The sequence below is a fragment of the Podarcis bocagei genome, assembly GCF_964188305.1.
Source record: "Podarcis bocagei genome assembly, chromosome: 2".
Taxonomy (NCBI): Eukaryota; Metazoa; Chordata; class Lepidosauria; order Squamata; family Lacertidae; genus Podarcis; species Podarcis bocagei.
The window spans coordinates 69,290,864-69,362,952 of NC_138126.1; the positions used below are offsets into that span (position 1 = coordinate 69,290,864).

General features: G+C 44.6%; 1 protein-coding gene across 1 annotated transcript; it reads right to left on the reverse strand.

Moving 5' to 3' along the window:
- Positions 1–7,749: 7,749 nt before the first annotated feature.
- Positions 7,750–37,377, reverse strand: NDST1 (N-deacetylase and N-sulfotransferase 1). Its single transcript, XM_081180745.1, has 14 exons — positions 36,832–37,377; positions 31,467–31,949; positions 29,421–29,508; positions 28,939–29,093; positions 26,464–26,649; positions 26,079–26,207; positions 23,583–23,765; positions 22,870–22,966; positions 21,034–21,157; positions 18,771–18,945; positions 17,524–17,694; positions 15,132–15,241; positions 13,965–14,067; positions 7,750–12,442 (listed from the first exon to the last, which is right to left on the reverse strand). Exons 1-14 carry the CDS (start codon positions 37,336–37,338, stop codon positions 12,323–12,325), a joined length of 2,631 nt encoding a protein of 876 aa, XP_081036871.1. The 5' UTR covers positions 37,339–37,377; the 3' UTR covers positions 7,750–12,322.
- Positions 37,378–72,089: the final 34,712 nt, after the last annotated feature.

The window sequence follows — 72,089 nt, forward strand, 5'->3', positions numbered from 1 at the left end:
GACTGCCTTGGGAAGGCAAAGTCTAATCTGGGCCCTAAGCAATTTAGAGCCCTCCATGCACAAACTAGGAAACGCCTCACCTGAAGCTCTTTAAACCCTGGGCCCTTTTTGGAAGGACAGGTCTAACTTCAGAAATGTTAGAGGGGCCTGTGTCTGGGAGCAAAACACAGTCTTTCCTATAGAAAGTGCAAAATATGCAGCCCCAGGGGGCTTTTGGGGGGTGGTTCTTCTTCTTTGCATCCCTTCCACTACTGATTTCTTAATGGCATAATTAAGTGGTCAATGCTCTCTTTTTATTCTGGGCAGCCACCCCACACAGCAAGGGCGACAGGAAGGTGCTGCTGGGTGACAAGCAACTCTTAGACAACAAAGCAAGAGCCACTGAGAATGTTGGCAGCCAGAAATGCACTGCTGGAATCTGAAGTTCATGCACACAGCAGCTCTTCACATTGGCAGAGGCGTGGCAATTTCATCTTCCTCCTCCATGAAATTAACCATCACAGCATTAATACAAATATCTCCTTTCCATAGCTCTGTTGTTTAGAGCATGGTGCTGTTAATGCCAAGGTTGCAGGTTCAATCCTTGCATGGGACAGCTGCAAATTACCGCATTGCAAGGTTTGGACTAGATGATCCTCAGGATCCCTTCCTGGGGATTCTATGATTTGGGTACTGGATGTAGCAGAATGGAGGGACTTGCAGGATGACTGTGCAGAAGGAAAGAAATGCAGTGCAGACAAACTCTTAAGGATTATGCCTAGCCAAACCAGGTATGAGAAAAAGGCTAGTCCTAGACCTTATCGAAAGGTAGTTTTCATTGTATCAGAATTCTGACATGCTCCTGAAAATAGCAGTCTGCCTTCTGCTCACTAACCTTCAGCCTTCGTGCTAAGCTACTGCAGTGGAAGGTGGAGCTATGAGCTGTTTGAAAAGCTCACCACAAATAGACTTTCTGACCTTCTTTTTACTAGCTTGGCACTAGGAGCAGCATATTCAGAGGGAAAACAGAACACACTGCATTCAGGTTTTGGGTGGCGAATGTCTTCCGTGTTCCCAAGGAGGTGTCCACAGAGCCCATAGTGTCCCCCGACTCCAAGCCATTGCCACCCTCAGTTCTTTGGTCTATTTTCCCAGCCTCAGACCAGGCACTGAGGAAGCCGCTGGTGCTCTGAAAATACTTTGGGGCTTGTGGGTTGCGTTGTTTCCCTGCTGGAATGCTGTCTCAAAGAGGTCAGATGACAAGAAGCCAAATACATTTCCCAGACCCTGTGAGGGGGATGTGGTTTCAGCTAATGTGTTTTGGGGCTTTCTGGCCTTGCTTGTTGTGTAATGTTTCTGCTTCCTCTAATAAACTCGCAGAGTTTTGTCAACAAGACAGCGGTACAAATGAGCAATTTGGCTACCTCATTCCCCTCTCTCTGGTCTTCTTTGCTGCACCAGGGTTTCTTTCTTTCTTTCCCAAAAAGCGGTTTCAAAAGCTGGTGTTCATTTACTGAATACATGTGGGACCTGCAACAGAATATTGTAGCATGGAGCCTTCTGTTCAGAATACCTCATTCCAGGGTCCTCTAGAGGTTGTGGGTCCTCAGAAATGGCCAGGAGTCATGGGAGCCCCGTCTAACAATTTCTGGAGCACCAAACATTGGCTCTCCCTGTCCTAGTCCATTCCCCTCTTCCTTGTTTTCATTTTCTGTTCCCCTGCCCCGCCCACCAGCAATAAGTCAGCATTCTGTGCGTACTGAGCATACCAAGTCCTTATGAAGCTATTTTTGTGTTTTTTTCTCCCCCTTAAAAAATAAAAATGGGTACTTCTGCAAACCTTGCCCCCACCCCGTGAACTAAGTACGCTGATATCTTCCAACTTGTATATAGATGAAGCTCTTTAGCAAGACGGATCCCTAAGTTTGCTGCTAGTATACAGCAGCTTTTCCCAACCTGAAGCTCTCCAGAATTTTTGGAGTAAAACTCTCAATATCCCTGACTATTGCCTATGCTGGATGAAGCTGATGGAAGGTGGAATCCAGAATGGCACCTGTTTGTGTTGACTTTCCCCCTGCTTCTATCACAGTGCTTAATTTAAAAAAAGACTTGCACCGAGCAAGAACTTTCATTTCATACCCCTAATTCCAAGGGCTGTGTAGAAAGCATGCACTCTTTCTTATTTTTATAGGGTTGAGCTGTGACAAGGAGAAAAATACTGAAAGTATTATTTCAAGCCAACACCTTTTCAAGGAGAGTGAGGGGACAATAGCATTCTTGCCAGGATGAGGGTGAAGAGAAGACACCCAGAGGTACTTTGTCCAAGCAAGTAAAGTGTTGTACGTGGGACTCAGCTGCAATTACGTACAACACACTAATGCTAAGTCTGGCTTCCTGGTTGAGACGGAATAAATTGAAGAACCCTGCGGTTGACACACTGATGTCAGCCAAGAGGATCGCACACCCACCCCAGACCCCAAATGCTGCTATTTAGGCCACGTGCGTCATAGTCGGAGGAGCAGCCTGCAGCAGAATAGCTCGAGAGGCCCCATGCAGATGAGCCAAGTCGTGCACTGTGGAAATAGCATAGCCCCTTTTGTCTCTGCCGGGATACAACATTCCACTGTGCTCAGGCAATGAGACCTTTGCACTGTGGTGAACTGTGTGCTTCATTTCCCTGTCTGTCCTAGCCCTTACCCACCCACTCTGCTTCCCTCTCAAAGCACAGAGACCGGCAGGGAGAAAGGATTAAAAGCCACCACAAGGTCTGGGCACAGTGTGCCCTTCCAGGGGCCCAGTAACTGTCTTTACAGTGGCAGTCACTACTATCAAATGCTGACAGTATGCAAAGCCCATTGATCCCAAGGGGGTAGTCAGAAAATGCTTAGCATCCTGTTTCTGTGTACAGTGGTACCTCGGGTTACAGATGCTTCAGGTTACAGACTCCGCTAACCCAGAAATAGTATTTTGGGTTAAGAACTTTGCTTCAGGGTGAGAACAGAAATCGTGCTCCGGTGGCGCAGCAGCAGCAGGAGACCCCATTAGCTAAAGTGGTGCTTCAGGTTAAGAACAGTTTCAGGTTAAGAATGATGGACCTCCAGAACGAATTAAGTACTTAACCCGAGGTACCACTGTATGCCCGTTCCTTATTCACCAGAACAAGTAGAAACCAAACCCAGGCTCCAGTCAGCATGGGGAATTCCTGCCAGATGTTGGGTAGCACACTGGCAACATGATTACGTTATGCTATTTAGAAATTGCTCTCTACTGGTTTCTCCTGGTTCTACTGAAAGTGGAATAGATTTTTAATTTTGGATTGAATTTTGTAGTTTAGGATATCTCCAAGACTATGGAACTCAGCAGCTTGTGATCCATGTTTAAAAAAATAGCACAAAAATCATTTTTGACTGACTGACAGAACCAATCTCTTTATGCAGTGGAGAATGAACGAGTTACCCTTTATTGCTGGGCAGTTTGCAATAATTCTTCTCTTTTGCGTCAGGGTGAATTCACCAAAATTCACCTGGAGTTGTTTTATTTGAGCCAGAGCTCATGCTTTCAAAAGGCATGAACTGGGATATATATTGCTTAGTACTATGCCTTATGTGGGGAGGGGAAACTCTCAACTCCTATTCTACAAGGATATATTAGACCATAAGAACCAGTTGGCCCCACCCAAGCTAACAAGCATAATTTTCTAGCTAGCTATGTGACCTTCCAAGACATCTCAGGGGCTTTATGTGTGGATGTTGGACCAAGGATCTGTTTTGTAAGTCAGTGCTCTCCTTTCCCATTAGAGAAATTATTTTGCTGCAGCTTGCTAACTATGGGCAATAATCATGATGATAAAGCCCATGTGCCTGGGACCCCAAGGGTTCAGCCTCTATTGCATGTGGAAATCCTTTATTTATTCCATGGGGAAGTCTTCCCAGATGGAGCTCTAACAGCATGTCGAGATTGTCACCTGCTCACCTCTGCATTATCAGCCAGCCCCTGCTCTCTCTCCTAGCTCTAGATTTTTATTCAAACCAAGAATGATAATGATCTACCCAGCGAATAGCAGAGCATGGACACCCATCTCAGCCATTTTAAATTGGGCAACACATGCTAAACACTGTTGCCCATTTCCCTGCCAGCAGTGGGTTAACTTACAAGCAAAAGTAAGCCGCAATACCTCTCATTTTTTAAAATAATTTGTATACTGGAGTTCTGTACAAGATGCCTCCATTGTACACTCACTGCTTTGACACAACCTTCGTGCTGAGACGTCCTCAAGAAAGGATGGTGTGGTCAGTTGAGTGATATACTGGTTGAATGGGAAAGATGCATCTGTCTTTTCAATTCATCCCTGCCCAAGGCACCCGTTAGCTATTCAGGAGCATAACATCCATTCTAAAGTTTTGAAAAGGAAACAATCTCCCACATATGCTATTCTTTCTTGAAGTATGGTGACTTGATGGTACCCTGGGGTCTAGCCCTTATAGCAGCAATAACTAGGAGACCATTCATCCTTTAAGTAGTAATTACCAGCCCCAAAAGCCCACAAAGCAAGGACTTCCTTCCTCTGAGCAGGAAAGCTGTTGTGGAATTCTTTGCTTACCGCACTGTGTGACTCCATGGGGAAATGTTATCGGTTTTGGAGGCACTCATTGCTTCTGTAAACACGAGAGACTCCTTCCCCGCCCCACCTCAGTTTCATAGGAAGCCCTTAATTCTCAAGGACTAGATGCTCAATGAGCAAACAGAGAGGTATTGTCCCCTGGAGGAACAGCAGCCATCGTCCAGAGGCGGCAGAGAGTTCTGCGGAGGACAAAGAAAGTAAGTTCCACTGGATACAGTATGTAAGGCACAACACTGCAATAGCAATGGACCTCCAAACCACCCTTGGGGATGTCCCTCACTGACATTGCTCCACAAGCTTGAGTGTTTTTGCCTGGGTGGTATGTGTTTTTGAACTCTGATAATGCCACTGGCTTGTCTGAAGAAGAGAGGCTGTGTGTGTGTGTGTGTGTGTGTGTGTGTGTGTGTGTGTGTGTGTTTAGAAAGTAGCCTACTGGACAAAGGTTGAAATTCACATCCATTGCTCCGCCCACCTCTGCCTCTGCCCACCACCAGCAGCCATGTGGCCCTTGGAAGGTTGTCCACAAGAGGACACAGCCCTTTGGCTTACAACTTCCCCACCCCTGGCAACAGGGTGCCCTCAATTCCTTTGCATCTGTAGATGCTTCTGTGCTGGATCAGGTAACACAGATCAGGTAGCAATATCCTTCTTACTTCCACCACCTCTTGTTAGCAGAACTATGGCATGGGGGCAGTTCTGCACAATGGGAATTGCATGGTGCTTATGTGCGTTCATGAAGGTGTCCCCACAAGATGGCAGCATCAGCTCAGAACTAAATGCAACCGAAATGTAAAACATACAGTACAGTGGTACCTTGGTTCTTAATCCATTCCAGAAGTCCGTTCCAAAACCAAGGCGCGCTTTCCCATAGAAAGTAATGCAAAATGGATTAATCCATTCCAGACTTTTAAAAACAACCCCTAAAACAGCAATTTAACATGAATTTTACTACAGTGGTGCCTCGCAAGACGAAAAGAATCCGTTCTGTGATTCTCTTCGTCTAGCGGTTTTTTTGTCTTGCGAAGCAAGCCCATTGACGGATTAGCGGATTAGCGCTATTAGCGGCTTTTAGCGGCTTATCTGCTGATCGGATCAGCTGATAAGCGGCTTAGCGGCTTAGAAAAAGGGGGGAGGGGAAAAAACCAGCAGGAACTTGCAAGACATTGTCGTCTTGCGAAGCAAGCCCATAGGAAATTCGTTTTGCGAAGCACCTCCAAACCGGAAAACTCTTTCGTCTAGCCAGTTTTCCGTCTTGCAAGGCATTCGTCTTGCGGGGCACCACTGTATCTAACAAGACCATTGATCCATAAAATGAAAGCAATAAATAATCTACTGCAGTCACACAGTCAATCAATCAGTAGCTGAACTGGGTTCCAGTGTCACAAAAACAAAACAAAAGAGCCACAAAAACGCAAAATGAATAGTAAAAACAGACAGACCTCAGCGTAACACTCAAAACGGAGCACATTCGGCTTCCGAAAAAAGTTCGCAACCCGGAACACTTACTTCTGGGTTTGCAGTGTTTGGGTTCCAAGTTGTTTGAGTACCGAGGCGTTTGAGAACCAAGGTACCACTGTACAAGGGAGTTGCACCTGCACAACCAGTCATATGAATTGCTGGTTGAAATGCAACTGTGCAGAATGTAATAGTGAGGGAGCATGTGTGCAGTGCTGTCTCTTGTTGGGGAAACTTCCACCAGACTAATATAATCACCAGCGCGTTACAAAGGTGCAGTTGACATTGCTGCAAGTATGTAGAGAACCACTTTGCACAAACTGATGGCAACACAGCTGCACCCTTGCAGTCATATTTCAGCCAGCATCTATCATGAATCCACTGCGAGCATAACTTGTCTACAGGCTTTATTTTACCTGCCACCTGGATCCCAGTTTCAAAGCTGAGACTGCCACCTTCTGGCAGAATGCATCCATTAACAGCTCACAAAACCTCAGCTATTCTAATGATTCATTTTTTAAAAATCCCACAAAAAACCTTCATAATCCATTGGAAGGTAATCCAATGATCACATGCTGAAAACCTTGATCGGTGTTCAAATTCTCAGCTGAAAACTAAAGATTAAAGGGTTGGAATGAAACTTAAAAAAAGTGATTTTAAACATCTGACAATGATATGTTAATCAGAATTCCCATGAAAGTATGTCAGAACTGGGAAGTGTGTGTGTGGGGGGGGGGGTATTACGCTCAACAAACCAGGTCCAATGAATGAACTGGACTGTTCCTCTAGAGCAGCTTTTCCCAAGCTAGTGCCTTCCAGAAGTTTTTTTTTTGTTTTTTTGTGATTCTGTATATAATATTTTTATTGCATTTTTTCCAGATAGAGATACACAGTCAGATATACAAAGAAACAAGAACAACAAGAAAAGAAAAGAAAAAAAGATAAATCATTTCAAAGCTTTTTTCAGTCTTCTACCGGACTTCCCCACATCTCCCTCACCGTGCATTCTTAACAATAAAAGTATCAGCAAATTATAACCTTGTTTCATGCGTTTCTTTTGTACTTTCAGATAATTGCGTTTTAAGTTTAAATTACTTAATTAATTTGCTCTAAAGACAAATATAATGTTATTTTAAACATTTAAACATTAGTCCTTTCATTGATATTACTTAGTTTCATATATCATCCACTCTCATTGCTGGAGCTAACCTTTCCAAATCATGCGGATTCTTATGATTCATAATGCCTTCCAGAAGTTTTGGATCACAACTCCCATTATTCACAGCCAGCATGGACAATTGTTAGGGATGATGGTTCATGTAGTCCAAAATATCTGGAAGGCACCAGGTTGGGGAAAGCTGCGGTACTGCATTGTACTATCTCTCTGATTTGCAGTATGCTGTGTAGCCTGCACATCACTGAAAAGGATTTGATGATATTTTGGAATGCCTTTGTGGTAATACTTTCTGCAGTTTTGCAGTGCCATTAGCCAGGACTTTGCTCAAGTTCCTGTTTGTGAACACACAAAGTTACTTGCAGAACAGAAGCTGAGAGTCCTAGTCCTTGTAAAAACCAAAAACCAAAACCAAAACATTGATTTGCTGAGCCTTTAAAAAATACAGTTATGTTTCCCATTTCCATTTCACAAAAGCAGAGAGAGAAGACACACACGAAGAGACCCCACACAAATGATCTAAAAACAGACAACCCCATTTTATTAGCAGTTAGTTCAACAGGACCTTACATTAGTGACACAGTTTTCTGAACCCAAAATGAGTTCAAGTACAGATTAAAAATAAGGGAGAAAGACTCTTAAATGTATTCCCTCCCCTTTCCTCCCTTCCCACCAAGAAAATACCCCCTTCCCATGGGAAGCCATACAGAATCTCATGCAAAACATAAAAATCTTCAGAGCGCTCGTCCTTTTATAAAGAACAAACCAAACAAACCCAGTAACAAAACAATTGTCCTCCTTAAAAACCCAGATATTGACAAGATGCCTGACATTTGCTCAGCTTTATGAATGTTGCTGACCAGTGGAAAGGCAGATTTCTCCTCACACTGTACAGGCTAAACCACACCAGCTTTGGGGAGCAGGACAAATTAATACTTTTGAACAATGATCATGTATAAAGGTTCATCTTTTTTTGCATTTACCGCTTTGGCCATGTGATGCCTGAACCTGACACAACGGCTACCTTCAGGAGCTAAATTCAAAATGCATTTGTAAAAACAAAAGAAAACTTCTGCATCATTTTGCTGCTTTTTGTGTGCACACTGCTCACAAAATTCACAATGGGGACAAACTTTTGGGCTGCAGCTACCATTGCCTCTGCAGATTACCTGTTAAAGCAATTTCCTGAAGATCTAGCGAGGGCCACCATACGAATCCTTCATACAGATAAATGAGGCCATGCTTTTCAAGTTACTTAGCATCTAAACCTTTCTGGACGTTAGAGAGATGGGCAGGGGTCAAGAACCGGACAGGAGATTTCACAGCCTCTTGGGTTTCAGCTGTAAAGAATACCCCCCCCCCTTAAAGGGAAGGGTACTATTTTGCAGAAACTTTTACACTAAAACAGGTTTGTTTGTTTGTTTTTGCCTTTAACAGGGTTGATTTTAAACAAGCATCAAAGCTGCAGCAAGGTCAATACACTATGTGGAAACTATGAGGGAAAGAAAGGCCCAGGATGCTATCTTGTCATAAAGCAAATCTCCCAGAGGAGGGGTGAGCAAAAGGTAGATCAGGATGCAAGGGCAGATCTCTGGGCAACTTGCAGTGAGGGTTTCCGACTTCTAACAAAGTAATAGTAACAACTTTTATGTCTCTGTCTCTCTCTGTGTGTGTGTTTACTGAAAAGGCTGAGAGATCAGTTATGGTAATGGAAAAACTCCTGGGCTGAGCATGTACTCACCCCTTTTAACCAATTCTAAAAGCCCCACTGATCCACTTTGCAAATATTCAGTGCATGTTGTGGAAAAACCAACCAAGTAGTCGTACCTTGGTTTTCAAACAGCTTAGTTCATGAGCAACTTGGAACTTGAATGCCGCAAACCCGGAAGTAGGTGTTCCGGTTTGCGAGCTTTGCCTTGGAAGCTGAACATCCGGCGTGGCTTCTGGTTGGCTGCAGGACGCTCCTGGAACCAATTGGAAGCCGCACCTTGGTTTCCGAACGTTTTGCAAGTCGAAGGGACTCCCGGAACGCATTCTGTTTGAAAACCAAGGTACGACTGTAGACCCCAGCAACTGCCCACCCCTGTCCACTGCCACATTTTTGCAGCCAAGCCTTCCTTGCTTCTGCTGCTTTATAGATTTGTCCTTTTTCAATCTGAGTAGCAATTAAATTGTACAGGATAGCAGTTTCTGGCCCGGTGCCTTAGGCTGCAAACACTGGGAAAGGCTACGACAGCATTCTGTGTGTCTTGTCACTTTCATTCACTCCAACATCTGCCCAAAATTAACTCACCAGGGCCTTGAATTGCAACAGCAGCAGCAGGAGCAGTTGTCCCACATGCAGATTACTTTACTCGTTTGGTTGTTAAAAAGTACCGTTCCCGTGACCGGCCTACTTCCCCAGTTCAACTGCACTCCTAAGCTTATTTATGGCTTCTTACCTGTAGTGCTCACAAAGCACACCACCACTAGATTTAATTGAGCAGGAAAGATGGCCTTGAGCTTCAGGTTTTGAGACTGCTACCAGTAGTGGGCAAAGGGGGGGGGGGGTGATGCTTATAAAGGTTACTTGTCCAAATACTAACTCCTGTTGCCAGATCTATTGCTAACATGACGGCTCCCCTTTAAAAAGACAAAGTGCCCAATAGCTAGAAATCCACAGATAAGGGGAGGGGGGTGTTTTTTTGGTCAAATTCCAGGTTTCAAAACCCTTCAACATAGGACACATGCAGGTGACATAGGGCTAGACTAGACAGGACTATAGCATATGCTATTTGAATGCAGGTCTGCTCCTACCATGCAAGAAATAGTTGAGGAAGAGGGGCGTGTGCATTTTAAAAGAGCAGAACGCCCTTTCCCAGCCACGGTTCACTACCTTTCAGTCCCTCTCACTGAAAGCACCTTTCTCCCAGGTAAGCACACTTTTGATATTGGGGCTCAGCTGAGGAGACAAAAACCTGCAGCAGGCGGGGTTCTGCGCTCCTTGTTCATGTGTCCCTTTTGCAAGAACTCTCTTATCCTCTCCCTTTTTTCTATGTGATCAGTATTTAGAACGCAGAGGTGTCTTGCTTTGGCTCCATCGCTCGTGGCATAACCTGGCAGAGGTCGCAACCTTCACGTGGCACAGCCCATATTGCTACAAACAGAAAGTGCTCTCTTGCTTATATCCTAGCACATGGCTTCACGGAAGGAGGAGCTTCCTTGAACAGGGAGGTGGGGGAAAGAAACAGGCAGATCCAAGAGGGCCACTTCTGAAAGTATGAAGCCTTCGTACTGACTACTCTGCTCTTCCTATTTGAAAGGGGGGTAGGTGTTCCTGGGAAGGAAGGGTGTCTCTTCAATGTCAGTGTAGTTTGGGTCCATTGTCAAAAGTTCCGTAGTGTAGAAGGCCACATGAGAAACGATTTAATCAGGAAGAAGAAGAGGCATCATCTCAACATGAGTAACCCTCCACTGTCACCATCTCCAATTCCATTTTTTCTTCTCGAGCAGTTGCATATTCCTTACTGGTTACAGTTGTTTAAATAAAGACACTGAATAAAAAGGTAGAGCTGAAAGGCATCTGCTGTTTCTCGACTCATCCGCTAGATGGGGCTCAGGCACAGTGTCAGGGGGAAGAATAGGCCCTGTGTGACTGGGAGTCACTAGGTGGGCCGTGTGCAGGATGGAGAAGCACCTGGCTGGGGAAACCAGTGAAAGGGAAGCTGAGGGAAATGATGGTGCAGCAACCTTCCCTACCCCAGTACCCTCCAAACTCCTGTTGGGACTCCCATCAACCCTGGCCACTGAGCTGGGGCAGCAATAGAAAACATGGACATCAGGCTGTTTAGCCAAAGCCATGGCCTTTCTCTGCAGTGACAACTGGGACAAAATAATAATAATAATAAAGAACCTAATCTGGAATGCAAACTCCGGCATCCATAGTTCTGGCTGGGAAAGGAAAGTTACTAAAATACTGTTTTATCTTAGTGCTCAAGCGGTTCAAAGTTCTTAAGTAACCTTTTTTGGCAGCTGCCAGTCCAAGGCTGCCGTGTACGCCCCAGGCCTCCTTTTCATGATCTGGGAGGGGGGGCCATGTGCGCGAAGAGCAGCTAGGATACTGAATGGCGTCAGTCTTTTAACCACAGGAACCACCACTCACACAAAAACTTTGTGGCTGCAGGCAGGGGTGCAGGATGAGGGCGTGTTAAGATAACCCTCTGGAGTGATTTCGCTTGGTCAGATGTGTGCGTCTTCCCCATCCTTATCCCCCTCCCATCCCCTGTGCACACCCTTCTCAAAAATCCCCAAATAAGAAGAGGGGAGTGGGAAATCCATCTTGTATAACCTAAGTATTGCCAGCACCGTAGTCTTTTTCAAAGTCACCATGTATATATATAAAAAAACCACCTCTTTCAGCTAAGAACTCTACTGAGTAACACCATCCCAGTCTGGTCTGGGCTTTATCCCAAATTGCATAAAGTAGGTCCATGCTTGCAGCAGGGGCATTCCCCAATCCAGCTCCAAGGTAGTACTGCCCTCGCAGTCCCTTCTCCAAACTTCCATGGGGGCGGGAGCTGCTACTAAGCAAAGTCCCCTGCCTGCCTGCCTGCCGGCCAGTCCTTCCTTTCTTCCTTCTCCATCATCTGTTGAGAAGGAGCTGGCTTGCTGTAATACTATTTCAGGTGATGGGACTCAAGATGCGGAGAAAGAGCAGGTGCTTGAGCAGATCCTCTTCGCCAGGAAGTGGCATTACAGACTACAGGGGGCAACCTCAACCCTAGCGGTAAAGCACAGCACTCCTGGGGAAGATGGAAGAGGTCGCTGTGGAGCTGGCTTCGGCCAAGGTGTGTAGCGAAGTCATTCAACTCAGGTGGTTGGTCTCAGGTTGGTCTTCTTCCAAGCTACAGCATTTAACTGAATGGGCCTGCTATTTCCCCCCGCTGCCCCATTTCCCCCAGATGATCTTGAATGAATATTGCTCAAAATGCTTCTTTCCTGGTTGTGTATATCATCCCACACCATTATCACATCCTTTTGGCTCGGCATACAGGTTCCGAGATCCTCCGCACGGACTCATTCTACTATTGCTCAATACAGGAGATAAGAAGTGGCTATCTTGTGTTCTGGAGTTCCTCCCTCAGCCACGTCGGCAGAGTCTGGCCCATTTTGTACAGTAGCTTGGATAGCTCTATGTTGTGGTCCCTGTAATAGTCCCTCAGGAACGCTCTCGACTGCAAGAGGAGGAAAGCAAAGAAGAATGACTAAGGTGCCACTGTGTAAAAACTGTGTTAATATGCAAGGGACGTGCTCCATCAGAGGGGACAGCTGAGAAGCAGCCTGCTCAAGTGGCTCCCATCAAATATATAAACCCCTTGAAAGAGGGGTGCAGTTTCCGGGCTTGACTGGGCCACACAACAGAAGCTGCCTCTCTACTGCCAGCATATGGCAGTGCCTTATTCACCCAAGGATTCAGGGAGGCTGAACTGAAACTCCAAGCAAAACGATGCCAATGGATTGGGGGTGCTAGGAACTGCAGTTCAACCCAGGAGGGAGGATTTGCCAGGAGGAAGACAGGATCAATGCACTGCAAGAATCTTCTGAGGCTTTCAAAGCAGTGGTGGGGAAGAAGGGAGAAACCACGGGCAAGTTCATCCCCATTCAAGGCAAATACCACTGATGGAGTTGCCACCTAAGGAAAGCTTCTGGGACCAGGCAGGGCTGGCAGATGGGGGATATTTAAGGTGGCAGCAAGGTGGGTGGTTCACTCAGGGAGAGCCATACTTTCCCACTCCTATTCTGTGGGGCTGTCTGCCTTTCTAAACACCCCCCACCCCACCAGCCAGTCACTCATCCAGGCACAAATCACACAGAGACCAGCTTAAACAAAATGGTGGCCCCGTGTGTCTGCAGACCATGCCCTGGGACACAGGGGTACCACACAGAGGTAAGCCTAGGTTTAGCATCAAGTGTTCACAGAACAGGTGCCATTAATCTTTACAGCTCCCTGTAAGATGGTTTACATGTTTACATTTTAACAGTTAGACCTTTAACAATAAGTTGCGTAAAGGGCTCCCTGAAACAACAGTTAAAACCCATGGAGCAAACTGCACTGCTGACAGATATGAGGACACAGAAGGGTGGCAGCAGCGTATTTCCAGACCTGAAAGTGTGACTGGAAAATCCATGGGCAAATCCGTCTCTCTTTATCCAGCGATGATCAGGTGAGAAGCACCAACGCAACTGGCCCTGCCCACATTTCCCATATTTAGATGCTCACTATGTCTCAAGGCAAATTTTTAAAAATGTAGTAGAAACACCAACAATTGGGAAACACTTGCCTGCGAGTGCTCCAATTGGAGAACAGCCTTAACCAAAGGTGTCATGGGCTTTGAAGACACTTGAACTCAGGATGCAAGGGAGAAACATGCTAAGAGAAAGGCACGCTTGGCACATCCACACTGTGATCAACTCCCACCCGGAAACCAATGTCCCCACTGTGGAAGGAGTGTGGATCCAGAATTGGCCTCCACAGTCACTTACGGAATCATTGTTAAAACCGTGTTTATGGAAGACAATCTTACTCGGCTACGAGTGATCGCCAAAGAAGAAGAAGGATAGTGGCATATAAGTTTTCACACCGCTAGTGGCAAGTGTGGGCGGGGCCTGCATGCTGTGTAGAACTCTGAAGATCAGCAGTTGCACCATCAAGATGCCCACAGGTCCAGAAACCTTGAGAGGATTTCAAATACTTACATCTAAATCCATCTCCGGATATTTCCTTCCTTTGCTTTTCCCCAAGCACTTGGTTTTCCCTCCTTCCAGTAGTTGGCACCAGAATCCTTTTTTAGGATCAAACCTGCAAAGGCAAACCACAAAGACTGAACGATGTTACCCAAACTGCCCTCAGCTTCTTGCACTGCAGGCTGAATTTATTTAGCCATTTTTACAAGTGCACCAAACTAGTTATCACTTATTTTAACATACGGAAACAATATCTTCCAAGTCCAATATAAGCCCCATTTTGCAAGGCAATGATTATGTGAAATTATCCCATTATCACTTTTGACATACTAGTATTTCTGACTTGAGAAAACCTCCAAGGAGGCCTCAATAGCTAGGGGACAACACAGAGAGGTTTCTGTACTTTAATAGACAAAGCAAATATTAATGATACAGTATCAATGTTTTTTTGGGTTTTTTAAAAGCATTGGTGCAGGAGTTGTAGTTCTGCTTAAATTGTCTCTCTTCCTTAATTTAGATAATTTCTGAAAACTGAAAAACACACTAGAAGCAGTTGGTTATTTTTTTAAAGCATTTGCTGCCACTTGCGCTTACAAGTTTTGCTTATTTTTCTTTTCATATCAGCTATTATTTCAAATGACAATGCTATATATATATTGGGCAATGCAAAATACTGCTGAGCTAGGACCCTTCTCGAAATCCCTTCATCCAATGTGGTTTTCAAGCTACAACTACACACATTTGTGTATTAAGTGCTGGGTCTCAGATTAAGGAAAGAGAAATAAATTAACACAAAGCTCTGCCACAGAGCGCCAGAAAAATCTGAGCAGCACAGGAAAATGCTGCATCTTCTGAATGTACTGCAATGAAGATTCAGGCAGAATACAAACCTTATTGTTACTGAAACAAGCGCAGAATTAATTTATTTCTCTCCTATCTGTAGCCACTGCAGGCCCTTGTATTCCTTAGAAAGGCAGGCTTGCAATGTTCCAGAGTCCTCTACCTCTGTAAAAGGGAATGTGGTCAACAACCCAGTTCTCCTAAAGTGGCCTCTCGAATCAATTCCTCAATAGCCAGGATCTATACAACAAAGTCTGTGCAAAGAAATCAATCCCAACAGGTAGAAAAGAATATTAAGGACCCAGACTGGCTCAAGGGGAAGAAATGCGAAGGACTCACGCTAGAGTTTTGTGGTAGTCTATGATGTTTGTCACTCCGAGAAATTTCTGGACTGTTTCCATCACTTTGGCTGGTTCTGTGCGTAGCAGCTTGCCATCCAGAACAAGAATCTGAAAGGAAAACGAGCCCTGTAAATTCAGCTCCTTGAGTTCAACTCTGTTTCAAAGCACAATCAAATCTACTCCAAAGTACAGAGCCTCAGAGCAACCAGAAGAGGTTCGTCCCCCAAGCACTGGTAAGGGAAGCAAAGTGGAAGACTGGAGTGACCTAGCTTCCCTCTTCGTTGGAGACTGATGGAAGCTGTGCATGGGGAACATGCAAATACATGTTATTGATTACTATTTCTGTTCTACTCCTTTCCAAGGGCACAGGGCAGGTAACCCAGCCAGAAGGGTGGGGTATAAATAAAGTAGTAGTAGTAGTAGTAGTAGTAATCATAAGTAGGCACACATATTTTGCACATCTGCACACAGAAATATTAAAGACTCGCACATTTTTGCTCAACCCTGGCTGCTGAATGCCAAAAGGGAAATAATTTAACAGGGAAATTATAAATGCAATATAAATATAATAGTAGTATAAAATATGCCAGTGTTCCTAGCATTCCCAGGTTGATTTGAAGACCTAGGCCTCACATTCCATAGAGCGAGAGCCAGTTACTGCAATATACCAGGCAGCAACAATATGTCAATAGTGATGCGATTGGTGGTTTCCAGCACCAAACATCAGGGAGCTTGACAGGAGAAGTGTTAGGTGGTTAACACCCTAATGCACTCAAAACAGGAAGAGTCGATATCCTGCCTTTGGGCCTATGGCCCATTCCTAAATATATTTACACAAACGCAAACCCATCTGGCCTAAACCCAACACTGATTTCAACAGCCTTAAGCCTGCTTCTAAATCTGCATTGCCTTGGAGTTTGGCGAGGCTTACTTTCAGTGTAAATGAGCATAAGATTGCTATGAAGAGGGTGAGCACGGAATCACCACTTTTTCTCCCAGCACATGAAGTCTGCACAAGAACCTCTGCCTACGGAAAAGAGCTTTCAAATGCAGACCACAGCACAGGCTTTTCAATATAAGCGTCTCTGTGGCTCATTTGCATGGCTTTTTCTTTGACATGAAATCTTTAATGACTACAACATTGCCTTGAGGGGGCCTGGAGGACCTTCCTCACAGTCAAGAGCAGCATACTCATAACTATAAGCATATGCTTATGCGCACATATATAAGTTGCCAACAAGATGCAAACTTAAACTAGTCGGTATACAAAATCCCAAGTCTGCCGTTTCTTTTCTTCTTCTTAAGTGCTTGGTATACCAAGCCAAAGAGGTCTTCTCATTTTATCATCTGCAGAAGGATTTTTGGACGAGTTCTCAACACATTCCTGTTAAATGGATTTCTTTTTATTGTCCAAGGAAATGCATGGAGGGGATTTGAGGGCAGGCAACTAGAATTTCCTACACACCCTCTTACATTTTTAATGGAGTAAGTATAATGGGCCAGATCAGCACAGGAAGTGCTTCTGCATAACTTCCATCTTTTGCTCTTTTACGATCAGCAGAGCAACCTGGGTGGGGACCATGTGATAACTCTTTCCTTCCCCCATTATCAGCTGACCTCAGAGGGAGAAAGGACTGGTGCAGGATGGAGCCACGTACCTGAGTTCAACTGGCTCCTCATTACAGTTTTTTAACCAAGACAGCATGGAAGTCAGCCTATGCTACAGAGCCTGCCGGTCAGACTTGGCTGAGTGTCTCCACAGACTTGGCTGAGTGTCAGGCCTAATGAGCACAGCAGCTAATTCCTGATGGTCTTGCTCCAGTCCCTGCCTCTCCACAACCATGGAGTTCCCTCTTCTCCAGGGCTTTCCCCAAGCATTCAGAGACTGTGTCTGCATGCAGCCTGTCACTGCTCCACCCGTTTCAGCGCCTTCTTTTGGTTCTGGGAGAGGGGCAGGGAGAGGGGAGCTTGTAGCAGAAGGAGGAGAGGGGAGACACCAGTCTGATTTATCTCTGCCTCTTGGCTTCCCTCCTCCCACTCGCCTGCTTCAGCTTCTGCCCAATTGACTTCTCTCTGCCACAGACTGTCCTAGCTCACTGAACCCTGTTCCCCCTACACCTCCTCTTCCCAGTCTTCTCCCCCTCTGCCCACTCATTGTTCTCCCACCACCGCTCCCTGGGCTCTGAGCTTTCTTCCCTTGGTGGTTCACCAGCTGGTTTCTCCCACCAGTCCCTTGCATCCAAACACTCCACAACAGTCTATGCAGAAGTGGTTTCTGAAACACTCCAGTTTCATACATTCTTGTCATGAAAGCCAAGGAGAATCCCTATGTGTTACAGCAACCACAGTCACTATATTTTGATAATATAGAGATTTAGAGTCTTTCCTACCTGGTTAGCATGGAAATTATTCAACCACCGTTCAATGTGGGTAGCATACCAGCCTGGTACTAGGCAACGATTCTGCAACGTCCGGAGCTTCTGAGAGGCCTCAAGCCCAGCTGTGATCACCTCGTGAAAGGTATACTTCAGGGCAACTGGGTCATCATGTGCTCGCTGATGCTTTTGTTTTGTTTTTTAAGCAGACAGCATTTTAGTTTTACCAAAAGAAAAAAAAGAAGAAAAAGCCACAGAGGCTCTAGTCAGAACACCTCATTTCAAATAAGAAATCCTTTAACAGCCCTGTCACACTCCAGTGCCAATGCAAGCAGAGGAATAAGCAGTGTTAGGGTAAAAGAAGATATCATACTCTCCATGAGGGGACTTCTCGCAAGGGGAATCTAAGACACAAGAGCGTATCTGTGATCCAATATTGCCTATAGGGTGCAGTAGATGAAGAAGACAAGGAAAACTGAGTACTGTAACGTCTTAATTTGTCTCTGAAATCAGAAGCACTAATCTTCACGATGTTGATGGACACAATAAAGTTTTGGGGTTATTGGGAGGAGCATCTGTGAAGTCTAAAGTCCCTTCCAGGTGATCTGTTTATTGAACATTTATCTTGATTTGTTTGTGGGGAGATAAGACAATGTTGCCCCAAGCAAGTGTTATCCAGTGCGTCTCCCAAACACTTTCCTTATCCCAAAAATGTCAAAGGGATGGGGAGCGGGATCGTTGTACTACAGCTTGAAATCAACTTTATTTGTTCAACCTGTATTTTCTGGTATGTGATGGAATCCAACCCCAAAATAGCAAAAGTCCAGCACTCTACCTAATATATGAGTTACTCCCAAAAAATAAATTTCAGTGAGGACTGAAAAAATCTATAAACAGATATAAATTAAAATAACTCTAATAATTCACCTGAACTTCCCATACAAATCTGCCATTGGTAATTTTATGAAGTTGTTTTAAAATGCTGTTTTGGATGTGGCAACCAGATACACACACTTTTAAGAGTGCATCCATGGGCATCTATATGCAGGACAACTTGTGTGCACAAGTTTCATTAAAAAAAAAACACCCCTAATGTCAACAATCTAAATCAATGCAAAACACTGTTCTGTCCTGAACAGGATACGGCAGATATTTTTCCTGCCAGTTAGAAATTTATGTACAACTTAACTCCAGCCCAACTATTCAATACCGTAGCCAAACTCAAAAATATAGGACAGAGGGGATGGGAAAGAGCAGCTTACCTGGTACCAAGAGTAGGCCCGATCTGCTGGATTAATGAGGATGGTGATTATTTTAGCCTTCGAAAGCAGTGAAGCTGCCCGCCTGGGTGCTACCTCTGAGTCAAAGTAATTGGCACTCTTCTCAAAGTAGAAGTCAGAAGTGGTGTTGGAAGGGATGGGGAAAAACTCCATATACCTTTAAAAAAAATGTCAGTGGCAGAAAGGGAGTGATAGATGGCATTTGATGAAGGCAGGACAGAAATGGTTTCAGCCAACTGTTCTAAAGGTAAAAGATAAAGGACCCCTGAACGCTTAACTCCAGTCAAACGCAACTATGGGGTTGTAGCACTCATCTCGCTTTTAGACTGAGGGAGCTGGTGTTTGTCCACAGACAGCTTTCTGGGTCATGTGGCCAGCATGACTAAACTTCTTCTGGCACAATGGGACACCGTGACAAGTGTTGTTTACCTTCCTACTTCCATGGTACCTATTTATCTATTTGCATTTGTTTTCGAACTGCTAGGTTGGCAGGAGTTGGGACAGAGCAACAGGAGCTCACCCCCTTGTAGGAATTTGAAGCGCCAACCTTCTGATTTGCAAGCCTGACATTGCTAACTGTTCTACAAGGTCCTTTAAAAAAAATAGAGGAAGTACTAGGACATACCGAAAGTTTCCCTGGTTTCAGAGATATTCCAGACCAAGACCAAATCCATCAAGCCAAACTAATGCACATGTGGAATCTCATCCATTTTAAAACATCTGGCTCATTACTGTTTATGTGAACAATTATTGTACAATTAGAGATGTGCTCTTCTAGATCAAAGGATTATCAGACTGAGATTTAATACATTTATAGAGAAGGCTAACACTCATTCAACTGCAGTTTTAACTACCACAGATTGCCAGGACAGGGTGGGGGTTCTCAATTGTTGACTACCGTCCCGGTCATGCAACAGACAGCAAAGAAGAGGGGTTGCGAGGTGTGTGCAAAACACATTAGACACAGTGTACTTTTCTTTTGTGGTTTCTCACAGCATCACCCAGCCAAATAAAACATGCTTACAGAGCAGAAATCACTGATGCTTGCTCTGAGCGTGGAGAGTGCATCAAACATGCACACCCAGTTCTGCATTTCATGCTTACTTGGATGATCTGCAAACAAAGCAGTGTAGCTTAGCGTATTCTTGCTGCCACAAAACAATAATAATTTAAAAAACTGCCTACTTCTTCCACACATGCTAGGCATCTGTCCTTTCGGAGCCCCCGTCAGCTGAGCAGACTGCCAACATGAGCCTAGGAAGCTTCCCTACACTGAGTAAGACCACTGGGACTTTGTTTTTGGGTGGGCAAACAGCAGGTGGTCAGCACCCCAGCAATCCCGCTTAGGAAGCTGCCTTATACCTCGCCAGCCTACAGTAGAAAGTACTGTTCATGTATGCGGCGACAGCGGCAAGAATGTTATTTGCCCAGGGATGGAAAGAAGAAGGTGCCCCATCGAAAGAAGAATGGATAATGAAGATGTTGGACTAAGCAGAGATGGCAATGCTGACCGGGAAGATCAGGCACCAAGAGGATAACAAATTTAATAGAGAACGGCATAACTTTATAGAATATATTAAAGAACACTGTAAAAATCTAAAAACGTTAGCAGGATTGACATAGCACTTGTAATTTAACATGACAAAGGATAAAAATGAAGTATAATAATTTGGATAAATGCAATTAGATGCAGTTAAAAAAGGAAGATAACTTTTGGAAGTCATGGAAGGGATGGGGGGGAAGTCCAGGGGTTCAGTGAACCCCATAAAGGTACTGATATGGATTAGTGTGTGTGTATATATAAAAAATTGTTTTTTCTTTTTGAAAATTTGAAAATAAAAATTACACACACACACACCCTGTCAACCTATTGGTTCATTTAGCTCAGTATTGTCTACACCAGCCTTTCTCAACCTTGATTTCCTTGATGTTGTTGGACTACAAGTCCCATCATTCCTAGCCAGCATGGCCAGTGATCATGGGCGTTGTAGTTCATGAATGTCAGGGGACCCAAGGTTGAGAAAGACTGGTCTACACAGACTGGTAGCAGCAGCTCGCCAGTTTGGAGCAGGACTCCTTCCCAGCCCTACCATGGATTGAACCTCAAATCGCCTGCATGAAAGGAGATGCTCCGCCATGGACTCTCCCCAAAAGGCTTCCGCTTCCATACTGCTGATGTTGCAAGCCACCCTTGTAAGCCCAAAATGCAGCTCGCCACCCTCCCAGCACTGGGGCCAAAACCTACCAGTCAATGCCTTTGTGGTAATTATGCCCATTGAAGAACTGGATCTCCTCAAAGGTCTCCGAGCTCGGATAATTACTGCTCAGGTCAGGATGCATCCCCAGAAACAGGTAGAGAGCTGTGGTACCTTTTCACAGAAGGGGAAAGAAAACAGAGCTGAAAACTTGTTTCCCCACCAAGCATCTGCCAGATGTTTGCTTTCCAGCTTGTGTGACCTTCTTGGATCTCCAAGCACCGGCAGGTTAAATACATTTATTCCCCAGGACGGGTGCTGCAAGTTCACCAGGTGCTCCTAAATCCTTTCCGTCTCCTATCTCTCAATACACAAATGTTGTTTCTCACACCAAAGAATAGCTAAAGACGAGACAATGGCAGGCTTGCATGCATCACTAAGCCATGGTTAATGCAAAACAAGTTTTATTTTAAAGAAAACAAAATTCCACTGCTAATGGGTGCAATTTGTTTGTTGTTCATAAATCACGGTTAAGCCACTGGGGGTGGGTTCACGTGATCAAATGAACCATGACTTAATAAACCACAGCTTAGCGCTGCATTTGAACCAGTTCAATATGATGTTAGAAACATAGGAAGCCTCTCAGCTCCAGTGGCGTAGCGTGGGGGTGCAGGGGGGGCCGGCCGCACCGGGCGCAACATCTGGGGGGCGCACTCGCAGCTCTCTGCCCCCTGCTAAAATCCATGGGTTAGGGGGTGCAAATTAGTTGCCTTGCCCCGGGTGCTGACAACCCACGCTACGCCACTGCTCAGCTCTATTGGAAGACACCGAGGATCAAACCTGGGATCGTCTGTATGTAAAATGGATGCTCTGCCACAAAGCTACAACCATCCCCTGTCAAGGTATAGTCCTGAGCTAACTTCAGGGCATGCAATGCACTTTTACACCCAAGGAGCCCTTCAAAAATCCTGTGTTGGAAAATCCTAGCTATTACAGCATACCGAGGGGTTTCGCCTCAGCTATGAGTGGTTGAAAAGGCACTGGGGGAAAGTACTGGCGTGCAGGAAGGAAGGGGAATCTTACATTAGTCTCAGATCGCAGCAAAACAAAAATGTGGCATCTGCACAAAGTTTGTGAAGAAAAGCAAACAAATGATGAGACCGTCGTATGATGGGCTGGCCTATATGCTGTGAAGTTAAAATAAGCTGGAGCTGCAACAAAATGCTGCCCTGTGGATTGCTCTCTACTCAGGAGTCCAGCCACTCCACTCCAATCCCCCCTCCCACTTTTTTGTTTTGCCTTACCAGAAACATGCCATGGCCTCCTTGCATGCTATATACAGTGTTTCTTAAACACTTATCATTGGTCCTACTAACTAGGGATGATGGAAACAACAGCTGAGAAACACTGCTGTAAGACTTCAGCAAACTTTGGGATTCCTCCAAGCCGTGTGTGTGTGTGTGTGTGTGTGTGTGTGTGTGCGCACGCGCGCGCGCGCGCCATGTTACTGGCAGGTGTGTTCAAATCACACAGTGTAGATCAACGTGCTACAGCAGCAGGAGGGACTTCTTCAATCCCCAAACTACGTTACGTCTTGGGGAACCTTCCACTGGCAGCTTACCAGTGGACAGTTAGGATGCTCACCTTTCTCCAGTGAGCAAGGTTCCTGACAGGCAAAAGTCAGGGGTCCCCCCCCCCACACACAACACCCTTCAGTCCAACAGTCAGGCAAGCAAGAGGCATAATAATGACAGTTCAAGGACACACCAGGGGAAAGAGCTCAGGGAGGGTGTGGAGCAGAGCTGGCAAAAAAAAAACAGCCTGAGTGAGAGTACCAAGGGCAAAATAGAGAGGCTGAGGTTCAGCATCCCTGGGTTAGAGCTCACCTGTCTTCTGAGGACCAATTATTAGCAGCTTGGGGAACCGGTCACAGGTCTTCTCTTTGGACCAAATGTCCTTGTGGCGTTTGTCCTCACAGGGATCCTGAAACATGGGAACGTGTTGGGATCAAACAAGTGGGAAATTGAGGCTTGCATGCCGCAAATCAAAATAATCCATTCTTACTGGATGGGGTCCCTCAAAAGCCAGCAATGAGTTGTGTCCATTGCAGCCAGCAGGGAAAGGATGCACTGTCTTCTCAGCAAGCATGCTAGGCCTGCTTCATACCTGGCACTCCAAGGTCACATCTAAGTATTGTGGATTCGCATCTTACAAGCGGAAGAAAACTTTCACACAGCGCTCTGCTCACCTCTAAAGGCAGCATAATGATGGGTAAATCAAACCATGAGAAACAGATCATATCACACTTGTAGTTTTCAGATCTAGGACCAGATTGGTGTGATGTGCACTGTTTCTAGAGAGAGAGAAGAATGCAGCAGCAAACAGGCACGTTGTACGAATATTGCTGCACATGCACAAGTACTATCTATTCCAAAGATGTTTCGTGTTCATAATTGTTGGACCAGCTGTTGATTCAGATAGAGAGTCTCTACGGAGCTCTGGTTTCAAAAGAAACAAGCCAATCAAACAGAAAGAACACTGAGCGCGTTTACTTGAATGCCTTTGGCTATGCAGGCCTGGAACGTCAGCTGACCCATACCTGCCATAGAGGGTCTTTCTCCTCTGAGAATATCTGGAAATACTTCTGTGCCAGCTGCACAGGTGGCAGTGTCTGCAACTTCAAGTTAGTCCAGGAGTTGAGGAAGCGGACCAGGTGTCTAAAGGTGTATAAACCCAGGCGGTCGTTTCCATAATTGGAGAGGTGAGTCATGAAGATACTGATCTTTGGGGCGGGGGGAGGTGGGGGGGGAGAAAGGATAGCACAGGAGACAAGGAAATTAATTGGTGTGGTTAGTCAAAACGATATTGTGCCACCTTGGCTTTCAACCCATGGTTTGTTTTGGAGAGAAACAATGTGGCTGGCATGAGCAGCCGGACCATGGTGTTCACCAGAAGCAGCAAAAGGGGGTGGGGAGAGAGATTGAACATAAGAATACAGGAAGAACCCTACTGGATCAGGCCAAAGGCCCTTCTAGTCCTTCATCCTGTTTTCACAGTGGCCAACCAGATGCCTATGGGAAGCCCACAAGCAAGACCTGTGCTCTCCCCACCTGTGATTCTCAGCAATCAGAAGCACTCGCCATTTCAGCAATGTGCACCAGCGCACTGGCACTGCTTGTTCACAATAAACCATAATGTTTTAGGGCTCATACACAACTTCCACTGCTGCGTTTAGAAAGCGCAGGTCCAAGCAGTTTTCTGCCTTACCCACACTTTCTAGGCACATATCCAAGCGGCTTTCCTTTTGCCCCGCTTCTTTCCAAGGGAAAGCCTGCTCTTTAGGGATAGATCGTAACAAATGGCAATCCTGGGGAAACCTGAATTGCTGTTGGCTCTGATTGAGTGCTAAAGAGCGGGTTTCCCCAGGAGGACAAGAGGAAGTGTGGAAAGTCCTTAGTGTGACATGCAAAGCAGGCCATATTGTGCCACAAAGAAAGAGGAATAGTGAAAAATTGTGCACCATTTGCACATGCATAAATTTGAGGACTTGCTTAGCAGGACACTCTGAATTAATTGTTTGGCAACTTAAGTGTCTTCTTTCCTAGTCACTGGTCAATCAACCAGAAATAAACTTATCTCCGACCCACAGATCAACAGAAACAAATGCATCCGCCAAATTTATTCATGGCCCAGATAACTCAGCAAATGACCCAGCCTAACCCACAGACCTTCCCCAACAAACATCCTATCTCATGACAAGACAGAAATTAACAACAAGATAACTAAGCAAACGCAAAGGGAGCAAGGGTCAGTGGGAACAGAAGCAGCCCTAGAAATCTGGAGAGAAAACCAGATTTGAGGCATTTCCCCTCTCTGAACAGATAGCCTGGAAGAGATAGCAGCTTTAGTAGACTTCCAGACTACTTCAAAATGTTGGATCACATGCATTTTCTAGGATCATAAGAGGCAAAAAGACATTCATTTCAAACTGCAGGCAAACTCCTAAAGCTATGCAATTTCCTCACTTCAAATTCGATGGCCCTGGATTCCTGCATCAAGACCTTCTCAAGCAATTTTATACAGCAGAGAAATTGTGTGTCTCACATAACTATAGAAATCTCCCATGCAATCTTCTAAAATCTGGGACACCATGCTTATGCACAAGCCTACTTAGCAAGTGAAGCAAGCAACGGATCTCAGCTTTTAAAGAGATGCTATGGGGCCCAGGATGTGGTTTCCATTTACCAAACAATGCTCCAAACAAATACAAATGCATTTCTCTGTCACTATGATTTTGGCAACATAGCTTAAAAATCCAAACTCTCTCAAGAGCTTCTTCTTCTTCTTTTAAATTTTATTTATCATTTTGAATTTTAAAAATTTGCACAATGACATTTTACCAAAATACAAACCATACATAATAATAATAATATAATATTGCATCATCAACTTCCCTTCTCCCACTTCCATGGTTCATTTATTAACCCTTTACCACTGCATATTCCAATGATTCTGTACTCTCTCTTTTTCAGTTTTATTTCAGTAAACTTCATACTGCTGAATTTATTCTAACCCTGCTAATGTTTTTTTGGGGGGTAATATTTTTATTTGATTTTGCAAGTATAAAATTACAACAATACCAAATACATATCCATATTTAGAGATTACTCCGAATCTCTAGACTTCCCACCTTCCCCTCCATGGGTCCTATTGTCAACCTTTTCAAAGCCTGCTAACATTGTAATCTGTTTACAGTGATTTTTCTAATATTCTGCAAATCTTTTCCTTAAAAGTTCTTTCATCCTGGTCAGGAGCTTCTTCTCAGGCTGCTTTAACACCACCCAAACTCACCCAGAACGCACCAAGGTCTGTCACTCGGGGAGTTACCTTTTCCCCTTTTTCTCAGTGATCTTGTTGCTTTCCTTCTATTTGGTGCTTGTGGTTTTAGACTTTATTTCAAAATGCCGAAGAAGAAGAAGAAGAAGAAGAAGAAGAAGAAGAAGAAGAAGAAGAAGAAGAAGAAGAAGAAGGGGAAGAAGAAGAGGTTCTACACACTGCAATTAGACCTTCTATTGTTCATCAAAGCAGCACTTACAGGGTTAAGTAGCACGGTCAGAAAAAGCTCGCCTCCGTTGATGATCTTATCCAGTTCATTGGACCCACCAGGGTATTCATTATAGAATATGGTATGTGTGAACAAGCCACATGTTTGCCGTGGGAGAACCTGGAAAGAAGCAGAAAGAAAACATATAGCAAGGTGTTTTTGAAAAGGAGAAAGAGAATCAGCCCGTTCCAGTGCTCCTTATAAATTATGAGCAGATGGTGCAAGAGGTCCTCACTGTCCCTTTAGGAAACAAATACACAGGTTGCCTGCACTTAAGTTAGTGGAGCCCCCTTAAACAATATGGAGAGTTTGAGCTTATTCACGTACTGGAGAGAGGGTGAAGCAAGAAAGATAAGCAAAGGCCCTTCCTACTTGCCATGATTCCATTGTGGATGAAGCCTCGTCTGAAGCGGGCTGGTTTGAGGTGAGGGTACTCTTCCGTGCTGGTGACTCGGATCCCCCACACTTGTTTCCAGGCCTCATACAATTGCACATGTACTGGGTACACCCCTGAATGATGAGGTGCCACTGCATAGCCCATATCAGTGGGGATGCCGTGCTCCTAAGAGGAGAGAGAGAGAGGTCATAACTGTATTAGCAGGAGTAATCAGTGGACCTTCAATGAAAGGCTCCCACCGCAAGTGAATGGAATCCAGCCTTTAAGGGTTTTTTTAAAAGAAGATCTTATTACCTCCCCTCCCCACTGCAGTCTATATCATCCCAAAGTGGCAGAGATGTCAGCATCCTATTTCGGGGGACTGGGAAAGACGGTTCAAGGTGTAAATTCTGTGAGATACAGGAGAGAGTAGCGAATGGGTCTGACAACTGTTAACACCAAGTCCCCACTCAACTTATCACACAGATGATATGGCCAACATGTGTAGCCTTATAGCAAGTTTTGCCAGCAAGGCTTTTACATGCTCCAGTGACCCTAGCACAAGGCTGGGTCCTCTCCAGCAGATGCAAGAAGGATAACTGAAGAACAAAACCTGGAACATTACATTTCAGCCCTGTTTTACAGGCAACAGGCATTCCGTGTTAAGTCTGAGCAACTCTCCCATGGGGACACAGAGAAGCCTATAGTAGCACATTTTATGAAGTCACAGCTTACACAACACTAGAGAATACAGACTGCCACCCAAGAGTTATCCAGCACAGCTTTCGTGCTTCATTGTTTTAAGAAAGATCTTCTGAGAGATTTTATGGCTATGTTTAAGTTTCTCCCCTTTTCCCAGGTTCTTTTCATTTGTTCATGTAATCGCAAAGGAGCAACCTGCAAATTCTTTTTCTGTGTGTATGACGCATCAAAGGGCATCTTTGGCAAAACTCCTTAAAAAAAAGGATTAATGATTTAATCTTTTAGTTCTCTTCTCCCTCGAGTGGGCTTGTTCAAGCCGACTCTCTGTTGTGCTGAAAGAGTAACAAAGAGAAGTGAGCTGTGCATCCCACAAATGGCCTATCAAGAACTGGTTGCTTGGCAGCACCCATCTTTTGAAAAGGTCAGATAAAGAACTGTACTGAAAGGTGTTGGATGCTATCTGACACCTGGAACCAAGATGGTGAATGAATAAATAAAAACCTATTTGCAACAGGATGAAGAACCGACTTGTAACAAAACTGTGGGGTTGGGTGTAATGAAGGAATTTTCAAGAATTCCTCAGATAAAAGAAGTTAGCACATCAACAGAAAAGTTGGGTAGAAAGGAAACAAGCAAAGTTTATGCCGTTCTTGAAAACTGGTAAAAGGTACCCCTGACCATTAGGTCCAGTCGTGGACGACTCTGGGGTTGTGGCGCTCATCTTGCTTTACTGGCTGAGGGAGCCGGCGTACAGCTTCTGGGTCATGTGGCCAGCATGACTAAGCCGCTTCTGGCGAACCAGAGCAGCGCACAGAAAGGCCGTTTACCTTCCCATCAGAGTGGTACCTATTTATCTACTTGCACTTTGACATGCTTTCAAACTGCTAGGTTGGCAGGAGCAGGGACCGAGCAATGGGAGCTCACCCCGTCGCGGGGATTTGAACCACCGACCTTCTGATCGGCAAGCCCTAGCCTCTGTGGTTTAACCCACAGCGCCACCCGCGTCCCTGGAGCAAAGCAGGATTACCAGGGTCACTATTTGTCCCTGTGCCAGAGAATGGTATGTGCTCAAGGTTAGAGAGGCTGAGATTCCACACTCAGCATAACCATCGGTTTGCTCTCCTGGACATTTTCGTTTTGAATAGCTATTTGATATCAAAATATGAAGGTGGATTTTAGGTTTAAGAAAAGAGGCTCATGGGCACTAGTTGTGAAAGACTAGCATCACAGAAGGAGTACATTTCTGTAGGAAGGGATCACAGGAACCAAGATCCCCCTTCCAGAAAGAGATAGGAAATAGTGGGATTACAGATCAGTGGTTGAACATAAGAAGACAACAAGAGAGGAGAGGAGGAAAGCAGGCCATGCTTTCTTCCTGGAGGTCCAATTCATTATCATGCTATGAAGGGTGCAACACCTCAGACCGACAATACAGTAGGAGAAGCTGGTTCTATAAGACCCCTGGGGAGACTTGAATGTTGGGATGTTTTTACACACACCACACTCCTTGCATAAATAGTAGACAGGAGCCCAAAAAATGGTTGTTCTGTTTTCTGCAGCAGCCGACGAGACATTTTAAGAATGCTGTGCTGATGGAACGCATTATGGCAATGTCCTAGCAGTGCTAGGTTTTTCATTTTGCAACTGCAATCTCATCATTCTGAACAATAAACAAATGATCGACTGGTGCCTTCCTTCCGTCTTTTGAGGTACAACCCGCTTTTTGTTTTGCCCCAGCCTTCTGCTTCTGTCCCCAGAAAGCGTCTTACTTACAACTGCAAATTTCTTGTTCATGGTCATTTGGTCAGCCAGCACAGATTGGTTATGGAAGAGGTGAGGCTGCATGTGACTCCACATGTGGGGGAACCACCAAAACTCCTTCACGTACGAGAGCAGCAGGTCATCTCCTTCGTCTTCCGCATCCGTACCTGACAGACCCAAACCACTAGTGTCACGACTAAAAACTGAAGACATGCAATGGAATGCCATTCCTCCCATAAACTCAAACCAACCATGTGCTTTTCCCAGTAGAACACGAAAACATCATTAACCACCCTGCACACAACACACAGACTGATCAAGCCTTGGACCTCCAGGGGCAAAAATGAGAAAGAGAAGGGAAGGGAAGCTTTCCTGGTGAATCTGATCCACAAAGCTATCATCACCTACCAGGCAGATCCTCTAGCCTAGCCCTCAACACAAAAGACCTGAGAGCCCAGATAAGGTAATGCACACACCCCACAAATCCTTCTTACCTGTGTGGAAGAATTTCCCTGAGTAACCCAGATTGAAGGTGAAGTTGGGGATATGGGTGCGCAGTTCATTCTGGGTGTCAAAGAGAGCCTACAGAGTGGGATGAAAAGCAACATTTAAAACCATAGCCTATTCGCTTTAGAAAGCTGGGGGAATAGAAGTTCCAGCTTCTGGAGACGCGAGGAAGAGGAAGAGAAGGAGCTGCAGCATGGTGTCTTCTCACATGGCATAGGCCTTTTTTTTTTTTACATTATCCCAGCAGTGGTGGGGGAGGGAGCACAGTGAATAAGCTTCCATCCCACCAGTATAAATGCAAGGAGGCCTTAGTACCAGTTCAAAACATCGGTTTTCCTCACATGCCCTTATATATACACATTTCAGTCATTAACATGCAAGCTGCAATATCACTCTTACCAGGAAGGTGCAGCTTACATTTTCCGCAGTCTCCTAGACCTCAAAGGTCACCATCTGCTAATAACCCAGTTTTGGGACTCCCACAACACCTTTGCCACCATAAATAAGCAAGCACTTGATAGTTCACGTGAGCAAATAGTATAGTGACTAGATTAGCCTTTGTTAGAGAAATACTAGTTATTTAGAAGTGGAGGTGTCTGGAGTAGAAGTGGGGGCAAGTAAGCGTTCAGATGTTCCTCATCAGGAACAAATAAATCCTGCTTAATTACTCTTCTGGGACTTTGTTTGGAGAGCTACACTCTCTATTTTTGTTAAGAAAGCAGAGAAAAGGCAAAGGTTTAACAATAATTCTATGGGAAACAAAGCTGAGACAGACATGTGCTTAAGAGACCTAGTGATAAATCTGTTGCACATTGTGCTTTTTGCTTTAAAAAAAAAAAGGAAAGTGTTCAAGCCTTAAACCATCATTTCCCTAAGCCAAACAAAATAAATCGTGGTTGTTAACATCAGTCTAACTTTCTTCTTGCTCTTCTCAAAGGAATCAGTTAATGATCCCTCTCCCTAAGATATAGAAATATTAGGAAGAGTGGTCATTAACTGATTCCTACACACACATACACACACACATTGTTCTCACCTATTTCTGGTAATATACCGTTATGTAGTAAAAAGTTCATTTTATCCCTAGACAACAAAAGTTTGTTCCAAGTTCTGAGCTTTCTTAGTTTGTTCTTGTTTCTTTGATCTTACTAAAAATAGTTTTTATAGCACCTTAAAGACAAACTTTCACAGCCTACAATTCTCTTTATCAGATGTTGAAAAACAAGCGATGTTGGGCTAAGTTAAGATTTTTAATTTTAGTGCTTCCCAATTTAATCGCAAGGAAATCCATCTCTACATTTTTGCACTTGTGTAACTACAGTGGTGCCTCACAAGACGAAAATAATCCATTCTGTGATTCTCTTTGTCTAGCGGTTTTTTTGTCTTGCGAAGCCCATTGAAGGATTAGCGGATTAGCGCTATTACCGGCTTTTAGCGGCTTATCTGCTGATCGGATCAGCTGATAAGCGGCTTAGCGGCTTAGAAAGGGGGGAGGAGGAAAAAAAACCAGCAGGAACTCACAAGACTTTGTCGTCTTGCGAAGCAAGCCCATAGGAAATTCGTTTTGCGAAGCACCTCCAAAACAGAAAACTCTTTCGTCTAGCGAGTTTTCCGTCTTGCGAGGCATTCGTCTTGCGGGGCACCACTGTATTCATAGCAATCTTGATTTAAAGGGCTTTCAACTGAAGCAATAATATGTTGGCTGTGAACAACAGGTTTTTTAAAAAAGAAATGGTTTCTGAGTCTACATTAAAATTCCATGAGGCTGGGACACCTGATTACGCTTCCTGCATTTCAAATGTCACCATCCCAGTCTCACACATTCTGGGAATGACAGAAGCACAAACACCACACTAGATCCAGTGTTGTAGAGATAGCAGAACAGCGGAACAGCAGTAAGGATTCAAGGATCCAGGGCACAGCTCCTAGCACCATGTAGCTTTCAGCCCAAAGAAATGGATCCACTGGACAGCTAGCCCCACATCTCCCCCAAATCCCAACCTCAAGAGCAAAACCTGGCTGTGTGTCATTACCTTTACATCATCCACTTTCATCCGTGTGCCTTCTTTGCCAACAAAAATATCATCAATGTCCACCAAGACGTAGCGGTCCAGTGGGAGGGAAAGCCTCTTGCCAGTGAGGAAAGAAACAGCGTCGACAAAGACCAGTTTGTGCAGCCAAAAGTTGAGGTTGTTGCCAAAGAGGACTCTCTGGATGCCATCGTGGAGGCCCAGATCCTGAACCACAGTGGTATGGAGTGCTGCATCAATGCTCATGTGTGGGATGGATTCTGCCGACTTGGTTTTGGCCAGGAGGATGGGTTCGTAGGTGGAATGGTTTGACTGGAAGACTGTCCAGTCCTCGCCTGGAAGGAGCCCCTTCTCTACTTCACTGGGCCGTGTGATGTACAGGAGTGGTGATTTGGGGTTGATGCTGCAGTCCTTCAGCGCAAGGTTGGAGTGGAGAAAAAGGGGGAAGCCTTTCAGCTGAGCACTCAGCAAGCTGTTCTCATTGGCCTGTAGGGAGATCACATGAACTGAATTTATGCCCCATTTGTGTTGCGTGTATAAGGATGACATCATTTGCGAGGCTTTATGATTTTCCATATAGGAGGAAGGAACAGAGAATTTGAGAGGTTACCTCTTTGGTTCAGCTGTGTGAAGTATTTATTGGCAAGTTGTGTCACATAAGAAAAATTTCTTGTAGCTGCCAACAATAAGGAAAAGAACAGAGGGGAAGCAGAGTATGAAAGCGGGTGAAGAACTAGAGCCCTATTTGTCTCAGATTTATTTATTAACAATGCTTAAGAGGCAATATAATGGCACAATGTGATTGGTGTACAGGTTAACTGAATTCCTGAAGGCACACGTGGTACTGAGTGTGTCACTTCAGGCTTGCAAGAGCAGGGGAGCAGTCTATGGAATTCAAGTGTTTCCTTGCTACTATAAACTACTAAACATGGGTGTTCTGTTGGCTCCAAGTGCTGCTCTGGTGGTTAAGAACATAAGTTATGGCTGGTGCACCATCCAGTCCAGCATCCCCATCCTCACAGTGGCCAATCAGAAGATGCTTTCGGGGAGCCTGCAAACAGGACCCAAGTGCAACAGCACTCTGTCCTCCTGTGGCTTCCAGCAACTGGTATTCAGAAACATACTGCCTCCAAGAGCGGAGGTAGAACATAGGCTACATGTGGCCACTAACCCTGATAGCTTATTCTTCATGAATTTGTCTAATCTTCATTTAAGGCCATTCATTTTTGAAATTTTTGAAATCTCCACTCATACCAAAAAAGATGTAAGAGGAGGAAAGTGAGGGGGGCGGGCCTAAGCCAGAGAGGGTTGGAAGGTGGTATACACAGCTGCTAGAAAACTTTGCTTAAATGTGATGGGCGTCCATGGTTCACAAGGGAAGCCCTACAGGATTACAGTGGAACCTCAGTTTTCGAGCATCTCGGAAGCCAAACATTTCAGAAACGCCGAAAACACAGAAGTAATTGCTTCAGTTTTCGAACACGCCTCAGAAGTCAAACAGCTTCTGAGGCACGTTTCTCAATTTTCTCAATGGGATTTGCCGACCGCCCATTGAGCCTCGGTTGTCGAAAGTTTCAGAAGTCGAACAGTCTTCTGGAAGGGATTGTGTTCGACAACAGAGGTTCCACTGTATTAGATTGGAGGGAGGAAACTGACTAGGATGAAGAGGCTGCTGCTTGGGGAAGGGCGCGGAGGTGAAGAGATCAGATACAGCCTATATACAAACCAAGCCAAGCTGAATTCTGTGGCTGGCTTAGAGAGCCTCTCTGGACCAGAGTGCCTCTCTGAAACAGCTGCAAAGAAATGGTTAGGTCAGCAGCCTTTGCGGTTGGGCTCTTATATTTTGGTTGTAGTCTTATATTTAGGCTATATGTTTTGGTACTGTGATGGGCTCTTCCCATCATATATTCTGGACCCTTCTGCTTCTCTCATTTATGTCAACAGAAAGGAAAGCCACTGTTTTATTATTGCAACGTGCATGTTGTGTGGTCTGTGTTCTTTCCACCAGTAAAGTTCACTGAAATACACACAAAATATACTTTGTGCGATGAACTAAGGATTTTTCAAGGACAGGCTTTATCCAACTGTATGTCTGGAAAGGAATCAACATGCAGTGTAGCCATACTACTTAGCACCCAATCAAATTATATTTCAAAGATATAACTATGTAAGTGGACAGAAAGCCAGAGGGTTAGGAAGCAAGGGAGGGAGGAAGGGAGACTGATTCTTCTTTGCCACTCTGAAAATTTAAACCAATTTAATATAGTGGGTTCAAGCCAAGGAAGCAAGAGAAATCAGAATAGAAGAGAAAACAGACTGCTGTGCAAAAAATGTCTGTCAAAAGCAGCAGGACAGCTCTTGGTCTCAGGATAAAGCCTCATTTACACGCTTCATTTCTGCCCTGGATTCTTAACCTTCTTGGCTTGCCCATTCAAGCATGGGAAAATGCAATAGACCTGTGGCAAATGCCATACGGGTTGCGTTAGCCTGCATCCCCTCCTACTTGACTTCTTGGAAACCAAATTCAAGAATCACTACGGGAAGCAGGGACACAGGGTAGGGTGGCCTTGTCAAGTCATAATGCTAGGCAGGGACGCCCGGATGGCCCCCAAATCCCTGTTACAATCTGTTCTCTTCACACATTAACCAGTTCCCAAGAGGACCATTACTGTTATCTTTTTTACTGTCACCAGCAGAACTAAAGGCGCTGCAGCCTCATCTCAAAAGGCGCAGATTTGTAAATCCGCTCTTGGCATCAGTTAAAATACACAGCCCTTTTACTTATCAGGCTCGACGCTGGCAAGACATCAAGCCATTCAATAGCGAGTAGTGACTGTGAGAAGGTGTCCAAGAAAGGCTGACATTTTGCAAGCTGAAGCTCTTCCAGGGCACTACTGTTCACGCATGAGCCAGCATCTGGCAGATACGGATGCCTTCAGAAAGCACCTGTGCCATTGTAATATGGGTAATATTGCTTAAGGGTCTAGGCAATCTATCGCATCAGCGATAGCCAACAGTAATGAATTTCAGAGAAGCATGCTGTCAAGCCAAGCCCTCAAAGCTGCATTCACTCTCAGCACTGTTGTACCACTAACTGCAGAAGGAATGAGATGGAAGAATGTTCCCTCAGGAAGACCTGTGTACATACCATACATTTTAAGAACTTTCCCCACCAAAGAATCTTGGGACCTATAGTTTGGTAAGGGTGCTGGGAAATGCAGCTCTGTGAGAAGTAAACTACAGTTCCCAATATTCTTGGGGGAGAGTACTTTAAATGTACAGTGTGTACACAGTATTGGGTCCAAGGAAAAACGGGGAGGAAACTGAAGTGCTTTTTTTTTTAAAAAAAAAAGAGTAAAGCAGACTTCTGTCCTGAGAAGTACACAACTAAGGATCTACTTTACAGCCCTCTCCACCAGCTAAGGACTGTCTCATTGTTAAAATTACTGTATTTTTCGCTCTATAAGACGCACCAGACCACAAGACGCACCCCTATTTTCGGAGGAGGAAAACAAGAAAAAAAATATTCTGAATCTCAGAAGCCAGAATAGCAAGAGGGATCGCTGCGCAGTGAAAGCAGCAATCCCTCTTGCTGTTCTGGCTTCTGGGATAGCTGCGCAGCCTGCATTCGCTCCATAAGATGCACACACATTTCCCCTTACTTTTTAGGAGGGAAAAAGTGAGTCTCATAGAGCAAAAAATACGGTATTTTTATTTAGGACTGGTTCAGCAGCACACACAGGTCCTGCTTACCAAACGCAATGTGTTCCCCGAAAATCGTTCGTTTGGCGAGCATTCACATAACGAGTCCACGATTTACGTGGATTCCCAAGGGAACATTTCTAATCTGGGATTTTTCCAATCTTTCTCCCCACTTATGGTTTCCTATTGAAATGGCTGCAGCCAACCAGCAAAAGAGAGAGAAAGGAGAAACTGATTTCTCCAGTCTCTCCTGCTCCCTGATTTGTCTGATTTCTCCTGCTCTCTGATGTGTCTGCCCGAAAATGGCTGCCACCAACCAGCAAAGCACAAACAAGCAAGGAAGGAAGGAAGGAAGTGGGCAAACTCCAGCTGTTTGGGTATCTGAATCTGTGGTGTATATAGAAAGGTATGGGCATAACTACATACAAATATAATTATGCATTCCTCCCACCACATACATGGAAGAACCTAATACAGCAATCTGAAAACTAAGTGCGGGAGTGTTCGCAGGTACACGTGTTCGATTATAACATTATGATGCAAGCTTCTGGCCTTCCCTCTTAGGTCTTGGACCTGAGTCCAAGGTTTATGTCACTCTTTGAAGCTCTTCATCCATCCTCTTTAAAACAGACTGCAACAAAATAAGGTGGCATTGGAGCAGCAAAATCTGAGAGCATAACTAGTGCAATATTTGGCGGGCGGGGAGAGATGCTAGGCCACCCTTGTGACTCTTGTGTTGATTTTCTATTTGTAGGGAGTTTAACAAAGACGATCCTAACCTTGCTGTAGGACTAGGCCATGTGTTCAAGCAGAGAGATTGATCTGTGCTCCATATTTGGACTAACCTTGTCCCCATGAAATGAGCTGGTCAGTGGTGTTGGTCTGGGGGAGAGGTTTTGATGCTTTTATTGCTGTAAACTGCTTTGATTTTTTTTATGATATAGCAGCATACACATACTTTTTTAAAAAATAAATAAGATTCCTATGAAAATTAGCATCAAAAAAATTCAGCTCATGTAATTGTAACTACAGTGCAACTACTCATTCTACATGTCTATTTTATACAGACAACCCACCATTTGCACACATGAAATTGTGTCAATATGAAACATCATTGAAAAAGCCTGCAAACAACCTATTCCATCCCACCCTGCCCCAGTCCACCCCTTTTCAAAACATTTTTGTGACATTTCAGGTCACTTCTGGGTTTGGCGCAGCGTGTGTGCGCGTGATTGTACACATATTGAACACGTGTAAATGGAGGGGTTGCCTATAGTTCATTTTCATCTTTTAATTTTCATCTGTTGCTATAATTGTTCCCTGTTTTATATACATTATAAAACAAAACAATAATAAAACACTTTACCCCCCCCCAAAAAAAACGTGTTTTTTAAGCTTGCGTCGGAAAATGTGATTTAATTCAGTATGTTTATTTTACTTGTATTAAATAAACACAGCTACATTCTTTGAAACTGCCCAGGTCTGCCTAATACTCTACTTGCCATTGGCATCCATTCAAGGACCGTATATGAAACTGGTTTTTCCCCCCACAGAAAAATAAAGCACTTGAAAAATTTCCTGCAGGAAATTCGCACCCCATCACCGGAGGTGGCCTGATTCTTCCCCACCTGCTCCCACAAAAGCTTGCCCAAACCAAAGCCAATACCTTGAAGAAGCCAATGATTCCTACACCGTACTCAACACAGTACTTGTCCAAGAGCTCGCGGTTCCAGGCGTCCAGGTTCACATACTTCAGGATGTTCTCGTAGATGATCAGTGCAAAGCGCCCTCGGTCCTTGTCCGTCAGTGTGGGCATGTCCCCCTTCCCTGGAGCAATCTCCGTCAGGTATTTGAAGCGACTGGACTCCAAGATGGCCACTATCTCCTGGCCCAACTGGGAGTAGAGACTTTCCACAAACACAAGGACCAAAGGGTCTGTGCGAGAAGAATCCACCACTTTGATGGGCTTCAGCGGAAGCAGGCGAGAAGGGGCAACCTTCGGTTCATCACAGTCCGGGCTTGGGATGTCCCCCGAGGGCTCCAGTCCCCTCTTCCACCCATATAAATAATAGGCCGAGACAAAAACGCTGAGTAGGCAGAAGGCAAACAGCAAGAACAGCACCACCTGAGGAGACACCTGCCGGAAGCTCCTCCGAATCCTTACCAAAGTCATCCTTGCTTTGATAGAGCGTGTTCAGGTTCCTTCCCCACCCCACCCCACCCAGCCCCCCTCCCTCCCTCCAGATCTTGATGCAGGAAAGGACAATTTCCCTAAGAGGCAGCGTGTGTGTGTGCACAATCGCCCCTGTGGAAGTCCGTTATCCCTCCTGGTCTTTTTTCATGTCACCATGGCAAATCCATTCAGAGTTCCTTTCTGAGGCAGAAAAACCAAGAGCTTCGCATCATCACTGACGCATCATCAGGACGGAAATTGGGCAGTCTTGGGGTTCCGGAACACCTCTCAACAGGTGGAGACGCATGGCGAATCCTTGGGCGTGTACCAGAAGCGTTGTTCTGCGTTTAAAAGAAAAAGGGCAAACAAGGTATTAGCAAATTCCCTCTGGGAAGAACATAGTCTCACAACCTGGAAGATCCCAAACTCAAGCCACCTCCCAAACACAGCATATTCCCACAGAGAAACCTTTCTTTATGGACCCCTCGGTGGTCCATGCCTTTGATGAAAGAAGTTGCCACAGCTGAAGTTGGCCTGGACCGATAAAAGGGTAAGGAAATAAACTTTGCACGCGTTCAGGCGCTATGCCACTTATCCAAGGGAGTGCACTTGTTTTTATCTCCAGGCATGACAAGAGTTGGACTGTGTCAAATTGATTCTTGTGAGCAGCAGCGTTCTCCCTGCCTGCACCCCTATATGAATCCTACCTCCCTTTTAACTAAAACTATTTTTATGGGAGGGGGGTGTCTCTAGGCTTCTAGGGATTTTCTATCTCACAGAAGCTTTTTGGAAGAAAAAGCTAAGGAAATTCAAGATGTTTTGCATGTGTGGTGTTTAAATGCAAATGTAGCTTGCTGGGTCCTCCCGGGGCCTTTAGTCTGCATAAGGCAGATAGTGCATTACAGGCCAGCTTCAGCCCTCAAGCTCAGCTTTCATTATTAGGCTAGATATGTAGGTCTACAGCCCCTCCTCCCACAAGCTCATTCTTGGTGTACCAGTCAAAGGGCCAGCTGCCATACAATCCAGAGGCCTAAACACCCAGTGGGCACAGGGAGAGCCCGCAGTTTGCTTTCCCAGCGTAGTTGTTCACCCCCACATAGCTTTGAGGAAGCCGCCACGCACTCTGCACCTGCTTCAGCTTAGTGTCAATCACTTGCCAACACACCACAAGAAGCCTTTAATACTTAATAGTTCAACAGTGCAGAGAACCGTAAGAATACTGCTGTTTCTTTGTACACTTAAGAAAAGCCAGAGCGGGGGTCCGTTGCCCAGCTTTAACCCACAAAGATTTTTTTAAAAAGTGAAACAATTCTGATTTCGCTCACAGAGTTTGGAACAGCCATTCCAAGGCCAGCACCCAGGGAAAGACCACAGATTCAAGCCACGTTTCACCTGCAACTCCTAAACACCTACAAGATGCCCTGCTGTTAAGAAACAGCCTCAACAATCCACACAGAGGCAAAACTTCCCATTTGATTCTTTTCCAGATTTACTTTTTCCCCTAAAAAGAGCAAACCCGGCCACCTATTTCTATATAACCAATTTGCAGTACAAGGCAAGGAAGTTTTGTATCTTATAAGATATATGGTAATGGTTTGAGGTGGGGGTTTTTTAAGGCCAGTGACCTATTTAGCACTCAGGACACATCTGAAGCTGACACTTGCATTGGGAGAAGGAAATATCCCACATTGGCAGCAGTGGGGATTTCTTCCCAACACAATTGCCAGCATCGGAGGAGGGACTTTCCACAGCAAAAAAATGATTAAAATCTCCCTCCGCGCTTGTTGCAGTCTGGACAACCTCAGTTTAGAGTAGCTGTTACAATTTGTATTGTTAAATGATCCTTGTGGTCCCTTCCAATTCTACGAAAACCTCCAGTTAAATGGAAAGGCACATTCAACGGGTCACATTTCATTTGGCCCCCAGGGATCTACAACACGATTATGCTACTCCCCTTAAAAGTCATCTGTGCATAAGCACCTGAAACTTTCAAAGATGCACATCCACAGTCAATGTTCAGGTGCAAGTCAGAGCCAAGCATCTGGCAAAGCTTCCAATACCTGATCCAGGCATGTTTAGACTTGCACCGACAATTCAATACCATTTTTCTTCAGCTTCCCTACTTACAAAAGGGTTAGTAGAAGCAAACAAAACAAAACAAAAAAGTGACGAGGACTCCTTATTCTTTCAGCTAAAGTTCACAAGTGAGACGGCCGATAAGTCATGGGGATACACACTCCTCCAAATCCTAGGACCCTTTTTGTTGTGTTGTGCAACAGATCTTCCTACACACACACACACACACACACACACACACACACACACACACACTCAGCCTCTACAGTATCATTATATGTTAACAACTCCTTTGCAGAACAGCAATACTCATGGTCCACCAATATGGTTGCCACCAACTACCAGAAACGTTCAGTTCCATCAACCAGAAGAAAAAAGTTCCTGCGCACCCTCCTCAAGTAGAAACCTTCTTTTTAAAGTATTCAGAAGCACAAGGAAGCAGAGTGGCTCTTTGGAAAATGATGCCCAGCACATTGGGATGCACCCCCATCAATGCCGCAGGTATGAGAGAAAGGGTTTTTACACACACCGCTCCTCATCACCACTGCCCCCTGAGCACAGCAGGTTCAAAAAGGGGTGCATCTGCCTGTCCCTGTACAGCAAAGACAGCTCTACCAGACACCATGGCTGGCTACCAAAACCCAAACACGTGGCCTCCTGAAGCCACCTTTCAAGGGCATCAAGTGTTCAAGTGCATCCCGGAAAAACAACTCTAACATGCAACACAAGCGGTGCTCAAGCCAACAGCAAAGAGGAAACTCTTGTCTAAACATCATGAGGGTAAGCCTTCCACTCCACCGAGGGAAAGAGCATGGTGAGCTGTAAACAGCCACGCAGCGCAGGAAGAGAGCAAGGGCCATCTGTCTGTTCCGAAGACAAAACAGCCTGAAACGCAGTGACCTTTGGATGAGTGATTCAGATACTGACCTTTGGTATTCCACTCAAGTTCTCCTATCGTTTGAAACCCAGCCTCCTAGTTTTCTATGCAACAGGCTTAACGGCGAGGCACATGTACAATAAGCAGTCCAGTAAGTATCCCACAAATGTTTAACATCTGCAAAATCTGGAAACACAGAGCCTGCACGTCCTGGTTTAGTTGCTGTGTTTAGTTACACTGATCTCTTGTTACTTGCCAGCCTCTCCTCCCAATTGTTCTTCTGCTCTCCTCCTTTTAAGCCCAGCTCTGCTGTGTTCGAAGAGTTGCCCAGGGACAGCTGGAAGGTCACCACCGGCAGCACCCTCTGGACTGAAGTGGAGTAGCAGCCAATGGCCTGCTGCCTTGGACTTTCGCACCTTAGCAGGTGGAGCAAAGCTATTAATAGACTCCAGCATGAATCCAGGGGAGGCTTTTCTAAAGGCCACCACAGAGAACCTCCCAGCTCTCGGGTGCCCTACTGAATCGTAACTTGGAGGCTTCTGGCCAGGGCTGTTTCCAATTTTGTCTGCCCCCTTTCAAAACTTTAACACATTTGTGCATCATGCAAGGGGACAGTTGCCGCCTTATTGCAGTGGAAGAAGCAAGCAGCCAACCCCTAAAGTGGATGTGGTGTGAGACGCTGCAAGCAGAAGGATGGAGATGACTTTAAAAGGGGGGGAAAGTATCAAGTAAAATCAACAACAGTGCGATTAAAAAGGAAGCTGGTTGAAAAGTAGTTTGGATTAATGCCAGGCTTAATCAAGTCATTTCCCCTCCTGCCTGAAGTGAGGAGATAATGGAACTGGGGACAGGTTTAATTCCAAGAGTAGGAAAGATTTGCCCACCAGGCCTCTGAAGTGTCACAAAAAAAGGCCTGAAGCCAGACCTCCTAGACTATCGATTTCTTACCTTCACTCCTTTTCTGTTCCTTAGAAATGCCTGATCTGTCTCAAGTGGGTGTAAAACATCAAAATCAAGGGTTTTTTTATGTTTAAGCAAGGCAAAGAGAGAGAAATAGAACCATCCCAATATTTGGAAAGATCACAATTATCACCGTAGAAACCACAGAAAAATGCCCATACTACTAGAAAGCCAGGACAAAGCAGCTATGCCAATATGACACAGGTAACCCCATACTGTATAGCTAGATCGCTAGCTCAGCCATGACTGAGATCCTGGACAGAATCCATCAGATATAGAAAAAATAGGGATGGTTGGCTTTTGCTGCCCAACTCCCCAAGGGACTGAGTCCCTGAAGTCCATGATCAGTCAGAGATGAATGGATGGAGGCAGGAGGCAGTGAAAGCAAGGCAGATCTTTATTTTTTCTGTTGCAACAGAGTTCCCTCCCTTCCTTGCAAGGAGGCAAGAGAGACCCAGGAACAAGAAGAAACGTCTCTTTTAAGGGATTGCATTTTGGTGTGGGGAAGGAGGAAATCGCATCACACATAAGGTGGGGTTTCTGTGTCTCAGGCAGGCCAAGGTGTGATATTCCTGAGGATTTAGGAAGTTTTACATAGCTCCAGACACACAGTTTACACAAATTACAGCATTTGACACAACTCTTTGCATTATGCTAACTATCCTGCCATAGAAAGTAAGCAGAATCATGCTCTTCTAGTAAAATGCCATGAGATCACAGAATCAATGATTCATTAAATTTATTACTACATTTATATGCCACTTTTTCTACAAAGAGCTCATTCAAAACCCACTGATGTAGTGCCATATGAAAGGATTTAATTTCAATAATGTTTGAATCCTCAGAATTCAGACTAACATTTCCAACAATCCTTCTAAGCACTGAGGGTGACATCAGAGCAGCTAAGCCCATCCATGGCAGTCAGAAAGGCCATGACTTCTCTGCCAACACTCTCTCTGTGGCATCACATCAAACCACTGGAATAAAGAGGCACTGGCAACTCCCTACTGCAAATGGTGGCAGTAGGAGTAACAGTGATGATGATGGTTGTTGTTGTTGTTGTTGTTGTTATTTCCTAGCATGAAGCATAGCATTTGCCTATTGTCCAAAGGAATTTCCTGACTATAATACCATCCCGGAACCACCATAATTACTAGAATCTCTAACTATACGTCATCCATTTACAGTACTAGGATTTCTAGCTATATTTTATAATACTACCCATAATGCTGAACTAAAGCAGCCCATATTCCTTACTGATCGTTCATAAATCAAACCACTTTGGTTTTTAATGTCTGCACAGCACTTAATAAGCATTAGGTGCTTTACAAGCGATTATTAGCAATAATGTATTATCTGTATGATACTATCTGGGCAACTTTAAAAGGACCCTCAGCTACAGACCAAATCTGCCTGGCACAACTACATTAGTCAACTGGATGTAGACAAGACATCACAGATGAACATTTATATCACATAAACAGATACATCACACAATAAAGTAGGTTATTAAATGAGAAGTTTTCCCTTGATAAACTAGCACTTATAGGTGAGTGAGCTTTATTCAAAGTAGTCCCACTGAAATTAATGGCCATGACCAACTTAGGTCTGTTAATTTCCGTGAGTCTGCTCTGAGTGAAAGTTACCGTAGCTGAATTCCAGACACCGTGTATGTATGTATGTTTTGAATGCAAAGACTTTATTTCTGAGCTCATGAAATGGCAAAAAGAGTAAGTGAGCCCACAACTTGAAACTTGGTTACGTTCTTACAGCCAAACAAAACCAATGTACTACTACTTGAAATTCTGTGGGCAACGAGCTGGAAGAGACTGTGGAAACTGAACCAAATTTGTTTGTATTTGAAGGTTGCTTTTGGGTGTTTATTTTCTTCCCCCACTCCGCCTGCCCTACAAATCAACGGATCTAGGGGCGAAACTACACATAATGTGTAGCGTGTAGATTCCTTTCCCCTTTTATTTTTATTAATTGCATGCACACAGGAGGCAATCCTTAACTTGGAAATGCGGCATATGTTGTGTGGGTGTGGGAAGACTTCTCTCTTCCCTCCACAGCACAATCGGAACTAACATCTCTTGCCCTTCCCCACAGCTAGAACACTTAGGAAGTAACTTCTCACTGCCGCAACAGGAAAGATTCCCCCCCACATACACACACACACCCCAAACATTATAGTAGCATGAGGGGTGGGTGCTCATGTTCAGTTTCAGTTCTGACGATGCTGGGGAGAAGAGATAAATTTCCCCTCTCTGCATGTGGCCTTCCCAGTAAGGATCACCCTGTCTGTACCTGTAATTCATCAAAGTAAAAAAAGGATTGCTGCACATAATTTGTTCAGTGCAACGCTCGTTTGGCCCTCAAAAGGGCAAAACTACCACGGAAATGAATGAAATTCCACAATATGTCACAGATTATGCTCCCCGCCACACAACATTCCTACGATTTTTATTATTATTTAGTATTATGATGGTGATTATTAGGCCGCTTTTCTGGGGCAAGCGCCCATCAAAAAGGATAAAGGAAAAGTAATACGTATTTTAAAATAAATACTTAACACTACCACTCAACGCATCACGTAAAGAAGGGTTTTTAAAAGCAGAACTGAAAAGCACACAATTCAGCCGGACCACCGCCCAGCTAAGAAACATCACACCCGGAACGCCATTTGGGGAAAGAAGGGAAAACATTCTTCAGGGGCTTCCGCAAATACCTCCAGTGTAGAAATGGCCCCAACTGCGTTGCTTTGGGGCCACCATAGGAAACGACAATAGAGAAGAGTATAGGCAGTCCAAAGAAAAGCATAGGCCCAAACCATTTGGGATTTTAAAGATCTAGAAATGCATGGTGTGAATGGATCATCCTAGGTTTTGTAATTAAGACACAATATAGCTAGGCAAGAAGGTGACTTTTTGCACAGTGAAGCAGTGTTGCGAATTCTCTGAAACCCACCCCCACTGCCCCACAAAGAAACCCAGTACTGCAAGCATGCTATTTAATGTATATTTGGGGGACGGAGGCAGGGAGTATATGTTCAATTCAAATGAAAGTTCAAAAAAGAATATGGTTGTTGTGTAAGAAATATAGAATGAAAGAACTGAACAATTATTTTGCAAAGGGTTAATTAAGCGTTGGTTTCAACTGCAACCTGTCTCTGTAAGACACACCTTCACAGGCAAGGCTCCAATCTCCAGAGGAGTGCGTTTTTTTGTATTAAAAATCAGCAAGAGAAATCATTTCAAAGTTTCCTAAGAAAGATGTTTTTCCGGCAGATTCTCCCCCAGAACAGCATTTTGTTCTCCTAAACCCAGCTCAGCACCTTCGTTTGTCAATCAGAAGTTTTCCCCAAAGGCAGTTGCTTTTGAGTGACAGGAGCACTGCCACGTTTCAACAAGTTCCTCTGCTGGAACTGCAAGAATAAATAGCCCTTTTAATCTCCCAAAGTGCTTACTAGACATTAACCATTAAGCTCCCTTTCCCCTCCCCACAAAGAGAGCACACCCCCAGCATTTCTTCCTCCGCAGGAAAAATTAGCATTTCTAATATAAAAGGCGGGTGTGAGGTGGGGGGAAGAGATAAAACTAATCAAGAATCCCACCTTGGAACCACCAGATGGGTTTTTTTTTACTCTGTTTCTATCATTTACAATAATTAACATCCCGCCAACCTGCCGCCTGCTGCCTTCACTAGTCATCTTTCCTGCATGGAAGGAAAGTCACAAGCTCTCGTTAGTGACATCAGAGTTCCCATGGCTACACACAGAGAACTGACAGCCAACAGATTTAATGTCAATGCATGGAGAGGCAGGATAGGCAATAGTTACTGACAGGAAAAGATTAGGCATTCATCTTTAATCACCAACAAGAAAGGGGCTTGGGTGACGGTGCATACGCACACACAACCTGCAAATCAACTTTTGCTCTAATAAGGTGCTCTCATCATATTGTGCTGGTTTTGTTCATAGTAATAATAGCAGTGAGCGATGCTGCTGTTCCTGCTACTTATGCAGCAAGGTTAATAGGGTCCACCCTAGTAAAAAAGTTCTGTGCAATTCAGAGCTGATGTTTGGGACCTCCATGGTCTGATTCCCCAATCCAAACCCAGTTCCAAACAGCTCCCAGTTGCCAATCCAGAGGGGAAAGGGATGCAAGGATGAAGTAGTAGCAACAGGACTTCGAAGAATATATGGAAATAATGCATTTCCTTCACTTCATATAATTTGTACTTACTTCCCCAGAGTCAGGGGAAGGGAAATAAAGAGGTTGCTAACGAAATCTAAACAATTATAAAGACAAGGAAATAAAGCTATTAGGACAGTGTTTCCTAAACTTTTCATAAGCAATGGGCATTTTTAAATCACTAAGTAGGGGAAGGCTTCATAGCTAGACCGTGAAAGAGCAAGAATTGCCTGGCATGAATTGCTGATCTAGGCATGGAAGCACAAACTAGGAAACATAACAAAACCTGTGTTCAATACCTGGCTCTATAGGTTTTACAGAATTTTCTACTCAGGCTGTGTTCGCATTTCATGGTAAATCACTTGCTGTGAATGTGTACTACTTCACTCCTTCCCTTGTAGAAGCAGGAACAGCAAACCACAACCCCACGCTTCGTTTTACGTCCCAACAAGAAATCATGGTTTGTTTTGCTCCACACAAGTGTGAAGCAAAGGTTTGTCCTTGGCTTAGCAATTTTGGAGCAAAACAAACAAATACCCCCAGTTTAGACATGGCGCTGGGCCAGGGGTTGTGATTTGTTGTTTACATTCACACTACTAGAGTAGAACAAAGAGGGAACAATCTGCATCTTCATGGTAAATCATTAACTCTGGTTTTCTGTGAGGTGCAAACTGAGCCATGGAGTTTGGTTTGGTGCAGAATACATCCAACCATCACAAAAGCCCAATCACCACCTAGTTTCCAAATCTTTAATAATTATTTTATGGAACCATGCATATAATCCCCTAAACAAGGCAGCAGAATTCTGCCCTATCAGCACAAGTATGCATAAGTACCCTAATCACAGCAATGCAGAATTATAGTTGCTCCTCCAATCCCATGTTCACAGGCACTGGAACATTATGACTGCTTTATTCCCAAGTTCAGAGCAGTGCTGAAATGAAGTATCAGACAGTGAAGCATTCAAATGGAACAGATGAATATTAAGGGGAAACTGCTAGAGGTGGCAGAGTTAGATCTGAGGTCCATTAACTTAGTAACAGCTACAGGAATTCCCCTTCCTCCTTCCCCCCCCCCCCCCGCTCTCAACAAACAGCAAAAGGAAGAAAGAAAAAGAATACGTGGAGAAGAAATATTCCAGTGTACAGGATTGGCTCTGGCACAAAAAGAAAACGGGATGAGGGGGGGAATCACTTACACCTTTAGATGCTTGCTGAAGTAGCAGCTCAAATTTACCTTTTGGCCGTCTCGTGTCACTGCCCAACACACACACTCTAGTTCAGCATACTGTACAGAATGGAATTTAGCTCAGCATGACAAACAGAAACGCGTGGTTTTCCTTCTGCCGAGGCACCACTATTGCTCAATGCCCCTTTTCCTTGAGACCAAGGCAATTCCATCCCATGGAGTCCTGTAGAACAAATTCTACTGCATGCAAACGGTACAAGAAGCAATGGACTAGAACACACACACACTCAGCGTGAGCGACCACAGCACCTTTCGTTATCTGCTTACACTCCACATTCCAAAGCATGGCTTGGGCACTGACAGCCATCTCGTAATCGTTTTCAAGGAGTCTGAAAGGTTGGAGGCAATGCACGGAAACTAAATGGCAGCAGGCCATGCCACAGGGGAAGAAGATATGACCAACCGCACCAGACAAGCTTGGCAAAATCCAGAGGACTTAAGCAGTGAACAAGATCACTAGTCAGACACCAGAACAATATGGCAGTTCTATTCCAAGGATGAAATAATTTTTTAAAAAAGAAATCAGACTATGTACAAAGAGACAGAAAGAGTGTGTTAATACACTACAAGTCCATCCCACCAGTCCTTGGGACTGGGCCTTAACTCAGGGGCAGAAAGCCTCTTTAATACCATAACCAAGTAGGGAGACTAATCTAGGATTGTATGCCTCTGGGAAACAGAAGCTTTCTGTTCTCAAATCCAGCCATGTGTTAAATAGTCGATTTTATTGCCTTTATCTTCCCTGCTCTGTCTTCCTTTACCTAACTTCCGCTTCCAATCTACCAGATCACACTCTCTGTTTATGTGGAGGATAATCCTGTCCCTTTCCAAAGATCTGCTTAACTTAACACAGAGAAACAGGCCAAATTCTCTTTAGTTGTGCTCCTCCTAACTGTGAGATGCTTCAGTTGAACATTAGCAGATGGGAGTAGAGTCCTTCAGAATGCACATGGGAAGGGAGTGTATTTCGGAAATACAATGTTTTTCAGATTTTTAATTCTGTAAAGGTTTTTCTTTTAAAATGAACAAGCAGCCTTCTACACGCTTTCTAAGGTTGAACACTTTGGGGAAAGAACTGTACCGTGATTCCCAAGAGAAACATACCAAGCTAGAAACAGTACCTCTGAAGTGAAATCATCCCTTCAATGATTTTTGCTATTCCTTGCATCTGTTTCAGTTTTGGTTTCAAGCTTCTTGCAAAAAGAGCCCCAGACTATCAAAGAAAAGGAAGCCCACCACCTTCCCATAAGCCTCCTTCTCTGTTCTGTGGAACCGTTAAGCCACAGGACACCTATTCACCACTATAGCATTCTGGATCTGTCTACTGCATTCCTAAAAGGAATTAAGTTGCTTTGGAACACAGATATGGGTACAATTACACCAGAAAGTAAGTGGAAGAAACTATGGAACTCTTACACCAATCTGTATCTCCCTTTATATGGGAACTGTTCATCAAAAAATCTCCCACAGGTGGCATCGTAAACCAGTTCAGCTTTCACATATAACTTCACAGATGACATCATGTGGTTGGAGAGGCTGTAGGGTGCAAGGTACATTCTTCCATTTATTGTGGGAGTGCCTGCCTGAACAAGAATTTCGGTTAGAGGTGTATCATGAACTTTCTGAAATATATAAGACTCCTATTCCACAGCTCCCCCTTTTAAACGTTTGGGAGGACCAAACTCTGCAATGGCATTCAAAAGGACTCATTACTTGGCTATTGGAAGCATTCAGAGTATCTATTGCGCAAACTGGAAGACATTGGATTACAAATTTCCTTGTGGTGTTAGTGAGGCATCAGGCATAAGCCTGCATTTTATTAATGTTTGATCAGGACTTGTATATTAAAGAGTGAGCTTAAAAGATTTTCAAACGATTCATGCCAGGCAAGAAGGCTAGCTGCTTAAGAAAACCTTGGCCATTCTCCTAAGACAAGGGGCCCCTCTTGATTTATAGCAGAAAACAATTCTCAAAGTCGTAAAAGCTGAAAATACAGACTAAGAGCAGGACATTGACCCTACATGTTACAGAAGATAACAAAGGCAGAGATAAATATAATTAGGAATGGGCAAATAGTAAAATGATACCATGGGCCTCTCTTAAAACCTTGAGCTGTATTTTCTAAGGCCAGAGGCAAATGGGAGAAAAAACATCTAGCTGGCAGAAAGAGAGGCTTTTTAAAGCATCTAGCTGGGAAGTCTTTTTAAAACTGTTTCTTTCTTAAACTGAGAGAAAAGGCAACTGGCTTGGCTGGGGAAAAAGAAGCTTCTTCCTATTTTATTTTGAGGCTGGAAAGGAGGCTGAAGGGGGGGGAATGTAACTGAAGAGGTTTCTTTAAAAACTGTTTTTTTACTGAGTTCCTTCCTTGAGAAGCTTTATTCTTTTAAAAGGTTACCTATGATAATGTATGAAATATATTAGCTTAAATATATTGGCTTAAATGTAACTATGCAAAGGATTTAGAAAGTAACAAATTTAGATGTTAGATTCTTATTTCATAGAATCATAGAGTCCTAGAGTTGGAATAGACTACAGGGGCCATTGAGCCCAGCCTCTTGCCAGACAAGAAGACGCCATCAAATGCTGTCCAGATATATTAGCTGTCAGAGAAACCTTCAAATGAAGGATATCTTTCAATGTTGATGTGAAACTCAAGATCCTTGACATATGTTTAAGATAAAAATTTAAGATTAACCATTTGTTTTAGAAGGCAATAGGGCAGGGAGGGCAAGAGGTGAGCTGGTAATTAAGATTCCTTGTTGAGACACATGTAAGATATATTACTACTTATTTGTCATTTATAGATGTAACAATATATAGCTGTTTGTGTTCCTTATAAGGACAGGAGGATGTGGGTGTATCTTTTAGGATTGGATATAGCAATCAGCCAATAGGAAATCCAACTAGGCTGATTGGACAGAGGCAGCCACAGGAGGAGCAAAGGGGGCTGGATTAAGGGAATATAAGGGCTGGCCATAATGGCAGGAGCCAGGCCAGAGCTTGGTAACCATATACCACTGTGCCTCTCATTTATTTGTCTGACAAATAAATAATTATTTTAATTTCTCTATTGCTGCGTTGAATATTTCATTCCAGCTAAGCGTTAACCACAAGCAGGGTGCTACATTTTATGGTGCTCCTGTGACTCGGATAAGTGGTCTGCTGGAACGCAGCCCCTTCGCTCTACTGAGCAGGGTACAAGAGAGAGGATCTTTAAACTGCTTACCCAAGCGCGCACTGGTAAATTTTTCCAGGGGGAACGCAGAAGTCTCGTCTGTCTGATACCCTGCTCACTGGCGGCGACGGACCGGGGGGAAACGGAACCAACCAAGGGTAAGTGCACAAAGGGATTTTTGGCCCTCCAATTAACTGGGAGGAAGAGAAGTCTTGATCAAACTTCTGCGTCTCAGTAAGTGGGAACTGAGTACGCTAGGTGGTTGGATACATCAGATGGTGATCTGGTGGGGGAAAAGGGAAGAATGGGAGGTAGTGTGTGGTGAAGTATCTAGCGCATTGTATGTGTGAGAAAGTACAGAGCAATCTGTAGCTGACCTGAGTGTGGAGTGGGCAGTACTTCGGTTCCTGGTAAGGCGACTTCACCAGGCAAGGAAACCCACGAAGCGTGTGTGTGAGTGACTGAGTGGATACTTCACAGGGCCATACAATGGGAGTTGGGGGTTCAAAAGGGGAAAATACACCTCTTGAATGTATGTTAAATAATTTTAAGAAAGCCTTCTCAGGGGCATATGGAGTCAAAATGACGCCAGAGCGCCTGAGAACGTTATGTGAATTAGAGTGGCCGAAGCAAAATACTGAATGGCCATCTCAAGGAACCTTTGATATAAATTTAGTAAGCAAACTTTGGTCTAACATCGCCAAAGAAATTGGAGGGTGCCCAGAACAATTTTCATATATAGATTCCTGGCTGAGCACATTAAATAAAAATCCTCCATGGATAAGGGAATGCAAAGTCCAACGATGCAAATTATTGGCTGTAAAAGCCGAAGCTAGGAAAGGAATCTTGCCAAATAAACTCAAACCCATTTTTGAGGGACCAGAGGAAGAGCTGCTTCCACCTCCACCTTATGCTCCACATCGAAGGGAGCCTAATCCAAACACTCCACCAGTTGTAACCCCAAGGCAAGAAAGTGGAATGAATAATGGGGCTGGAGTCACAGAACTTGATTCCTTGATAGATTATGATAAATATTTTCAGGAGGCATTGGAGTCCTATAATAAAGCCCAAGCAGAAGTGGTTATTCCATCTGTGAGTCCCAGTAGAACTCCATCTACAGTCTCTTTTAGTGAAACAACTGATTGCCTACCCCAAACCCCTGTACATCCAAGTCCTAGAGAATTATTACAGAAGTTACAGGGAGACCTTAATCGGTCAGCAAGCAATACAGCCAGGCGTATAAAGCTGCTAAAAGAACGCCTTGGGACAAATACCATCCCCTATGATTTGAGGCCTCTAGAGCAAAGCGAAGAGAAAGATCACGTAGTAGCCCCTCTCAGAAGAGTATTTGATGCACTTGAGGAGCCTGTGCTGGTTAACGGGCAACTCGGACCACGGCCACCTCGAACTTCGACCCTGCAATATATTCCATTCACGACTACAGATCTGATGAATTGGAAAACACACACCCCATCTTTTGCAGAAAAACCTCAGGCTATGATGGACTTGGTGACTTCAATAATAAATACTCATAGTCCTACTTGGACAGATTGCCGCCAGCTCCTGAATACTCTGTTCACCACTGAGGAAAGGAGAGACATAATTGAAAAGGCACAGATATATTTGCGTGAGCAGGCCAGAGTGGGAAATATTTTTAATATTGACCGTCATCTCCAAGACAACTTTCCCTTGGAAGATCCTAATTGGGATCCAAACAATGTAATTCACCTGGCCAGACTTACCACCTACCGCCAGACGCTTGTGCAAGGTATCCGCAGGGCATGCCAGAAGCCCACTAATATGTCTAAAGTCTCAGAAGTAGAACAGAAACCAAATGAGAGTCCAGGAGACTTTTTAGAGAGGCTGCAAGAAGCCTATCGTATATGGACTCCTTTTGACCCTGAAGCCCCTGAAAACAGCAGAATGATTACTGCTACATTTGTGGCCCAGTGCGCTTCTGACATTCGTAAGAAAATTCAGAAATCAGAAGGATGGGAAGGGATGCTGATGAGCCAAATTATGGCCATTGCACGCCGAGTTTATCGGAATAGGGATGAGGCTGAGAAACAAGAGAAGAAGAAGTGGCAGAAGGAAAAGATGGTGATGCTAGCCACAGCAGTGATGTGTTACCCATAACACACTGTTTCGTGTTCGGTGCACACCCACAAAAAGACTTAAGTTGTCACCTTTTGAGCTCCTGTATGGGAGACCGCCCTCCTTTGTTCAGGATATTCCAACTGACCTCAAACAAATAGGAGACCATGCGATACAGGGACAAGTGCAATCTCTCTCCCGTGTTTTTGTCTCTCTCCCGTGTTTGTTTGTTTCTCTTAACAGGTGGGTCCTCGAGCGCACGCCGTGCAGCATTGCCGTGCCGATTCATCAGCTCCAGGCTGGCATAGCATATGGGTGAAAGAGTGGAAACGTGATCCACTTGCACCTAAGTGGCGTGGACCTTACACCGTCTTGCTCTCTACTCCAACAGCGGTGAAGGTAGCTGAGGTGACCCCCTGGATTCATCACTCCCGTTTGAAGAAGTCCGAAGGCAGTTGGACGTGCAAAGGTGACCCCTCTAATCCTCTTAAACTGACTCTCTCCAAAAACCCCTGTATCTAGCCCTACCGGGAACGGGCTAGGTCACGGGCAACATTAGACGACCGGCCTGCTGCAGCCACAACCTGGAAGCTGGCTGACCTGCGCACGCCTGAAGCTTGAGGAGCGTCTGAACCAGAGACTGTGAGCGGGAAGATTCTCTTATACAATTGATTGACTGCCCCCTTGTGGAACAATTATCAGAGATATTACTCATTGGGGATCCTCGGGATATATGTTTTGGTCTTGGTGGTTCCCCATTCCTGTCACTGGGGGAATTATATTGGGACTAATATTTATTTGCTATCACTATAAGGTAATCTTTTGTGGAAGGAATGCATATGCTAGACATCAACATGATTCTATTATTAATCCTGATCCCTTGGGAAGGGGAAGGGTCCTTGAATCTGGCCAAATTGACTAAATATGGATTCCGCCATGACCACAATATGTGGGTAGGTTTAGCTGAAATGGTAGCCAATGTTGCAAATAGGACCAATTGCCTTGTTTGCTCTCTCGGGCCAGATGATTCAGAGGGAGGTATGCCCTTATTACCGATACCATTAGATGCCATTGGTATGGTAAGCGAAATACCACACCAAACAGAAGTACAGAATTTCCCCGGATGGAACTCAACTAAACCATTACGAGTTATACCTGTACAAGGGGAATTCTGTGTACATAGATCATCAAATGCAGCTGATTCTACCATGATAGGCTCTTCTCATTGTCACTATACTTGGGATAATATTAAGAATACCTGGGCACACGATACTACCTATCGAACTCGGGATGCCTTGCCCTGTGCACCTCCTTTTATTCATGCATGGAAAGTGGTATGGAACATAACTGTGACAGAAAAAGGCAATCTAACATACTGCACTGTGAACTCTCTACCTCTTTTGCTATTTCGCCTTCTGTACTCCACGTACCAAAGACCTCAGACCCGATGGTTGTGGTGGATATGTGGAGAATGGGCATACAAGAAACTCCCCTCCAAATGGAGTGGGACTTGTTTCCTGGGATGGGTATTGCCACCAATGTGGATTATGCCCACTAATTTGCCCAAGCGTACACGAAGAAACGCTGATATTTCTCATATAGCAGGAGGAAGTACCCAAAGTTGGAGCGGTACTGATGATTGGCCACCAGAGCGCATTATAGCCTATTATGATCCTGCCTCCTGGAATCCTGGTGAGCTCATACAAGGGGCACGGGATCCTATTTATAATCTAAACAGAATAATTCGATTGCAAGCAGTAGTGGAACTTGTAACCAATGCAACGGCCCGGAGTTTGAGACTTATTGCACAACAGTTGGATGAAAGTAGAGCCGCCATTTTGCAGCTGAAAATGGGAATGGATTATGTACTTGCCAAGCAGGGAGGCCTATGTGGAGTCTTGAACTTGACAGGGAATGCCTGTTGCTTTAACATTTCAGATAATGGTGAGGCAATCCGTGTGTTGGCCACAAAGATGGAGAATATAGCACATGTCCCAGTACAAACATGGGAAGGATGGGATATGGGATGGCTCACCAATTGGTTACCTAATGTCACAGGACTCAAAGGGATACTATTGTCTTGCTTGTTTTTCTTGACAGTAGTGGTAATGGTTTTATGTATGATGCCATGTATCATTTCATGTTTTAGAAGTACAATTAGCAAGATGGTTTCAAATGAAACTCTACCTCATATCATGGCCCTATACAGAGCTTTACCTCAGGAATATGATGAAGGTCAAGCTATCAAGGACACTTGGGATGAAGGTCCTTGAGCTTGAAAGGGGGGAATGAGGCATCAGGCATAAGCCTGCATTTTATTAATGTTTGATCAGGACTTGTATATTAAAGAGTGAGCTTAAAAGATTTTCAAACGATTCATGCCAGGCAAGAAGGCTAGCTGCTTAAGAAAACCTTGGCCATTCTCCTAAGACAAGGGGCCCCTCTTGATTTATAGCAGAAAACAATTCTCAAAGTCGTAAAAGCTGAAAATACAGACTAAGAGCAGGACATTGACCCTACATGTTACAGAAGATAACAAAGGCAGAGATAAATATAATTAGGAATGGGCAAATAGTAAAATGATACCATGGGCCTCTCTTAAAACCTTGAGCTGTATTTTCTAAGGCCAGAGGCAAATGGGAGAAAAAACATCTAGCTGGCAGAAAGAGAGGCTTTTTAAAGCATCTAGCTGGGAAGTCTTTTTAAAACTGTTTCTTTCTTAAACTGAGAGAAAAGGCAACTGGCTTGGCTGGGGAAAAAGAAGCTTCTTCCTATTTTATTTTGAGGCTGGAAAGGAGGCTGAAGGGGGGGGAATGTAACTGAAGAGGTTTCTTTAAAAACTGTTTTTTTACTGAGTTCCTTCCTTGAGAAGCTTTATTCTTTTAAAAGGTTACCTATGATAATGTATGAAATATATTAGCTTAAATATATTGGCTTAAATGTAACTATGCAAAGGATTTAGAAAGTAACAAATTTAGATGTTAGATTCTTATTTCATAGAATCATAGAGTCCTAGAGTTGGAATAGACTACAGGGGCCATTGAGCCCAGCCTCTTGCCAGACAAGAAGACGCCATCAAATGCTGTCCAGATATATTAGCTGTCAGAGAAACCTTCAAATGAAGGATATCTTTCAATGTTGATGTGAAACTCAAGATCCTTGACATATGTTTAAGATAAAAATTTAAGATTAACCATTTGTTTTAGAAGGCAATAGGGCAGGGAGGGCAAGAGGTGAGCTGGTAATTAAGATTCCTTGTTGAGACACATGTAAGATATATTACTACTTATTTGTCATTTATAGATGTAACAATATATAGCTGTTTGTGTTCCTTATAAGGACAGGAGGATGTGGGTGTATCTTTTAGGATTGGATATAGCAATCAGCCAATAGGAAATCCAACTAGGCTGATTGGACAGAGGCAGCCACAGGAGGAGCAAAGGGGGCTGGATTAAGGGAATATAAGGGCTGGCCATAATGGCAGGAGCCAGGCCAGAGCTTGGTAACCATATACCACTGTGCCTCTCATTTATTTGTCTGACAAATAAATAATTATTTTAATTTCTCTATTGCTGCGTTGAATATTTCATTCCAGCTAAGCGTTAACCACAAGCAGGGTGCTACATTAGAGCATGTTTATTTACAATGAAAGTAGCGACACAATTCACAGTCTTTATCACTTACAATTTCACTCCTAAAGTCACAAAGAAAGAAAGGTAAAGGATCCCTGGACGGTGAAATCCAGCCCTAAGTGACTATGGATTGCAGCGCTCATCTTGCTTTCAGGCTAAGGGAGCCAGCATTTGTCCACAGATAGCTTTCCAGGTCATGTGGCCAGCAGGACTAAACCACTTCTGGGGCAACGGGACACCATGGCGAGTGCCAGAGCACACGGAAATGCCATTTACCTTCCCGCCACTGCAGTACCTGTTTATCTACTTGCACTGGCATGCTTTTGAACTGCTAGGTTGGCAGAAGCTGGGACAGAGCAACAGGAGCTCACCCCATCGTGCGGATTCGAACTGCCAACCTTCTGATCAGCAAGCCCAAGATGCTCAGTGGTTTAGACCACAGCACCACCCGCTCCCTATAAAGTCATAAAGTCACAAACAAGGCTATAAACAAGGCTATCATAAGCAGCTATATCAGAAAGTATAATACTGGGCAACCCTAATTTAAAGCACTAATCTTAAGACAACGTATGTTTCCATTTCAAAATCCCTATGGAGCCATTCCTTTATTAAGTCAATAAAAACAAGAATCCAGGTTTGCATTCTGTACAAGAAGCGCCACCCAAAAGAAGCAAGCTTTCACAAACAACTGGCAGGCCAGCTTCAATCATAACACAGATTTGATGCATATTTGTGGCCTGCGACAGAAATACCCATTAAGGCTATTTGCCTTCCATCTCTAGCCTGCCTTTCATTATCCAACAGATGAGTCCAAATGTTCTTTTGATATCCACTCCCCCCCCTTCTGCCCCCATCCCTTTATCCTCTGCCAAGCTCATGCTTGGTGTGGAACCTGTCATAGGTTTACAAAATCCACCTACATTACAACATGAGAGGGCAGGAAATCTCTCATCTTTGTAGCTTCAAAGACAGCGGATATAACTCCTTCAAGCATTCAGTCAAGTGTGTTTTGCCTCCGAAACACTAAAGCAAAATGCTGGTGGGAAGAGGGGGAGACTTTATCCTCCCCCCCTCCCCCGTGCTTGGCATGCAGACGAAAGAGGCTCACCTTCTAACAATGTCCCAGCTCAGTCTCCTGAAGGCAGGCAGTCTCCTCTGTACTTAATGCGGCCTCTTCTAATCTGAGATCCCTGACAAACAGCATTACAATCAACCCAGCTTTCTAGGCAAACTCTCCACAACCTCCACACCACACACACACACACACCCCAGTTCCAGCTTGCTAGGCATCATGAAGCATTTGTTCCAAACTCAGTTCCTCTCCCCTCCCCTCCCAAATCTAGGCCACCAGCTTTTCAGAGGGGAACGAAAGCAGCACATCCTTGAAAGTTTTGGGGCAAAGGGAGGGACTAACGTGCCATATTAAGGTCAGGAAGACTGAGCACGGCCAATGGGCAGCCTACCCTTTGCAACTGACACAGCAAAAAGGGTCCATCATCTTTTAAAGTTTAAGCCAAATGAATGCATGCATATGCCCTCAGCATTAATATACATGAGACTGCTTGTTCTTTCCAGCTCCTTAATTAAAAGAAATAAAAATAAAAGCGGTTTACATTTTCAAGAGTGCTTATAAACACGGCTTGTTTTAAAATGAAACGTAAAGAACGTAACACAATGTCAACCAGTCTATTAAAACTTAATCCTGAGAGCATCTATCAAATAGACTGAACCAAAAGTCAGGCTTTTCATGTTAAAGAGAGGCAGCACCAGGAATATAATGCTTAACTTCAGAAGCCAGATAAGTGGTCCAATACATAATTTATTCTATTTAGTACTGTGGGTTTCTTACCAGACCCAGGAACCAGCAAGTCACCACAATTGCTAGAATTACGGCAATTATATCCTTTATAAAGAATCATCCACAGAAGTCAAATGGAAGGCTAGGTACACCTGTTTTATGCTCTCCTGCTACCTCAGCAATGTGTTCAGTTCTCAAATTCCAAATATTTTGGATTCCAAATATTTATGATTCTTACCAAACAGACAGCATGGACATTTCCTGGGAGCGGAGGAGAGCATTTTTTTGTCAAATTGCTACCAGACTTTGCTTGTAGAAAATTGTTGACACTTGCAGCACATCACTAAGCATATCAATTAATCATATCAGCTCAGAAGCCTCGTTTTGTTAAATAGGGCTTATTTCCAAATATATGGATAAGACTGTGGCCTTATAAACAACTGCCTCTGCATAGCATGCTTGCATATGAACAGAAAAAATCATTTCCTGACTAAGCAGATATTTATCTCCAGTGCAAAAGGCTGCAGGACCAAAGGTTTTTGATTGCTCCTTTATTTATCTGCAAAGCATTGGGAAGTAATCTTAGTCGTGGTCATTAATTTCAGTGGGTCTACTCTGAGTACAGCTTAACATAATACCACCCAATATGTCTAAATTGCTATAGCAAATATTTAAGTATACAGGAAACCTATGAATTTCAACATGGGAAATTTCAGTCAAAGGATTTCAGTCAATCCATCCTAACAATTCTCTTAACTTGCTGCCCTCCCAAAGTTTTGGACTACAACTCCCATGAGTCCGAGCCAGGACAGCCACACTGCATCTGAAGGGAAATGTAGTCCAGAACAGTGAGAGGACAGTGGGTTGGGGAAGGCTGCTCTACACTTCCTTTTGTGCACCAGTTTTAGTAACTGGAGATAACAGCTATGCAATATCTCAAAATGACTACAAGTGGCTGAAAATAAGCAAGACTCCACCAAATAATTCAACCACATGGATTCGGAAATTCCTCTCCACAGCCACACTAATTTTTTTACACAAAGAAAAAACTGTAGGAGAAAACATGTTAATGAGGAGTATCTCATAGCACCCCTGAAGCCCCTCTCGAGGGGAAGTGGCTAATTGGCTATATTCTGGAATTTCTCATACAAGCACACTCTTCATTTCCCTGGTCAATTTGACACCCATTCTCCCAGCATTAGGCTACCTTTCAGTACGGGTTATATTTAGCTATCCTATCTAAAATCTATTGTACTTTCCGTCATCCAGAACCTCTGCCTTTTCAACCACTTGTTTACAATGATGTTAAACAGCACAGGCCTCAGTCCCAATTCTAATTTTAAAAAGTAAAGGTAAAGGGACCCCTGACCATTAGATTCAGTCGTGACCGACTCTGGGGTTGCGGCGCTCAAAACTCACTTTATTGGCCGAGGGAGCTGGCGTACAGCCAGCATGACTAAGCAGCTTCTGGCGAACCAGAGGAGCGCACGGAAATGCCGTTTACCTTCCCACCGGAGCGGTACCTATTTGTCTACTTGCACTTTGACGTGCTTTCAAACTGCTAGGTGTGCGGGAGCAGGGACCGAGCAACGGGAGCTCACCCCATTGCAGGGATACGAATCGCCAACCTTCTGATCAGCAAGTTCTAGGCTCAGTGGTTTAACCCACAGTGCCACCCGCGTCCCTATTTTAAAAAGTATGCATGTTCTATTGAAAGACTTGCTCAGCCTCACATCTAGTTTGGCCTGCTGTCGGTAGCAACTCCAGGGTCTGAAGCCTGTGCCTTTTTTCTAAATAAAAAAAGAAAAAGGCGAATAGGTGTTATACTGGCTATTTTCCATCTGAGGTCTGGTGAGAGATGACATACCCCACTTTATGAAACTACAGTGGTGCCTCGCAAGACGAAATTAATTCGTTCCGCAATTCTCTTCGTCTTGCGGTTTTTTCGTCTTGCGATGCACGGTTTCCCATAGGAATGCATTGAAAATCAATTAATGCGTTCCTAGGGAAACCACCTTCAGGCCAGGTCCGGGGACAGTCTGTCCCCGGACCTCTTCTGAAGGCTGGGGGGGGGGGACAAGGGCTTTTCTTCCCACCCCCAGCATTTTAAAAAACCCTGGGACAGCGGAGGACTTCTCCGCTGTGCGGGGCTATCTTAAAATGCTGGCGGGCGGCATTTTAAAATCGCCCCGGACAGCGGAGGACTTCTCCGCTGTCCGGGGCGATTTAAAAGCCCCTGGGAAGGCAGGCAGGGGGGACAAAGACTTTCGCCCCCTGCCCGCCTTCAGAAGGTGTTCCCGCCCCCCGCCCCACTTCGGAACAGCTTTCCGAAGTGGGGCGGCGGCGGCAGGTGTCCCCGCCCCACTTCGGAAAGCTGTTCCGAAGTGGGGCGGCGGCGGCAGGTGTCCCCGCCCCCCCGCCCCACTTCGGAACAGCTTTCCGAAGTGGGGCGGATGGGACAGGTGTCCCCGCCCCCCCGCCCCACTTCGGAAAGCTGTTCCGAAGTGGGGCGGCGGCGGCAGGTGTCCCCGCCCCCCCGCCCCACTTCGGAAAGCTGTTCCGAAGTGGGGCGGCAGCGGCAGGTGTCCCCGCCCCCCCGCCCCACTTCGGAAAGCTGTTCCGAAGTGGGGCGGCGGCGGCAGGTGTCCCCGCCCCCCCGCCCCACTTCGGAAAGCTGTTCCGAAGTGGGGCGGCGGCGGCAGGTGTCCCCGCCCCCCCGCCCCACTTCGGAACAGCTTTCCGAAGTGGGGCTGCGGCGGCAGGTGTCCCCGCCCCCCCGCCCCACTTCGGAACAGCTTTCCGAAGTGGGGCGGATGGGACAGGTGTCCCCGCCCCCCCGCCCCACTTCGGAAAGCTGTTCCGAAGTGGGGCGGCGGCGGCAGGTGTCCCCGCCCCCCCCGCCCCACTTCGGAACAGCTTTCCGAAGTGGGGCGGCGGCGGCAGGTGTCCCCGCCCCCCTGCCCCACTTCGGAACAGCTTTCCGAAGTGGGGCGGCGGCGGCAGGTGTCCCCGCCCCCACTCCCCACTTCGGAACAGCGTTTTAAAATGCTGGGGGTCGGGAGCGAAGCGCTGCCGACCCCCAGCATTTTAAAATCTCCCCGTGTCCCGGGGAGGTTTTAAAATGCTGGGGGTCGGCAGCGCTTCGCTCCCGACCCCCAGCATTTTAAAATCTTCCCAGGACACGGGGAGATTTTAAAATGCTGGGGGTCTGCAGCGCTTCGCTCCCGACCCCCAGCATTTTAAAATCTCCCCGGGACAGAGACTTCTCTGCTGTCCCTTGGAGATTTTAAAATGCTGGGGGTCGGCAGCGAACGCTTCGCTCCCGCCCGCCAGCATTTTAAGATCGCCCGGGGCAGGCGGGGGGAAGGCAGGCGGGGGGGAGCAAAGACTTTTGCCCCCCGCCAGCCTTCAGAAGAGGTCCTCTTCTGAAGGCCGGCTGTGGGCGAAAGTCTTTGCTCCCGACCGCCAGCATTTCCCTATGGGCTTTCGTCTTGCGAAGCAAGCCCATAGGGAAATTCGTCTTGCGAAGCGCCTCCAAAACAGAAAACCCTTTCGTCTTGCGGGTTTTCCGTCTTGCGAGGCATTCGTCTTGCGGGGTACCACTGTATACTGTTTGTTTGAGATGCCCCACAGACACCCTTCCCCACAACAAATAAAAATAAAAATCCCAGCAAGGTTACACAGGAGAACAAGCTACAAAATGGGGTCCATGTGAACATCAGGTGGTGCACATTGTGCCCTGTCTCTATGGTCACCCACAAATAGCTACTTGACCCCAATGGCAGAATTGGATGTTGTGCTCAGAAAGATTCAGGCCAGCAGAACATGTGCTTTTTGCTTATTTAGCAGTGGTGCTTACCTGCTTGAAATCTTGCAAGGGAGGAGAAGATAGAACACGTTTTTCGGCTACCGCTAAATGACACTGTCAAATTCAGCCTTTGGCTTCCTCTATCAGCTTGTTTGCCTGCCAAGGTAGTTTCGCCCTGCAACGCCACAGTGCTACTTTATTCCCTCCCTCCCTCCCCATCACACATTGTAAGATCCATCATTCCCCCACACACAATAAGAGAGAGGTTGCACTAAAAATAGCTTGATAACACCACTGTCTACAACAGCCAAATAACCCCCTTGCCCCAGTCCATTAGTCACCGTTTGTCAAGGGAAGCCACCAGAAACAGCACCATTTTTACCTAGCGCGGTTTACTCCACTTCAGCTAAATCCCAAAGGCAGCCATCAAGCAGGTAGCCTGGACTTCTTCTGCACATTCAGGTAGCTTATCCAAACAGCTGTGCCAGAAGAGGATGCTCAACGGTTAATTGGGCACCTGGGATTGGTTTCTCACACATAACATGACTGAAGGGGGTCCACTGCAGAGATGAGAAAAGGTGACATATTGCTTGTTTCCCCAACGCAGAGCTTCCAATAAGACTACTGTTAAGCTAACTTCAGATTCTCAAAAGTATGCTGTCGTTTGAAAAAAGAGAACAAATAAAAAAAAGAGGTGCATAACCCTTCCCCTCCCCACCTTCCGTTTATGCTTCTCCTTTCCACAAATCCATTGCGTTTTATACCCGGGTTACTTCCCTGAAGAAGAATTTAACAAGCAAAGCAAAAGTTTTGAGGGGAAAGGTCAATGAATCTCACTTGGCAATTGCGGTAGCAACGTCCAAAAAGCTTGCTGTTTATATATAGCAGTGCACAGAGAGCTTTGGCATTCTTTATTTTGTAAGAAATTGCAATGTTAGGGCCTCTGTCTGGCGGCCTCTTGAAAAATGTGCACATGTTGCTCCCCCAGACCCTGACAAGCTAGGTGCACACTGTCACAGTGCTTACCATTTTGGCTTTCAGCAATGTCTGACAAAATCCACAGTAGGGCAATACCTTTATTACGATAAGGTAAAACATCATGGCATTGAGCAAGCCACTGAGGTTTTTAAGAACTCTTTTAGGCTGGACATTAAGCAAGCAACAGAAAGTAGGGTGGGGAGATGTTGAAGCCCATAACATCTGCAGTTTATAACCGTTTTAGGAAGGAGTGAAAGAGGTATTAAGCTAGGCTAGAATAGATTCTTCTTTTTTTGAGTGGATGAACATAACTACCCACCATTTCTGGCAGATGAATCCTGCACAGCAGAAGCATATGGCACCCAAATATTATTGCTAGCCATAGACTCAATTCTATTATACAAAATTTAATAAATAAATGATACTATGTCCTTTTAAATATGCTTGTGGGAGGGGGTTATTGGTTTGCTTTTGTTATTGGTTTTATTATGCCTTTTGCGTTCTCATTTTGCATTTTTATGTGGTGATCTTCAGAGGAAGGGCAGTTTATAAATTTAATAAATTAAATAAAATAAATATTAATTCCAGCAGTTGTACTCTTGAGTTTGACTTAATGTCTCTTCCCACAGAGTGATATCCAGCTATCAAAGAAACCAAGCGTGCTGTGGTACCTTGAGACCATTTATTTTCATTTATTTTAATTGAACCAGTTTTTTTAAAATAACATAAGGAATATAAATTTGGAAAAGAACGTAGCATACAGAACCACCTTCCTAAAAACGGCAAAGCAGCTTCTCTGATACAAAAGGAAAAATCTGCTTGTGTAAAAGTCTGCAAAAATTTTACCAACAACCAAGGTTGTGTGTATTTTAGGTTTCTGCACAAATGTATTTTGGGGTTCCAACTACAGGATTCTGGAACTTGTCAACCTCTATAATGTTCTCTGATTAATGTCGAGCAGGTCAGAGGAGTTGAACAAGAATTACATGCAACAGGTCTTCTCTCCTTTAGCTACTTTTTCACTCTGGCTTCTTGCCTTGCCTCCTGCTTGGGTGTAACTTGCTAAACTAGGCCTGAGCGATGCCCTTAAAGACACAGTCACATTTATCCTTACAGCCGCGGCCTTGTTTTTGACACCAGAATTCTACAATGAATGCCAAATGCCTGGAAGCATCAGAAGCTAGAAAGGGTGGCTTCAGCACCCTGCATACTTCCAAGCATTTTTCCAGAACAAGTACAATAAACATAGACAAAATAAGGAAACGTGCACCAGCTTCCCTAATTTAAACAGGGTGCAGAATTTATTGTTTTTCTCCTCCGCAGACATATCCCTGGCAAAAACATTCAAAAACATCTTTCGCAAGGCCGCCTCTTGTGCCAAATAGCCATTTAGTCAAGTATCCAGTTTCCTACAGTGGGCAGCCAGGTGTGCCAGGGAGGCAGTAAACCTTCTCCTGCTGTTATTCCTCCACAATTGGTATTCAGAGGCATATTATCCTCAACAGGAAGGTCCCATAAAGGTTCCATCATGACCTGTGAGCCATTCATACTCATCTTCCTGGACTGGACAATCTCCTTTTAAAACCAGTGTGATCTGCCTTTTCTGAAACTACTGTTTTTGAGGGTGTGTCTTCTTTGTTGAATGAGAGGTATAGCAATGCCAAGAATAAATAAAATATATTATAAATTACTTAATGCATTTGCCATCTCTCCATCCTTTGGGTTGGCCGACTCTCTCTCTCTCTCAGCAGCTCCAAGGCAAGTGTGAACATGCCTCAACTCTTCCCAATCTAAAATTAGCAATCAACAACTGACAGGGAGAGCAGCAGCACACATGAACTTTCATGAAGCAGAAAAGGCTTTTGACATTGTGGCGGAGGAACCAACCTAATGCTACTCCCTCTTGTTAGTCTCATAACCTTGGAGACCCAGGCACCCTACATGGAGAAGAGGAGAGAAGCAATGGTTTGCTTTCAAAGTTCCTCCTTTTAATTTCCACTGTGCACAGATCTCCTAGTCCAGTGGCGGCCAAACTCGGCCCTCAGCTGTTTTGGGACTAAATTTCCCATCATCCTTGATCACTAGTCCTGTTAGCTAGGGATGATGGGAGCTGTAGTCCCAAAACAGCTGAAGGGCTGAGATTGGCCACCACTGTCCTAGTCACACTGGCCCTTTCAACATGCACACTTACCTTGGAGGCAGGAGACTGTGATACAAGGGAAGTGCATCCAAATTAAGCAAGCCTTCTGTGTTTTGAGTATGACTCACCCTGTGCTGCTCACTGGAAGGACAGATCGTGAAGCTGAGGCTCCAATACTTTAGCCACCTCATGAGAAGAGAAGACTCCCTGGAAAAGCCCCTGATGTTGGGAAAGATTGAGGGCACAAGAAGAAGGGGACGAGATGGTTGGACAGTGTTCTCGAAGCTACAAACATGAGTTTGACCAAACCGCGGGAGGCAGTGGAAGACAGGAGTGCCTGGCGTGCTCTGGTCCATGGGGTCACGAAGAGTCGGACACAACTAAACGACTAAACAACAACACCACCCTGTGCTTCCTGAGTGTTCTATTCACAGAGCTAAAGAACTGTCAAGCCAGTTGCTATGCATTCATATATATAAAAATACACATTAAATTCTGATGACCCAAGAAGATGCTGGGCGAAGGTGCCACTGATGTACATGTGTCAATATATGTACTGAACCAATCACTGCATTCTGCAGAAGTCTAGTAGATACTATCTTATCAGGAAGACTGTTTCACACAATGATGGAATCAGCCTTTATGGTGACTGCACCTACCCTTTGGAACTCCCTCCTAGTGGTGCAACAATAAAACTGCTAGAACATTTGCAAAGTTAAGCAGGGTTGGGTATGGTTTAAAACTACATGGGCCATCATGTGTGATTGAGTGTTGAGATTCCTGGATTGCAGTGGGTTGGATTAGATGTAGGGTTCCTTCCAACTCTACAATTCTATGATTCTATTCTGGATTGTTTTATTTAACGTTTTAATTTGTTTTAAACTGCTTTGAGATTTTTCCCCCTTAAAAATATAAAGCAGTATAGAATTGAAAGGGGGGGGACAAGCCTTAAAGGTGGAGAGCTTTCTCCTACCAGCTACCTGCATTGGATATGAACTTTAAAAATATACCGTATGTGCAATTTAAATATGATGTTGATGCAATTTTTAATATATTTTATTGTATTGTGAAGTCACTTCACGATGCTTCACCAGGAAGCAATGTATAAATAATATACCTCTCCATCTTTTATTTCTCTTCTGATGCCACAATTACCAACCTGCAAGCACATATTTTCCTTATGAAAGCTTATTGTGGGGAGTATAGTGTTGAGCACTCCACTGAAACATACTTCAAAATGTCTGTATTCCCTTCCACACTGAAAAATACCTCCTAACTCTGAAACTAACTTGCTGCATCATTTTAAAAATGGAACAGTGGCATAGGCGCCGACTCCATGGGGCTTGAGGGGGCTCGAGCCCCCTCAAAAAAATTTTTGGGGGGGCTCAGCCCCCCCAATAATCTCGGGCGGGCGCCCTTCCAGCAGAGCACCGCCGCCGTCCCCCGCCTCCTCCCAGCCTGCTCCTTCGCCAGCCAGCCAGCCGCGCGCCCTAATCGGAGAGCCCCGGCCAAGGCACTGCCGGAAATCCCGCGAGAACAGGGGAATCCCGACTGGCCACACCTCCCAGCCAGCCAATCGGCTGGCTGGGGGGGCGTGGCTTGCCCTATTTAGGGCCGGAGCCACTTTATTTGCATATTCATGAGCTTATTTATTATTCATGAGCTTTCCCGGGCCCCCCCCCAATATTTTTTCTAAGTCCGCGTCCCTGAACAGTGGGTGGGATAAGGAAAATCTGGGAGATGAAATAGCATACAATTCTTTAAACGGGGGGGGGGGGGGCTATTCCATTGCCAAGGATTTCAAAGATTTTCCATGATGCTTCTCAGGCAAAAATAAAAGAGTACACTGATAAGGTATAGAAGAGAGAGGAAGTCAACAACTCAGAGCCTCAGGAGATAACACCATGTAGAAAAAGGACGCATGTTCCCCAACAAGCTACAGAGGATTGACAACATGATTGAAAAATGTAGCAAGCATCCTTAGGGCTGGAGAGGAGATCTATTCAATGATGCCATGGGCTCAAACCCAAGAAAGCATGAACTGAAACTATAGAAAGAAACAAAGTGTGCAGAGTTTCTACTTAGTAAGGAGGAGACAGCAAATGGTGTGTGAAACTGGCCTAGGAAAAAAGGGAGTTAAATCAGCAACTTGGAAACACGTTGTAAGAAATTGAAAAACACAAGCATTTTAAGAAGAAAAACCATTACAAAGTGCAAATGCTATACAGATGTGTGGAGGGAATATAGGATCCACTCCTGGCCCCAGATGTTCAAGACCTCTTTTTGCCCTCATAAAAAAAATGTTGCTCCTTAAGTGTGGTGTGCATTTCTAATGTACTTCTGAAGTGTTGCACAAATGCTACAGGATTATTATCCAAGAATAATCCAGGAGCCTGAAGACATTATGCATATCAACTGGTTAAGGGTAATATATTTCGAATCCCTGTGACGGGGTGAGCTCCCATTGCTCGGTCCCAGCTCCTGCCAACCTAGCAGTTCGAAAGCATGCCGAAAAGTGCAAACAGATAAATAGGTACTGCTCCGACGGAAAGGTAAACGGCGTTTCCGTGCACTGCTCTGGTTTCGGTGTTCTGTTGCACCAGAAGCGACTTAATCATGCTGGCCACATGACCCGGAAAAACTGTCTGCGGACAAACGCCAGCTCCCTCAGCCTGTAAAGCGGCGCCACAACCCCAGAGTCATCTGCGGCTGGACTTAACTGTCAGGGGTCCTGTACCTTTACCTTTAAGGATAATACAATCAGAGCACTTCCATCTAAGAGGTAAAGGCAGATAGGGAGATCTAGTTACTAACACCCTTGATTGGTAGACCTCACAAAGATCAGATAAGGTGAGCAGAAGTAGAAAGCCCTTTAGGGTGAAAGCCAACTCCAATCTAAATGCATAAAAGGGCTCTGAGTCAGTATTTAACAAGTTTTGTCATTTCTAATTAAGCAGAAAGGTGTGTGATCAATGTCTCCCTTAACCCCAGTGCGTTATTGCTTGCATTCACACTGGATCGCAGGCAAGATGTCCGTCCACACACAGCAAGCCTGATGACGGTTGCTGGAATTCCATTCCTGAGCTCTTACCTGAAAGCAAGCTCCGCTGAAATCAGTATGACATGGAAAATAACTTTTAGGAGCAGAGCAGCTGAGCCTCAGGAAGTCAGCTGCCCCCTTTGCTGAAAAAACTAATTGCTACCCAGCTCCTAAATGTTCCCAAATGGAACAAAAGAGAAGCATTTGTTGTGCCACACGCTCAGCTTCTAACTGGCTGTTCTCCCCACGATGGCAGGGTCTTTTCCTGCTTGTTGTTGACATCTGCATAGATCCCTTTAAACACACCATACTGGGGATTTACCTCTCGTTTTGAGACCACTGGGGAGTGAAAGCAAATCCAGGGCGGGGGTGGGGGGGTGGGATGGGAAGGAGTTTGAATAGCTGGTGTTACACCCCTGAGAACGAAGCCCCCTTGGCCCTAGAATGTTACACTTCCTGCAAATTCTGAATGAGCACTTCACAATGCCCGGACTGACACTGATCCAGGCAAGACAATAACATCCTCCCAGACAGAATGAGAGATAGAGACCCCGCAACCCATCCCTGTTCTGCGCTCTCTCTGCTGATCGTTAACAGCTAGGCCACAAGCCTGTAAGTTGTTCTTAATAAATAATTCAGGTGTTCCCCCTCCTTCCCCGGCTGCTGGCTGCATTTCACATCCTGGGCTGCAGCTGAATCCAGCAGTCAGGCATCAATAGAAAGCGAAATTACACAGCCTCAAGACAACCAGGGAAGCCAATAAAGAAGAAAGTTTTTTGGGGTGTTTTTTTCCAGATCTGGATAACAAAAACCTGGGGATTTGGGGGCACTGTGAAGATAAAACTCCACGTGAGGCTTCAGAATTTATCCTTCCTCCTAAGCTAGGCCACATAGATCATTTGCCATCGTTATGTTAAATCAGCTTGGGTGCCTCAAACCCATCAGCCTCCAAGATTCTCGAGCTATTCCCCTTTCTCGCAGAGGCATAAAAGGGACAGGTGTGGTACTGGCGGATTTTCACAGGTAGTGCGATTTCCTTTTACAGAACAGAGCTGCAGGTGGCAGGAAAAGGCAGGGGAGATATCTTTTGGATATGCAAAGGATCAAGGTGCCTTCCTAGAATTAGGCCACTGAAGAGACATAACAAGAAGGCACACTAATAGGATCCCTATAGCCAAGGTGCGTTCAGCCTTTGTGGAGAGCGCAGTAGCTGCTGGATGAGACACGAGCAGCACCTCTCTCTCTTCAAGGCAAGGAAGGTTTGTTTGCCTTCATTAATAAAACACATTTCTTTGATCAATGTATACTGCCCAACAGAGGCATATCCTCTGTATGAACAGCGGGAGAGGAAAAGAGATGGCGCTTTCTTCTTACAGAAATCACCTCTTTAGGTAGCTGCATATAGCTAATGTTCTGTTACTCTGCTCTCATATTTTCTATCATTCAGTTGGGCTTTGAATGAGAGACTTGTGTTTCAGAGACATGAATTTAAGAGCTTATGGGCATTTTCGCCAGCCACTTTCAGGTAAACATTTAATCTTAGGAACTGATCTGCAAGGTCAAGGGAAAAAGCTACTCAATTAAAGTTCTGGCCCACCGACCACTAAAACTCACCATCGTCACATTTTGATACATAAAAGCAGTAGCCTATGGCAGGTAAAGTCAGCTGTTGCCGTAAAACATTCATTCATGCTGATGCTTGCAAATACTATATGAGGTGGCCAATATTTGCAAAGCCTTGTTAATTGCATGTGTAATCCTACCATTTCTAAAGACAGCAGCTAGGGTCACCAGGCTTGTCATTTCTGAAAATACTTGGCAGGCAAATAGAACCATCTTTTCCAGCACCCTAACTCTTCCCACAGCAATAAGAAGGCTTCCGGCAGTCTGTCAGAGGAGTTTTATAAAAGGCAGATAAGGAACATCTTAGCAATAGATTACACAGCCCGCTTAAGTGCTTAGCAAACAGTAGTTACAGGGTTCAGGGGATAAAACAAACAACATCCAGCCAGGAAAGGGCAGGGGAGAAATGCTTGTGTTTTAACAAAGACATCCAAGTGACTTTCCGGTTCCCTGTCTCTGTCTCTCTCCCTCTCTTCTTTTCCCTCTACCCTCAATCTCATTGATCTAATGAAGATGTAGGAAGGGCAAACAGCAACACTAAAATGGAACACACTGTACTGAAGCCAAAAATACAAGGCAGTACTGTATGTTCATAAACAACAATGGAGTCAATTCGAACGCTGGCCTTGGTTTTCAAATATTTTAACTAGTAAACATGATTACTCCCATTCAGAAAGCACTAACTACACCAACTTAGTCTTGATAGATTCTTGCAAATCTTTCCGTACACAAGAAACATAGGTAGTTTCTGAATCTATCAGTTTAGAAAAACATGGGTTTTCCTAACTGCTTAATGGGAAGCCGAGGAATTCCTTACAAGACAGCCTATTTAAGGATTAACATTTGGAAAGCACATTTAGAAGATTGCAAGGCAGCCAGACAAGCACAGAGAAAGCGCTTAAATATTAAGGCAAATCTCGCTACGGGTTGGCAGTTTACCCCACCCCACCCCATTTATATCCTGGACAAATATGTAAATCCAGCAAAGGTTGCTAACCAGGATTCAGGCACAGAAAAAGGACTTAAGTAAAGCCCTTCCAACTCAGACCAATGGCCCACCTAGGCCAGTAAACCGCTTCGAGCTTTTCTGCAATAAGGTGGTATATAAATTTTACTAAGTAAATAAACAAACAATCCTGCTCTCACAGATGCCCATGGGAAGCATGCAATCAGGACCTTAGCGCAACAGCACTCCTGTTCCCCCAACAACTGGAATTTTAAGGCATACTGCCTCCAGCGGTGGCAACAATTCTGCGGAACTGTCTGCAATGCATCATCACTAAAGGAACTTGGGGAAAGAGCCTTTTAGAGGAGCTGAAAGTATGATCTGCTCATCCCACATATATACAGTTTAAATCTCTTCCAACTACAAACTCTTCAGGTGGTCTTATGGAAGACACTCATCCTGAATTCAGCATCAATAAATAGAGGTAGCACTGGCCCCAGACAAGGTGCTTGTTATCTAAACCACTGAGCCTCTTGGGCTTGCTGATCAGAAGGTTGGCAGTTCGAATCCCTGCAACAGGGTGAGCTCCCATTTCTCCGTCCCAGCTCCTGCCAACCTAGCAGTTCGAAAGCACACCAGTGCAAGCAGATAAAAAGGTACCGCTGCGGCAGAAAGGTAAATGGTGTTTCTGTGAGCTCTGGTTTCCGTCATGGTGTTCTGTTGCGCCAGAAGCGGTTTAGTCATGCTGGCCACATGAACCGGAAAGCTGTCTGTGGACAAACGCCAGCTCCCTCAGCCTGAAGCAAGATGAGCACCGCAACCCCATAGTCGCCTTTGACTGGACTTAACTGTCCAGGGGGTCCTTTACCTTGTACCTTAATGTGTGTGAAATGCTTCAGACTAAAAACCCATACAGAAATGTTAAATACCATGACTTCTAATTCCAAGCCAATTGTAAGAAACATCTTTGCCAACAAGTTATCTACAGGCTATATACCACGCCCCTTTACAGTTGTGAATTCCAGGCAAAAAAACATGATGTGAATTTCTGCATAATCTTGTTGAGTGTGTATTCCAGATTTTTGAGTGTCACCAGTGGGTGATTTCAAGCTGGATACATCTTGAGTACTTTAAATCTGCAATTGACCTTTGCCTCTACACATTCTAATGCCAAATCTCATTTATTAAATATCGTACCCAGGAAGTATTTATTACTACTGTAATAAGATTACACATGTGACTTGATAGTGCTGTTGCATCAAATCTTATCAAAATGCCACAGTCTGCACAACTGTAGAAAAGCATTTTGCAGCAGATGGTCGTTTTGGCTTGCCTCGTGCTCTGCATTTTTAGCTTAATTATTTCCATAACAGATCTAGCCCCCAACCTTCCAAACAACTTTGTTGTTTTAATGGAGGAGACAAAAAGAAAAATAATAATAAAATCTCCCTCAGAAAAGGGCATGGTCTCACACATTATCATTCCTATCCTTTCAGTAAATAGTGATGAAAGATTATTCCAGCAATTTTGAAAATGTTCTCAAATAAAGAAAAACAAAGAGTAAATCTTTTGATTTTCACTCCTTAATTCACATGATGCATTTGATGCATTATTTTTTAAAAGATACCACATAATTGCCTTTTTTTACCTGTATCCTGAAATCACCAGGAATTTTAGTTACGCAATTCTAATATGCTATCCCACAATGTAGTACAACTATCACATCCTTTCCAGTGAATGACTTCCTACATTATTCCTCCTGCCCACAAATGCCCACTAAAATTAGAATTTTTTTCTTTAAGGGGAAAAAAGCCAAATGCTTCAAATAAAATGAGCATGCAAAGCAGCACGTTATGTGATACAAATCTGACCATTCTACTCGTTAGAGAATTTGAGATCTATAGCATCCACAGTCACTCCCAACCACAGCCAAAGCCAAAAAAAATAATGAGCAACTGTGGCATGGTACTTATTATTCGCTTTCCTGCTTCCTCCCTCATTTTCTGAAATCCACGTGAAAGAAGCAGAATGGAGGACAAGATGTCGTGCAGCAAAGTCAAACTCAATTTTAGGTATGTAGAGAAGACCCTCTCCAAAGTTTTTAGAATAAAGGAGGACAACAATTACTTTAGAATGATTAACATTCTGATTCTTCAGACTCCT

Bases quoted from the DNA above. Each gene is read 5' to 3' on its own strand.
- NDST1 (XM_081180745.1), bottom strand. From the start codon at position 37,338: ATGACTTTGGTAAGGATTCGGAGGAGCTTCCGGCAGGTGTCTCCTCAG. The intron at 26,650-28,938 runs GTAAGTAAGACG...CTCTCCTCTTAG, and splicing joins TGAACAAGAAATTTGCAGTT to GAGCACGGCATCCCCACTGA. The intron at 26,208-26,463 runs GCAAGTAGGAAG...GCTTCTTTCCAG, and splicing joins TCATCCACAATGGAATCATG to GTTCTCCCACGGCAAACATG.